Here is a 72,089-nt window from a genome sequence, read left to right on the forward strand (position 1 = left end):
GCATCCTTACACATTCAATACTGGAGACGCCGAAACCTGGTTTGGGATTGCTGGGTGTTTCTGTAAAAGTTATAACAAAACCTGTATCTGCGAGGCAAGCCGTAGCTACAGATTAGTTCCTCCACAACACAACCTGGTCACATTGATAATATATATTTATTATATACATAAAATGACTCTCTGACAATACGCCAAAGATTTTCACACTGCAACCTACACGCCACTGGTGCTCCATCAACTGCTTCGCTTCTGTGATACCAGGGCCCTCTTTTGCCAATGGGTCAGATTAAAAGATAGCTAGACAGAATGAAACTACTTTCTTCAATGGGCTTTTAAAGCAAAACTCTAGTAGGTATAAAAGATAATGCCATGTAATTAAATCAGCTATGCCTACTAAGTAACATAATTTGCCAAGTATACTGGAAATACTTTGAAAGCAATAAGTAAAATACGAAAAGATTTTTCTGATTACTTGTGTGAATTTTTCAATAATATGATATGCAAATAATCATAAAACAAAGTATTTTACTATTTCTGCTAATATCTGCGGACACCACTTAGCTGGCTGTCCTGTGACGGTATATTCTACAGCACAGAAATTTACTTCTTACAGTGTTCACAGAAAATGAACTACCAAATGACAGTCCTTGCTGTCTTCTAATTATAACCCGAGTATTAAATACAAATTAAAAAATCAGGGAAAATGGTGTGTTAGTTTAAAGTAATTAAGCCAATTAAATAAAATTAAGTTAAACTAACTGAAGTATTAAAATTCTGATATTTTCCCATTACTGTATGGGCTTGACACATACAAGTACTTGGAGAAGGAAGAGTTGAAAACTTATATCCAAGTCCTACAACAAAGAACCGCAATCTCTCAAAATCACAAAAAAAAAAGGCAATAGCAAACACAATAGCAAAACCAGTAGCATCAGACAAAACAGTATATATACTAACTGAATATATATCATTCCCACTCCTGTCTCCAGTGTCACATTTTCTCACCTATTTTCTATAAGAAAACAAGGATGTGGATTCCCAGAAATAGTACCCAAGCCTAACAGTGAACCACACACTTCCTAGCTGCCCGCTCAAGCCATGAAAACCTGTCTTTTCTTGAGCTGTTCCAAGAAAAACCGTTCATGCTCTCTCCCAGATGTCATGTATACTGCAGCACGGAGACGCGACATTAAACATTTTGACATCATGTGCAATTGTATCTGCTGGTTCTGACACCTCCAGCACTTTCTCCTGACATCTTTAGTACTTCAGAAGTGTTGGAAAATAACAAATGGCATTCAGACGCATCTGTAGTCTCCAAATGAGCCCAGAAAGCAGCCAAATAATTCAGTGATTTTTTTTTCAGCTGTTCAGATTTTTTCCTGACAAATTCCTATTACACAGCACAGCCGGCCACTGGCAACTTGACGCACAAATGTCTGAGCGTTGGGTAGTACCTGAAGCACCAGTTTGTTCTGCAGTTTTATTTACTCCTCAGACCCTCAGCAATCTGAGGCACATTTTTGTCACCCTTGTTTGCAGTACCTCATAGCAGACTTCTGCTCAGTATTTGCATATTCTGGCAAAATGTGCTTTTCCCCCCTACAATAACGAAGCAAAAAAGAATGTATTGGCTAAAAGTCATTTTTCTCCCCCAGTACTTAAAGTTCTCACATTTTTGGCAGATCGCTATCCCTAAAGCATTTGGTTTTATTTTGCACAGCATACACTTCTACTGTTTTAAAACTTTGGGTTTATGGCAGCTTCTTTCCCTGTTCCTGGGAGTATTAATATTATATACTAATTTACTTGTTGAAACATATGACCTCTGGCTTCTTTATCTTTGATTGCCAAAGTTCATTCTCTTCCACTTCATTTGTCCAGTGCTTGCTTTTGATGAAGCTGCTCAGAGTAGCAGTCCAGCATTTCAATCTCATTTTCTAACATCACTAGAACAGTTTCACAATTATAGTTGTACCAGCATTAAAAGCTTCTGCTAATGCAGCTCTGTTAAGAGACTATGTTCTAAACAACTGCACTGCCCAAATGGAACACAGGGTTCAATCACAGGCTGCGCTTGAGGAAGGTAGAAACAGCGTTAATTTTTATTTTAAAGGGCAGCTAGAAACAAAGCAAGGGGAAAGTGATAAAAAATTATAATCAATTTGCAGCACCACTCGTTGAGTTAACCAAACCAAAAAAATAACCGACACCAGCTCCAGTGGCCACACATAAAGGCATGGCTCTTATGACTGTGAGCTGTCAGTCTGTGGCTTGTGCTTCCCATCACTCCTTACCTCCAAAAAAAAGGTGGAATACCACTTTTTTTTTTTCTTTTTTTCATCAGTAGATCCTCCAAGAACCTACTTAAGGAGCACTTAAGGGCAGCAACCGAACAGCAGCAAGCTCTGGCCAAGGGACTTGGGCAGTTCCACTTTTCGGCTTGGACAGTGCATTAAGGCCACGCCAGGCTCACCGATCACTTATTGACTTCCACCGCTTTTGCAAACAGTTACGAGCAAGAAGGAGGGGCGGTCCTCCTTCCCCCACCCACCCCTCTGCCCCCACGCGTGTCCCGGCCCCGCGGGCCGGGCCGAGCCGGCAGGAACCGGGCAGCGAAGGGACCGAGGGAAGGCGCAGCCCTGAAGCCGAAGCGCTGGGGCCGCGCAGCCCTTCGGCCCCGCAGCGCCGGGACAGACACCGCCCGCCGCGGGGCAGCCCCGTCCCCGCTGCCCGTCCCGCGGCAGCGCACGGGAACTGCGGAGCTGGGACACCGGCGGCCGGGGCGCTGGTAAAACCCCACCAAATAAGGCGCTGGCGGTCGCCACAGAAGGCGGCGGGGGACAAGCAGCGGACGAGCTCCTCCTCGGGCAGGGAGAGCCCTTCCCACCTTCCCTTCTCGGCCCCACCGCGGCGGACAGCGCCTCCCCCGCCCGCGCTTGACGGCAGCGGGGAGGAATGTGTTTCCGGGGCGGGGAAGCGCGGCCGAGCGCGGACCTTCCCTTCTCCTCCCCTCCTCTCCCTTCCCCCGCCGCGCCGGGTTCCCCCACTTCAGCAGCTCGGAGGCGGCGGCGGCCGGACGGGGAGCGAGCAGCGAGGCCGGGCGTCCCGCCGTGCCGCGCCCAGTCCAGCCCAGCCCAGCCCAGCCCAGCCAAGGCAGCCTCAGTCAGTCAGTCAGTCAGTCGGGCGGGCGGGCCGGAGCGCGGCCCCTGCCAGGAGCCAGCCGCGCCGCGGCCATGGCCGAGGTAGCTGGGGAACGGGGCGGGGGTTGGAGCCGGCCGGGAGCGGGCTGAACCGTGCCCGTCCGGCCCGGGGCGCCTCGCCTGGGGCAGCGTCCGTCGGTATCCGGGTGGGCTCCGGGCGGAGTGGTGCGGGGCTGAGGGCGGCGAGCGCGGCTTCCCGCCTCCCGCGCGAAGAGCCGCCGCCGCCGCCCCGGGGCGCGGGTCCCTCAGCTCCCGTCCCGGGCGGGGGGCGCCTCGCCTCCCGTCGCGCCTACCCCGGCGGCGGCGCCGTGTGCTCGCTGCGGGCGGGCGGGAAGGTGTCGGGCCCAGACTGTGGCTTCCTGTGGCGGCGGGACGGCGGCCTCGAGCCTCCCGTGCCGGTGGGGGCCCGCGCCAGGCCTTTGTCCGCCCGGGGCCCGGCCCTGCCCTCTCAGCGAGGATGGGAGCCTGCACCGGTGCCCCGCTCAGAACTGCCCCGTGCCGCCCGCGGCCTCCCGCCCGGAGGTGCTGGAGGAAGGGGCCGAGTAAAGTTTCGAGCGGTTTCCCCCTGGAGAGCGTGGGAGGGCGGGCGTCCCCCCCCAGCGCCCGCTCCGGCGGGGCTGGGCCGGCGGGGAAGGCTTTTGCCTTCCGCGGGAACGGGCGCTGGGGAGGAGCGAGCGACAGGAACGGGATCGCAGGGAGCGAGGCGGAGTGGGAACTCGGGTATCTGGGTTTTTGACTGCACACCTCCGCTAAAAGTAACCATTGGGAGCGGGATGTGTGCGCTGTTTGAATGATGGCAGGATCGCAGTGCAGCGTTTTCACTGCCCGCTGCGTTCACATTCGTGCGTGTTTTGCTCCGATCCGGCTCTCAGCCCGTATAACTTGGTACAAGCTTGTGTCGGGGTGGAAGTGGGAACGTAAGGCCTCCGTATGTGATCTGTTTCACGTGGAGATTTCTGAAATAACTTACAGCCATAGGAGCGCAGTGTTTTGTCTCACATTATTGCCTTCCCATACCGATAGCTAGAAGGAAACATGAAGTGATAGGAAATTATTTCTGACTCACTGTTTAGCCCGTGTCAGATGTCTTTATCTTATGGAATAAGTGTCTGACAGCCTGTTAGACTCATCTGATAGTCTTTGTGACTATTTTTCTTTATGAAAAAAAAGTTGAACAGTGTTCTTGGTTCTTTCTGCATTTGTCTGCGGAGTAATACAACAGTCCATTCATGCCAACACATGTGCGCATACCTGTTGGGCAAAAATGTTGATTTTTCTGGTAGATTTGCCATTGGTGCTGAAGTCCTAGTCATGCCACGACACACAAACCTTTAGGAGTACAAATTGTCTCCGTTCGTATCAGTGGAACCACTCATGGCTAGCACTGCGTGTGTGCTTAAGTCTTAAAGTGGAGCAGGACTTTATGTATGTGAAAACAGATTTAGATAACCTGTACTCCTGGCACATTAATCGTTCGGTAGGTATTGGTGGTAGGGTGAGAAGACTCAATTTTCTGTTATGACGTTAGATGACTTGGTAGCAACTTTTTTTTTTTTTTAAGAAGTATTGTACTACTAGAAAGAGGTAAATTAGACTGAATTAAACAAGACTTTAAAAGTAGTGAAGACATTCATTGTCCGCCTCCATCCCAGTGATGAAACTGATGATTCATTCCCCTGTCCAAAAATATTACTTGCCTCTAGCAAATGATTAAGTAGCATTTTGCAAGCCTGCCTAAGGCTATATTTATAAGGGTTGCAAAAACAATGAGCCATTGGCAATACAAGGTAGGCAAGACAAGGCAAGTTTAGGATGTGAACACCTTCAACTTTTGTCCTTTTCAAAGATGTTTCAGCTGAAAGGTGCAAACCTGACAGGCATGCAGAGTGAAATCTTACCTTAATCAGAGTTAGAGCTGGTAAGTGCTGTATCTGTTTGCCAGCCACATGATAAATGAACCAGACTTACTTCAAAATGAAATGTCAGCAGTTAAAAATCTGTTGTTCTTTGTGTGTGCAGCCAGGGAGCTCATTCTGCTCTGTGCATTCGGTCATCTGATCTGGGTCATGTTCCTAGTTATGCCTACCCTTGTGAAGGACTGATTCAAAGGGATGCAAGTTTCTCTAGAATATGCATGAATTTCTGATGTGAGTGCAGAATTTTAGTGTTTTGTCTTGAGTTTTAAGTGACTTAAGTGGGTAATCTTCTACCACTTCCTTTGGGAAGTGATTCCCACAGCTGAAAACAAACTGTCCGGAAGCTTTTCCTGCTGTTCTTTCTTCCTGATTCATAATTTCATTCCTCTGCTCTTAACCATCCTCCCTATACCTCTCTTAGAGTAGCTCTGCAGTGGTGTAATTTTGAAAAGATCTCGTTTGCTATAGCAAGCAGCTCAGGAAGTAGATAACTGTGGTAGTTGAAAGGCAAGCTCAGGGAGAGTGATGCAAACACGAGTCGGACGTGTGCTGTGTTCTCTCTTACCCTGAATATAAGTCCCTCGCTGCCACTGGTATGAATGCTCTTCAGTTGTTTGTAAATAGTTGTCATGCCTACCTTTCCACCCAGTCTCGATTTAGTTGGGTGATGTGATGCACACTTAGCTCGTGGTTCTCCCAGCCCTCTGATCAGCCTGCTACAGGCTTCCTGACTGGCTGTGGCTCTTGGTAACATGGTCTTCAGAAACGGTTCTGAGCGCGATTGCAGCAGGACTGCTGGTAAACAGGCTGTTGAAGTACCTCCCCTTGGTTGGGACCCTTTCCATAAGACATCATCAAAGGCTGTAGTTCTAGAACAGGCTTTCCTTCTAGTGGACAGATACACGGAGTCACTGCCGTTCCTCTCCTGCCTGTGGGCCAAGGGCTTGGTCTTCTTCAGTGCAGACCTGCTTGTGATGCCTGGTGCAGCCTCCGCTCATGTCAGCGAGCACATGGGGAGCGGATGCATGAGCTCTGCTACCTTCTGTTCCCTGTTGCTTCGGGGGAAGCACTGCACCCACCACATGGCTTGGGGAGTGGGTTGTTGGGGGAAAGGAGTAGAGGCTGGATGGAACTTTGCTGGCAATTGGTATACCCGGCCTCCTCTTCCTCCCTGCTGCTTGACAAATACATTTTGTACCTCTCCCATGTGAGAGAGACTACTATAATCAGTGAGACATTGCAAAACTGCAGTTAAAACAGGTAGAGGTTTTCATAATCTGTATTAACTGTGGCAAGCTAGATAGCTTTAAGATTGCTCATGCCTCCTCACGTGGCACTTGGAAGAGATATTAGTTAGACAGATCCAGAAAAGAGGGAATCCAGGCTTGGCAGTAGCAGAGGCTATTTTGCCCTCATTTGCCTTTCTAGAACTTCAAGTGATTTTTTTTTTCCAACTTTTTTTTTTTAGGATGGCCAATCCCCTTGGCATCCTTCTAATTCTTAGGAGCTGCAGTCAGCCCTCTAAGAGGGAATCCTTGTTGGGAATGTCTTTTTTTTTTTTTTTTTTTTTTTTTTAATTTTATTTTATTTTCCCCCTCCTCTTAAGCTTCTCAGGATGTGTTGCTAGAGCTCATAAAGCAATCACACAAATGAAATTATTTTTTAAAATGTAATTAAGGCAATATGTAGCTTGCTTTATTTTAGAAGTGTTGTTAAAAAGTAGTTGCCAGTATGTGTACTGTTCCCCTATGAGTAGATTTTTAAGTCATTGGCTATATTATGTGCCCTGTAGAAAACTTCCTGTCTCTCAGCAGCAGAAAACTCTGAGGTAAGTCCATGTTTTCCTACCTCTCATCCGTCTTTACATTGCTGATTCTTCAAAGCCTTGCTTTGAAGGCACTTACTAATAGTAGCATTCTCATTAGCAGTGTTAACATTGCCGGTTAGATGACTTGAGACTTTTCAGAGATTTCTGCTTGGGCGTGTGTGTGTATGCGTGTTTTTAATACAAACACATGCATCTCAAGGCTTTACAGGAAGATGAGTTTTTGGTGTAGGGGAGAGTTAGCTGTTATTTCTGAAGAGGATGTTTGTTTTTCGAGAGGGAGTGTCACAGAATCGTGAACAGATGAGCAAATTCTGCAGCTCGATCTCCTGGCGATATCTCGGCCTGATTTAAGGCTCCTTTTGTGTCAGAAAATTGGATTTTCTTGGTTAGTTCTAATGATGAATAATGTTGTCATTTATGGTGGCTGATACCATCTCCTTTTTTCTGTGTAGTTGCTCCTCGCTCTGTTGCTCTGTTGTGTTGTATATTCTGTTGCCAACTTTCTGAAAAGGATGGTGTTACTTGCCATGCAGTAACTGCGGTGGACCACAATATTGACCAGTATCTGTCAGTTGTCGTGTTTATGGAGTTTCTTGGATGGCCTACAAAGTCATGTTTGTGTTTACCCATAAATGGGAAGACAAATTCTGCTTTGTTCTCCCCCTCCCCCCCGTTTGTCCTTAATAGGTGTGACCCAGTAACCTAAACCGTTAAAACTGTAAGTCAGGATAAATTTATGACGAAACTTTTCTCTAAATTTTCTTCTCTCCCACCATGTGGATTAGTAGTGTAAGTACCAGTAAAAAGTATATACAGCTTCGGTGTAAGAAATTGTCGTGTGCTTTAGCTGTATTCGTAACAGGCTGTATGAGTTTCTAGCCCAATTTAAGACATGTAGGCTTGCTCGAATAGCTTGTGTTGGGAATGTCACACAGAGAAAATGAAAATTCTGACTTCTCTGAATGAAAAATGAGACTTTGGGCACCTTGTTATGCATCACTAAATAGTACAGTTGTCTTTTTCAGTACTAAGGGTGCTCTCTGTAGCAGAATGTTGTTATTAAGCATCCAGTATTTCTGTAGTACCCACCTTCTCTTACTTTTCGATTCTTAGGCTAATCGGGGTGGTTCCTCCTATGCTATCGTATTCTCCCGTTAACAGATTGAAGATGTTCACAGAGATGGTAAAGTCACTAATTTATTACAAAATTTGCACATAACCAAGGATGTGGTAGGGAAAGTAGCCTGATGAGACTATAATATTAATGTTTTCTCCTACCTGACCTATAATCCTCTTTGGGGTGTCGCTGAGTAAAGACTTTAATATATTAGAGTGATGCTTTTGTCTATATCTTTCTCAATTTCTCTTTACAGTCAGCTGCGAATGAAATATGCTTTCTGTCTTAAAAACAATTCATGTGCTTTATTTCTTTTCCAGCAACAGCAGCAAAATATCATTAGTATTCTTGTGGTTTTTATTAGAGGGGGAAGTTTTGAGTAAAAAAATTGAGGTTGGAATCTTAACTTTGTTGTTACTCATAAGAACTAAGAAGATACTGGTGTTTTTTTCACCGTCCTTTTCATTCTTTTCTTTCTCCCACAGAAAAATGTCTTGCGTATCTTTGTTAAGTTAATGCAGTTCTGATGTTCTGCCAACAAATTATTAGTTTTCTGTTTATACTAATTTTCTCTAAACTTCTAATTTGTAAGACCATGTTTAAGTCCAGATTCTTCTTAAAATGCTTATAAACCATAACATACACGATATCTAGTGCCAGTATTTTCTCCCCCAAAAGGATCAACATAATATTTGCAGTTGATTTATTTCTGATTCGTGTTTTGTACAAGATCACCTATGCTTGACTTAGTCCTAGTTGTGACTTAGCTTAGTTTTAACTTCTGCTCGTGGTATGCTCTAGTGTGTAAGCAGGAAGGAGAGCCGTTGTTTATATGGATTCTTATTGTATGAAACTATAAATTTCTGTGTAGTGTATATACTACATAAAAGTACTCACATGTAGTTAATTTTCTGTTACGACTATTAACTAATACATTTTTCACCTTGAGAGTTGTGCAAGTAAAGGCATTTTTGATGTGGAAGCTGCAGGGAAAAAGTGAAAGCTTGCTGCTGGTTCTCTCATCCTTTGTGGTAGAATGAAAAACAATAATTGTGTATTGGGCTGAACTGAAACATTGAACTTACCCTCATGCAAAGATGACAGATTTGTGGTTATTTAAAACAGAAAATAAATAATTGTATTAGATTAATTTAGAAAGAGTCAGTATTTCACTTAGGAAATGGTGATATTGTGAGTCAAAGGTAGTATCTTGGATATTAACGCGTACTTCGTCCCTGGGGTCATAGTTTTGGAAAACAAACCTGAGACCGGGGTGTCTGGTTTGGCATAAACTTGAAGTAAGTATTGAGAAAAGGATTTAGGGGCTGTTCTCTTTTGCAGAGGAAAAAGGAGGATAAGCAAAAAGGGGACCGTAGGAGGTCATTTGAAGGACCTGCCGTTCTAGTAGCTTGGCCGGCATCCTCTGCAGATTCCGTTGCACAAGTATTAAATTGGGTAGTGCTCAGGCTCTGCCTAGACCCTCAACTGTTTGGTTTTTCAGATCTTAGGCAAGAGTGTGAAGATGAGTACAGCTGAAAGGAAAATATTTCTGAAGTGCAAATACATACAAAAGAACATGATCTTTTTGATGTGAAATAAAACGCACTCTCCCGGGGATCAAAAGGTGGCACGTTTTAGTAGTTGGTTATCATTAAACTGGGATTAAATTTTGCATTGGGATGACTTCTCATATTATTACTGCGTGTTTGATAGTGGAGTGGCTGAAGACTGTGCTTGTCCAGTCAGCAAGTGAAATGCTCCCTTTTCTGATAATAAGAAGGAGAAATGAAGAAATCTTTGCCAACATCATCCACAGGATTGACTAGGGTAAGCAAGGTTGATTATGTGCTGCCAGTGTGTTCTGGCTGAGGGGTTTTTTATTACACTGATGTTTTATTTTCTTGTGTATTAGTTTTGGTGGGCATAGGATAGTCAGGAATTACCTTCTTTGAGGTTCCTTTTGTGTTCTTGCAAGGTTGTATTTAGTGTATGTTAATGTGCTCACTTTCTGATGCTAGCTCAAGATTGTCCCAGTGCTGAAAGTCTTTTATTTTGTGCCCATCTGCATAAAATAGAAGACTTGACCATTTTTGAAATGTCAGTTTGCTGGTTTTGCGCCAGAATAGATTACTAAAAATCCGTCTTTCAGTTGTGTGTGAATGTAACCTATGTGCATTTCCAAAACATCTGTAATTGTAACATTTTAGGAGATAACGTTTTAGGATTTCTTTACTTTTTCTGTACAGTTCAAAAATGGGGAATACTTTTTTGTGCTGTTTTTGTCACCTCTATGCAAATACAAATCTGTGTGAGAAATTAGTGTTCAAGAATTTCACTGTAATTTTTCCTGGGTGTGGACTTGACTGTAAAAAAGGGAACAATAAATTCCCTTTTTTAGAAGAACATACTATACGTATCAGCTATAGGTTGTTTAAAATGCGTCATAAAATTGATAAACAGTGATAAACATTTTTTTTCTATATATGTGTTACCTCCCTCCGCTACAGATGTTGTTTACATAACTTTTCAAGGGCAAGACTAAAACGATACATAGCCACATTGCCAATATCACCAGTTTCAGTGAAAAACTCAGCTTTAGTGTTGAAGAGTAACTAGTGTGTAAGATTGCTGCCAGCATTTTTATCACTGCCCACTGACCAATCTGGGGAGTGTTCAGATAGTAATAAAAAAGCTTGCACAGATACTGGCTCTTTTTGGTGCATAATTCACAATGCAGTTTCACTTCCTAAATGAATAATGTCTGTATTTAATATGATTAACATTTTCTTGTAGCTGGAAGTAATTTTAGTGCTCTATCTGCAGAGTTTAAAAAAAAAAAGAGCTCATTCATTAGCGATAACTCGAAACTCCACGGTAGACAAGTGGTTTTCAAATTTACCTGAATTTTGTATTTCATAAAATGTTCCAGTGGCCCTTGAACGATGAATTCAACTAAAAATGTGTTTTATTTTTGTAGAAACCTGCCTCTGCAGCAATGGCAATGTAAGTCTTAACTATCCTTCCTGCCTGTAGCTGTGCAGTTTTGCACCAACAGTGGTAGTTGTAAGACTCTACAGTAAGTCATTGAAGTAGCTGACCTGCTTGAAAAATAGCTTGGTAAAAAAAAATAATTTTCAATAAGATCAGCTGTTTGAACTGAGTGACCACATGTGTTAGCAGTGACATGCTTTGGACCAAGGGGAGGAACAGGAAAATATTCAGCTCATAGCAAGAGGAGTGTGGGGCTGTGGTAGTCCAGAGATAAGTTGGCATGAACTGCTGAGGGACCTCACAATGTCTGCTTATGTATGTTTCAGTGGTTTTCTGAGTCGAGTAATCCATTTTAGCTTGCTAAATCAGGTGAGAAATAACTCAGCAAGGAGTTTTTGCTCAGCTTGTTCTGCTGTCTCAATTAAGAGGCAAAAGTATCGTCCACGGTTGGCACCAGATAGATAAAGGGTGCAAAGTGGGGAATTCTAGGGCCTAAACAAGTTGAGTTGTCTCCGTTCAGTAGTGGCAAACTGGTAGATATACTTGGCTACTTTGAGAAACTTGGTCTTTTATTATCTTTTGTAGCCCTCTTAGAAGCAGCCTATGTACTCTAGGCCTAAAATTCTGCTCTGGAAAACAGAAGTGTGTTAATAGGCAGATTGTTCAGACAAGGAATGCTTTTTATAAAGTACTTTGTGATGGGTCTGTTGGTTTTTGGTTGTTTTTTTTTTAAAAAAAAAAGAAGAAGAAAATACATCCTTTAAGGTTGAAGTATTTTTTTTTTTTTTTCCTGAGGTCAGTGAGCTTTTTGCAAGTCCTCAAACTTTACGATTAAAATCTGGATGAGTCCACTGTTTGTTTCACTGTGTGCTTATACCTAGCCAGTTATCACTGCCATTGAATTAATAAACATCTTTAGTTATATAAAATATATATAGCATACATATGTAAAATTAACTATATATAGAATTAAATATATATTAAAAATCTCATAGATATAGATTTATAAATTTGTATGTAGTTCTGTGGGATGACTCGTTTTCTATTTCTGCATGTTCATTTTCTTGACCACTTATTCGATGTTGAAAGTATGTTGAAAATGAGAGCTGTTTCAGTACAAGTTTCATTCTAAATGGTGTTAGAATAGTGAATCTTTAAAAAAAAAAACTTGAAATTAAATATTTGGATGCTATCTGTAAATATTCTGTGTATTTTCCATTCAAATCCTGAATTAAAATAAATGAAGAAAAAAAAACCCAAAGAAATGAAACAAATGAAAAAAAAAGCAAACCTTCCATGTTTTGTTCTTTGATTGTCTTTTTTTTTTGGCCAACTAATTTATTCTAATAACCTGTTGGAAATAAAAAAAAATAAAATCGGAATAGTTCCCCAAACTAGCTGGCTGTGTTACAGAGCATTCATAAGCAATTCACCCAAGGCCAGCAGAGAAGGCTGGTGGGCCCATGAGAGCCTGAATTTAGGCTGGTTTAGCAGCACTCAGAGTCCAGTGTAATTTTGGAGGTCAGTCTGTTTGATAGCCACCTGCCATTTTAGAGGAGTTGTTGCCTCAGCACGCCTCTGTCCGTGTGGAGGTCTGGTTCGGTTCACTGAGGCTTACGGGAAGCAGGTTTCGATGTGGAGGGGAAAGGAATGACTCAAGGTATCACTCTGCCAGCCCAGCCAGCGGAGCAGAGCTGGCTCAGGGTGATGGTGGGGGAGATCCATGAGGGGCACAGGTTGCATTTTTGGAGGGGGGGATGCTGTAGCACTGCTGTTCCTTTCAGTAGCAGTTAGCTTTAGTCTTGGTTTTGGTTGCTGAAACTGTACTCTGAGAGTTAATGATAACTGCTGGTGGGTGCACACTGCCATGTAAGGACAGAGTTTCCGCTGAGTTTGCCCTTTGCGCTGTGCCTGCTTCTGGCTTCCTGCAGTACCTGCAGCAGTAGCCAGCAAGATGTTTGCAACTGTTTTCTCTTAAACAAATAGATTAGCAAGACATTGTATTAACTGAAATTCTCTAGCTTTTTACTTAAGAGTGTCCGTGCCTCTGTTCTGCTTTTCCTTTAAAAGAGAAGCTTGGATTAAAGTAAGTTTAGCCGAATGTGACAGTCGTGGACATGGCTACGGCAGTAGAGCCTTGGAAGCATCAGTTACAGTCAGCTGTGTACGAGCTATATTTATATGTTTAACTAAACTTTTCATTTCCCCCTGTGTGGATGAATGTGGGGTTTAAGTTGCATAAAATTAAATAGTCTCTTTATAGGAGTAGTAAGTGGTGCAGAGTGTGTGGGAATTTAATACTACCACAAGGAACAGACACTCATGTTTTCTACTAGAATGGCGTAAATCGTTATGTGGCATTCCTAATTGTGATCTGTCTGAGATGGGAATGCTAAACTTAGCCAAGAAGTCTTGTAGACTAGCAAGACCTATGTAAACAAGCTAAATAGTTAATTCATGCTCTCTCTCACCAAAAAAAAAAGTGTTACGTTTAAGCAAGAGGAGAAATTAAATTATTATGGCAAAAATGACTGTGGGTCTAAAAGCATATGAAAAGTGATGAAACAACAGAGATTTTTTTTTTCCTTTCTCTGTTTTAATAGCAGTTGTGTAAAAAGGTGTTTGTAATAATGAAAACCCAAAAATATCTGTTATGGAAAAATGCCTGCTGATAACGGTGAGAGCGGGTACAGTGAAAATTCTTACAAATTTGTGGAGGCAAAGTGCTTTTCGTCATTAAGGCTGTGATGGATTTGTGGAAGCCTCTGTTGGCAAGAGTGTGGAATACGGTATTTCTGACAGTGACAGTTTTAAGGCAAGGGGAAAGAAATTAGTTGTTTTGGTTCTTAACACTTACATGTCCTAATTATATATTTATCCTTAAAGAGGAAGCTTTCAACGTGTGCATGTTTCGAAGCTGCTGTAGATAGAGAAAACAGTAGTTTCAACCACAGTATCGGTACCTGTGGGCTTGGTGTGTTAGCTGTTAGCCTTAGAGAAGTGTTATCTTTGTGGTATGCTTGCATGCTAGCATAAGCAGCATATAAATAGGTTTTATTATTTTATCCTTGCTTAAAATTCGAGGAGCTTATTGCTGGTGTTTTAATTTGATGTAACTGCAGGCCTCTGCCTGCTCCACTTGAGAATATGCAGAGTTGTATTTCTCTCCTAATTTAATGTTGAACATTAAGGACAATACACCTGTTTGTTCGTCTAGTTTTCCAAAATACAGTTGTCAGTTTACCCTAGTCTGTGGATAATTGCCTGGTAAAAATACCTAAGTAAACATATGTGGAAAAAATAATACCCTCATGAGAAAGAGCACCTCACTTGGCTCTTAAAGGGTTTCCTATTTGTGGTGATCACACAGAGGTTGTTTGTTTTCATGAGCTGTGTCTAAGTACTACTTACCTTTCAAGCATCAAGATGCTTTTCAAAGCAACTCCTAAACTGTGGAATTTTGGCTTCAAATTATGATTCAACAGGTCAATAAAACATTATACAGTAGTCTCTTTGTCAGTATTGGGGCCAAGGATGGTTAATACAGCAAAGTTTTCTTCTTAAATTAATAATTATTGGTGGTATGGTAGTACTAAGGAGGTCTATTCATGAATTACAAACTTCCTGTGCATGATGGTCTGTACATATACGGTTTGAAAAAAACATCCCTCCTTCAAAAGTGGTGCTGACTGACTAGTGCTAGTCCTGTCTGCACCACAGTGCTCTCCGAAAGGCATTAGAACAAAGGGAAAAGATTAAGGTTGAGCTTGGGTTTTGCTGACTTGGCAGGTGAAGGCTCTTTGTCAGTGGCAGCATCTTCACATTATCCCTAAGCATCTTTTCTTATTCTTTTACTTTCCGTCACCATCGTCAGCATGAAATCTGGACTTGTGTGACTTCTTAAATAGAAATACGTTATGAAAAGACAAATTGAGTAGACTTTAGCAGGACTAGTATCCTTTACAATTTACTGTGCAACTTGTTTTTGCTTGTCATGAGTAGTAGTTAGGTTTGCAGACAGTTGCAGGAGTTTGTTTGTCATTGAGTGAAATGATCAATGGATTTTGCTAATGAAAACATGTATAGAAATACAATGCCATGAAATAAAACATGGGATGTAATCTATCCTGCCTAAATAGATTTGCTGTGTTCCATAGAAGTCTGAGTTCAGCAGGTCTCTCCTTGTTTACCAGAAGCTCCCTGGCTGCCTTTAGTTACTTGTTGGAGGGTAATTGTTCACTTGAACTTCTTTAAGTCTGTATAGTTCAGATTGGTCAAGTCTGCAATTAGAGAGGGATTGCAGCTCAGTGTGCACTAGTCAAGAGTAGTCATGCATGATGCAGGTTTGCAGTTGAGGCTTTCTTCTGTGCTGAATGTGAACATACATGTTTCCCTTCACTCTTCTACAGATCTGGGCATTTGGTGAGAAAAAAATAAGGCTCATACTCCAAATCGTGGTCCTGAGACTCTCTTTGCTTTTATCCATCAGCACATGCTGTAAAATCTGTGTGTATTTATATATATATATTAAAGGGAACAGGATTTGGAACCCCACTTACATCTTTATTCTACCTCTTGCCATCTGAGTGCTTCAGTAGATAAACAAGAGCCAAAACTTTATCAGCTCATTTTTTGTCTCCATGCCTTTCATTCTTGGTTGCATAGCAGCTTTGGTTTAATAAGAGCAGTGGAGAGTGCCCTTACTAGTATATCCTGTAGGATGACAGAGCATTCCCAGGAGATGTGAACTCAAAACCGTTGGGGCTGAGGTAGTGGAGCCCAGTTATGTTACTTCCTGGGTGTGCCTCAATGCTGTAAAATATCTGGGAACCATTACCACCCTCTGTTACAAACTGAATCTACCATGTTTTATCTTTCTCAAGGCAGAGAGATGTCAAATATCATAAAACTTTATCGTAAAATAGTTTGGGTTGTAAGGAACCTTTAAAGGTCATCTAGTCCAACCCCCCTGCAAGGAGCAGGGACGCCTTCAACCAGATCAGGTTGCTCAGGGCCTCGTCCAACCTGGCCTTGAATGTTTCCAGAAGTGGGGCATCCACCACCTCTCTGGGCAACCTGTTCCAGTGTTCCACCACCCTTATTGTAAAAAAAAATTCTTCCTTATATCTAATCTAAATCTACCCTCTTTTAGTTTAAAATCATTAACCCTTGTCCTATGGCAGCAGGCCCTATTAAAAAGTCTGTCCCAGTCTTTCTTATAAGCCCCTTTTAGGTACTGGAAGGCTGCTATAAGGTCTCCCTGGAGCCTTCCCTTCTCCAGGCTGAACAGCCCCAACTCTCTCAGCCTGGCCTCATAGGAGAGGTGCTCCAGCCCTCTGATCATCTTTGTGACCCTTCTCTGGGCTTGCTCCATCTGGTCCACGTCCTTCTTATGTTGGGGGCTCCAGAACTAGACACAGTACTCCAGTACTGGAGTATTCACGAGAGCGGAGTAGAGGGGCAGAATTCCCTCCCTCGACCTGCTGGCCACACTTCTTTTGATGCAGCCCAGGAGGCAGTTGGCTTTCTGGGCTGCAAGCACACATTGCCAACTCATGTTGAGCTTCTCATCCACCAGCACACCCAAGTCCTTCTCCTCAGGGCTGCGGTCAATCCATTCCCCGCCCAGTCTGTGTTTGTGCCTGGGGTTGCCCTGACCCATATGCAGGACCTTGCACTTGGCCTGGTTGAACTGCGTGCGGTTCTCATGGGCCCACCTTTCCAGCTTCTCAGGGTCCCTCTGGATGGCATCCCTTCCCTCCAACATGTTGACAGCACCACACAGCTTGGTGTCGTCAGCGAACTTGCTGAGGGTGCACTGTATCCCACTGTCCATGCCACCAACAAAATTGTTAACCAGGGCCAGATCCAATACCAGCCCCTGAGGAACGCCACTCATCTGCAGTTGTTTTTAAATCAGCACCTCTTTCTTTTTTTCCAGATTATAGAGGAAACTTACATGCTTTATCAAGAAAAATCTCCTTCCCCGTCCCTGCTGCCAGGCACCTAATTTGGATGGAATTCATTCCAGTAATTCAAATCAAGACCAAAAAACACTTTTCAGAAAAATACCTAATTGCTTTTTGTTCTCCTGTTTAGAACTGGCAGTAAGTTGAGGGCTCCTGTCAAATCCAGGAACAAATATCAATAAATTCTATATATAAAGAATAATATGGTCAAACTGTGTAAGTGCTTGTGGAGTTAGCTGTTCTGTCTTGGAGCAGCTGTGAGCTATATAAACTGACAAACACCCCGTACTCTGGGGACACAAGCCGATACCAGGAACAACCTTCCAGATCTGTTCTCATGAGCTGTGATACTTGTACATGAACGTTTTCATGTATTCGGCTGAAGAGGCGATGCGACGCAGGTGCCCATGCTGGGTTTTCCGCAGTAGTTTCAGAATTACAAGTCTATTTTGGAATCTAATGCTTATTGATTTTTCTCATTGAATCCAGTTCTTTTTGATTAATTGATCTCTTCAGAGTTTTTTTAGAGCTGTGAGTGTGAATAGACTATGGGTAGTAGCGCAGTGTAACTGAGAGTCTTAGCAAACCAGTTGTGTTGCTGTGTGTGTTTGTCTGCCTTACCTAGAACAGGAGGGGGACACAGTAGTTTTCATGCAGAATCTGCAGAATTGTGGTATGTTTCCCCATGGTTCTGGCATGCAGAAATGTGTATTCTCATCTTTTCTTTCTTTTTTTTTTTTTTTCTTTTTTTCTTTTTAACTCCCAACCGTGCGAAGGGGTCTTCTGAACTAACCAGTGACATACACTAATTTTGGCAGATAGCCTCAGATAACCATATTGGAGGAACTGGTCTCTCTAACCTAAGCAGAAAATCAAGTTCCCTGTAAGTTTTAACTCTTTTTAGTTAAAGAAAAGTTTAGTTTAAGTCCTAACGGATTTATTACATATTATTTTAATATCTGATGCCTCACTAAAACGAAGTGGTTATGGAAGTGCTTGTCGTGAGTATTTTGTGACTATGCTTGTTTTATTCCATTAACTTAGAGATGATAACTGACAGACAGAGAAGTGAAGTCCAATGTGAAATATTGCTGATCCTTTTATCCTGTAGCATCACAGTAGGTGGTTGTGCCTTAGAGCTTTTTCAGGACACAGTTTGAGTAAGCAGTCTTAATGTGATGAATTTTTTTGTGTGAAAGCTGCTTCAGTGCTAAAGCATTTCTTAGTTTGCACGTTAATCTGAGTTAATGTCCCATTCTTTCCGTATTACTGCAAGCAGTTCAAAACCTGCTCTGTTAATATCTATGAAGTTGCCGGAAGGAGAAAGAACATTGTGGTCTTGATGAGCTGTGCTGTTGATAGACTGGTAGATACACAGGCTGTTGAAGGCAGGCTTACTTCTAGCATTTCCATTTGGATTGGGGTGCTGCAGAGTCCTGCTCTTGAGACTGCACTTTTGTTGTCCATCTGGACTATTCCCATCATGTTCACTTCGCTTACATGGGTGTACTCCACTAGCTCATCTCTGATGGTACAGGGCTGGGAGCTGGCCCTGTCTGTGAGGGGCAGTCGTCACAGGGCTGGCCCACATCAGGGAACAAATAGTTTTGCAGGGTGAGTTAAGGTTTTGATTCTTTCATTAAAATTTCTTAATCTTCAGCCATCAGCTGTCAACCAGTTGACATGTCACTGGGGTTGTTTGGTTTCTCCAGTTAAGAAAATCACTGAGTCCTTTTTCCCTTGCCGTCCTCCCATTTTTTTCAGAAATGTGTATGAGTCTTGGCTTGCCAGTCCTTAAAATTCACTCTGAAAAGCGTGGCCCTGAGCTAAAGCCAGTAAACCTTCTGGAGTGAGGGGAAGAAGGATCTTTTTTAGCAGGGTAGCCATCGAGTCCTGAAACAGGCGTCTCCAGAGGCTATTTAGTTCAGCTTATTTTAGAAACATGTCTCTTCCTGCTCTTTTTATAACCAGAGTCTTGATGACTGGGGGTGGGGGGCTGACTGTGTGACCACTGTAGTCTGTGGCTGAGAACCAGTATCCTTTGCTTCCCCCCACCCCCCCCCCCCCCCCCAAGTTATCTTTTTCTCCATACTGATCTCACCACCTCCGCCATGCCAGGACAAACATGTTTGTAGCCAGGTGGCTGAAACTAGCCACTTTATTTGATGAATTAGTGTTTCACCAAGTTCTTTTCCTCGCTGTAGCGCTCCTTGATGGCTGCAGTAATGCTAGCACTGGTCAGAAACGAAAGCAGTCAGAATAATCAACCAGGAGGTTGATTAACAAGGGTGAATAATCAACGAGGAGGATGGAGCAGCTCTCTTAAGTGACTTTCTATCCTTATGCTAGATGAAAGTGGCTGTAAACATAATCTCCGCTCTAGGAGAGATCAGTTGCATACAACATTTCTGAATCAAGCTTTAAACCTGTGAAAACACAACTGATGCAAAGAGGCGTCAGTCTGCGGGAAGCACAAACGCTAGTCCAAAAGTGTGAGTTGCTCATTCATTTCTAGGTTTATAAGCGTAATTGGAGTGGTGCTTGGGGATGGGAATAAGTAGACTGTCTGGCTGTTGCCTCAAAAAGGTGGCTTCTGCACAACTCTACTCTTACTGTATATTTAAATGTTTCCCCAGTGGCCTGAAGCATGGTTGTGTATTTCAATAGAAAACTTTGCAGCAGGGCACGCTTCAGTACACAGTAAGGGCAGATGCCTGGTAGTGTTTTCCTTTGCTTGGCACTAGCTTGGTGAATGCTGGAGTACTGGGTCAGATGAGGAGCTGCGTGGCTGAGTAAATCGAATACTGCAGTGGCCTAACGGCTTGTTGTTAACGTTGCCTTAATATCGATGTCAACTGGCTGCGTCAGGTGGGGTGAAATGCTGAGCTGAAGGGTGGTGAGAGAGGAGAGCAGCATAGCCATTGATATTTAATATTAAAAGAATTAGTGTTTCTATAACTCTTGCCTTTTTTTTTTTTCTCGATCCTGTTTGCCCCGTTAATTCTCCCCACAGATGCTATCACTGTTCTAATAATAAATTTTAAAAGCTGCAAAAGGCTTTAGTGCTGTGGAGTAGTGAAATTAATTTCTAAATATCTTGATGATTAGCAGAGTACTGTTTAAAAATTTGCAGAAATAATTTTAAAATCCGTTTTTCAACAGCACACCGTTTGCGGCCTTTTAAAAGGGACCCAACTGGCGGTAAAGTTGTTAAAGACATTTCAGTTCTTAGTGAGCTATTTTTTGTAAGCTTTCAGCTGCTTTTTCTTCGGGAGGGGGAAGGGAAACACTTTTTCAAGGATTCTGGGATATTTTTCAAGAATTTAATTAAAAAGAGGAGAACAAATATAATAGAAAATATGTAAATGTTGCGCAAAAAATTTCATTTATTTCTTGTAACAATGGGGTCTTTTCTGTTCCCATCATCTGTGGTTGAATACTGACACGAGGGTTAGCTCCAGCTCCACCAACGGTTTCTGAAGGCTTCCTTTGGCAGTCTACTGTAGTTAGACGTTATTTGTTTTGGTTTATTCCCTTAATAGAAAAATCTGCAACAGGGCAATCCACAGTACTAACCAGTGATTTGGAGGAGAATGTATTTGACGCTGTTGTGACCAGGCTGGGAGGAGGTTTGGTGGCCGAGGATGTGCATCGCTTTGCTTGCATGAAAGAACAATCGGCAGTGAATCCAAATTAGCAAATCTTTACTCGAGTTTTTCCAAGACTCAGCAGATGGAAAAGCTATTAAGCAGTGGAGGTAAAGGAAGCGAGCTAGCGTGTCGGAGGGCAGGCAGCTTGCTTTAGAGAGGCCATGGCCTAGCCATATATGGAAGAGGACATTTTCCTTGTTAACTTTACAGGGAATCTGTGCCCGGAACGACATTCATCATGCAGATGCATTTCCACAGGAACGTTTCTCTTCCAAATGGTCTTAGTCATAGTTTTAGCACTGTGTCACATCTTTGCTGACTTATTTATATAGTCTGCATGGGCTTGCTGTGCATCTGCTGCTAGTCTGCCCTAAAAAGGTGAACTGTTTATAATTTTCTCATTTCGGCTAACAGAAAAGACGGTACTAAACTGATGTCAGCAGCTTAGGTTTTTTCTTACTGAAAAGCCCACCCCGTTCTGGGCCGTACTTAAAGCAAAACTGCTTCTCAAGTAACAGAATACCCTTTCATTTGAGGGAAGTAAGGTTTGCTAAACACAGAACATACCTACCATAAAACCAGAAAAGAAGGAACCTAAAAGTTGAGCAACCTGGTAAGGCTTTCCCCTTCTGATTCCTAGTCTGATAGGAATCAGTCTGATAGCTCCTGCACCGTGTAACTGCTCTCTTTCTGTAACCTTCATTCAGGCCCTTCATGTATTTTCCACCTACTCACATTTGTTGGGTCAGAGTTTCCCTGCGATCAAGGTTTGTGGTTGCGCAGGTTTGATTTAGGGGGTTGCTTATAGAGGGAACTCAGTAAAAGAATGTTCATGAAGGAGTTTTTGCTAATGAAGGACAGATGGTCCTTCATTCAAAGTGATGGGCAGAGGGAAGAATTGGCATTGGATATGTGCAATAAGTAATGCTCAGAAGTGAAGTAAGGTATAATTCACAGTTCAATTTTTCTTTTCTTTCATTTTTAATCAGTGATTTCTTATGTGCATATGCATAACATCTGGCAAAGTCATTCCACAGCAAATCCTCTTAATTCGCCTTTGTGTAAGCTCCCCCCCGCCACCCTCTGGCTAAAGCATCCCCTGAAGAGTGGGCCAAAATGATTGTTCAGAAAAATATGAACCATCTAACACTGTTGTTGGATACAACTTGGTAGCAAAGGGTTGGCTTCTGTTTGAAACCTTCTCCACCAGATTTTAGAGCAGCTGTCTCTTCTCTGTTAGGTCTGGCTGGATGTGCAAAGTAACAATTATGAATGACCCTAAAACAGTGTGGGAAAACCGAAGCTCAACTGCTGTGCTAATTTAAGCTTTGTTCACTTTGCTGCTAATTTATATGAATAGTACATCTTCTAGAAGATGACAGGTTCATTTTAAAAGACTCTGCCAAATTCACTTTTTCTTGGCTATATTGCAAGATACTTTTTAGAACAAAAAGGTATTAAGAGTATTGATGTTTCCAGGATGACTGGAAAGACTTTAATTAGGAATAGCATTTTAGGGTGGCCAAGGAAATTGGCAGCCACGATCCAAGTTCTCATAATTTTTATAATGCGTGAAAGAGAAATGGAATTAAAAATAGTACCAAAATTTCAAAGATGTGACAGCTAACCCTGACTGACTACCTGCTGTTAGAGTAAAAGAAAATTTAGGAAAAAATGGTCTATTTGAAACCTGTTTTTAGAACATAATCCTAGCTCTTGCGTACTAAGCGAGGTCTCACCATTGATTAGGGAAAATTACAAGTCACTAACCCTGAACTGTGGTTTGTAAGCATTCAGGTCTTGTACCATAAAACACATAAATTAAATAGTTTGTATGTATGTATTTTTTCTGACAGGCTTTCATTAAGACTTATAGCACTGAACAAAGGGTAGACTGCTTTTTCTTTAATAAGGATCATACCTATTAATTCTCTGTTGACCAAAGAAGAAAAAAAGGGGCTGAGTTTATATCAAGGATGCTTTATGTTGTATATTGTGAGAGGAAATTTCTAGTTTGGAGTGTAAGGTGCAAAGTTAGGCTGTAAAATGCCCTTTGAAAATTCAGATGAACATACTTTGGAAAGGGCCTTGATGTTTATCTTAAAACAGAGTTGAATAGAGAAGCTCCGTTTCCATCTTGTATTTCTGTGATATCTTTATTTAGAAGATAACTTCAGCTTTCTCTGATAACATTCAGAGCATAAACATTTTTTATAAGACGTTAGTAGACTGGTTTGGGTTCTTCCCCCCACCCCCCGCCCCGACTAACAGTGTTTTCAAATTTCTCGTAGCTTGCTGGTTTACCTAGCATAAGAGTATTTCAAAATAAATTGAGAAGCCACCCTTTTTGATGTCTTCTAAATAGGGTTTAGCCCACAAACAGGTTTGTTTGCTTGTATTAGAGCAAAACTGTCCTGCTGGTACAAGTAAGATCATTTAATTTGCATCTGCTCCATGTTCCTTGTTTCCTCTGAAACAGTTACGTGTCTGCAGTTTCATGCAAGTGTTTGTTTGTTTTTTTTTTTTCGTTACCCGTTACAATAAATCATACAATTTAGTCTTCCCTTTTTGTATTTCAGATTAATTTAAAATTACTTACATGGGCTGGCATCCTCTGTTGCTTGATATGGAATGGATTTGCTCAGCAAGGTAAGTCACTTGATTTCACTGCAGTAGTTCAATGTTGCTTTAAAACTATATGTAGTTAGCAGTTATTTATGTAGGTGAATATATCATTGTTAAACAAGTGCTAATGGCAATGTGTCAATCATATCTCATGTTAATAACCTGTTTGTAGTTAGAACTTGGTTTACAAAGCCAGAATGAAACCAACTAAAACTCTGTTATTGTTAGTACCGTTTTATAAATGAAGTGGCTGATTTGTGTTCTTTGCTAGGTGGAAGTGACTGCATAAAAGCTAATGCAAAATCATGCGGTGAATGTATACAAGCAGGACCGAACTGTGGTTGGTGTAAAAAAACAGTAAGTGTTGCAAAATTCCTTTTATGGCTTGTTTTTTTTTCCTTGGTTTCAAATTCTAGTAAGTATTTTAAATGTGTAAAAATGTCTGTTTTCATTAATAATAGTTTCCTATAGCTCTGCAATTTGATACTTATTTGTACTTAAAAATTCAGATACAATGATTTTCCTGATGTATTGATTTGAGTATGATTGCTTTTCACAATGTGTTTACATCTCGTTTTCTAAATCTTAAGTGTATATGGACCCTACAGGCTGCCTCCTAGTTATTTAAAATCATTCCAGCATGGAGTCTGTCTGGGTGTGCTTAATTATATTCTTCCAGTGACGTTAGAGTAAGAGGTAATTTTAGACAGACATAGGTGGAGTAGGGGAAGAGATTGAAGGGTTTCGTTTATGAAAGAAAGATGTTAAAATTTTAGTTTTCTGTTGTTGGTAGACTTTGGGGGTAGGAGATTGGCTTGGAGATTGGCTTGTATGGGTGAGTGGTTTGTTTCAGTATGAAATATAAAATGAGTACTTTCTTGTGTAATTAGAAATTCAGGCAATAAAAATGTAAGATAGTCTTAAATTGTGTGACTTAATCAAGTATATGCTGAACTGTCTTCTTCGGGTTAGAAACAGAAGAGAAACTCTTCTTGGTTTGTTACTGAAAACTGGGAAATTTTCCTGTTTCTTGCTAGAATGTGATAATGTATATTTATTTCCTTTTAGTACCTACTTACTATCCCCCAAACCAGCTTATAAACTTTAAACATTTAGTTAAACTGACTAACTTTAAAATTTGGCTGTGAGCTGTCAGATTCATTGTAGGTCCTGGTCATCAAGAACTGATGAGCTTTAAGATCTGTTTATTTTATATGCATATTGGGGGGGGGGGGTGTCAGAATTGCCAGGTTTCCCAATTAGAAGCTTGCTTTGTTTATATTTGAGGTCAGAGCTTTTTTTAGGTTTGAGGTAACAGTAATTTGTTATTCAGAACAAAGTTACATATTGGTTTTGCTTATGGATCTTACTTTCGGATTGAATTTCTCCAAAATAAAAGAGCTGTTGTCTGTCTTTCCCTTGCTCTGTCAGCATGTTGCCATTATTTTGTTGTGGAGTACCATGGTACACTTACATAAGCTTTAATTAAAGCCTTCCCAAAAAAAAAAAAGAAATAATTAAAAGGGACGGTAGTTGCCAAGTAGGCTGTACAAATAAGTTCACATTATTGACAGCTGCATGAAGATGAGCACTTTTTCCACCTGCTGGCACTTTTAGAGCAGCTGATTTAAAAGGCTGCCCTGCTGCTGTCAGAGGAGACTTTGGACAATTTTTTCTTTCGTCTTACTTATATTTTATACACAGATAAATTTAAGTAGATGCAAACTCCTGAACTAAATAGTAGTCACTGATGTACTTAGTATAATTTAACATATTTCAGGACTGTGTGTTTTATGACTGAACTTAAAAAAAAAAAAAGTAATTGTAAACAGTGTTATTGTGTAGCTGTAAACTTGACACTCTTTTGCTTGTGTTTTCTAGGACTTTTTGCAAGAAGGAGAACCAACATCTGCCCGATGTGATGATTTGGCAGCACTAAAGAGTAAAGGCTGTCCTGTGGAAGATATAGAAAATCCCAGAGGTAGCAAACAGGTGCTTGAAGATAGAGAAGTAACGAATCGTAAGATAGGTGCTGCAGAGAAGCTGAAACCAGAGGCCATTACACAGATCCAGCCACAAAAATTAGTACTGAAACTAAGAGTCGGTAAGGACAGTTTCATTCCAGTCTTTGGATGATTTTTCTGTCACCACCACATCTGCATTTTTTGTTTTGAATGTGTAACCATTTTGTTACAGAAACTTATTATTATTCAGATAACCTGAATGATAGCAGAGCCATTGAGGTCAGCCCCAGGTGTTTAGATACTCCAAATACTGTTTGTTTTTTAGGAAAGGTTAGATGTTATCACTTGTTCCCGATAGAGCTTAGGAGAAAATAGGTACAGCATGGATTGCTACATATATCAGAAAGGTGAAATTGTTTTGGTTTCAGTATTTTGTAGTTGATTTTTCTACAATGTGGCTTCATAGAATGGAAGTAGAGGAGTGAGCAAAAACTTAGAGAAGTTATGAGAGCATTTCCTTTTCCTTGAAGTACTGCTGTTGCCTAAAGTCTGTGTGTCTAAACTAAATGGTTTTGTAGTTATGAGGCAGGATTTTTTGATTGCTATGTAAAATACTTTCCAGAGGCTAAAGATGTGGACACGGGAATACAATAATGAGAAAAAAAATAGTTGTGTACCATTTCCAGCTCCTAAAGAGAACTTAATTTCATTCAAATGAGGGGAAAGAAACCCCAGGGGTAGTAGCTCATACAGGACTTGAGCATAATGGAGGTGGTCCTTAAGGAGAGTTCCTAGGTACTGCAGATGCATTCAACAGCTGCCTTGTATCCACCTGGAATAAGAGCCTGCACTCCGAGTCAGCTGCTTGCTAGTGATTGCCTTAATAAATTTGAGATGATCTGAAGAAGTTTAGCATGATGAGGAGAGGAAAGGAATCAAGGTTATTTTTCAGTTTTGATATTACCCCTATTTATTTCCAGCTGCAAACAAAACTGTTGTCCCTCTGACACAGAAGTTTCTTCATCAGAACGTATGAAGGACCTGGGCAACCAGAACCCATTTACCCAAAAGATTATTACTCTGTTTATAAGCCCTTCTCTTGGTCCTAAGTTCTCTGATGAGGGACTGGGTGCTTGCAGAGGGGGATATTTGCTTTCTATGCAGGCTCTTCTAAACAGTACAAAGGACAATTGAAAGCTTTTAGCTTTTGGTGGTGGTTTTTTGGATGTGGGTTTTTTTTTTTTTTTTTGTGAAAACTGTGATGCATAGCTGCATGATCCATATGCCGATCACTTTGCTGATCTAATGGTTTCCCCAGTTTCCTGATTTTGCTCCTATTAAGCAAATTAAGCAGACTTAAGCAGCAGCAATATCACCATTTAAATTCGGTGACTGAGAGAGGTGGCGCAAAAACCTTCTAATTCTATCCCTTATTTCATATATAATAGGCAAATGAATACTTTTCCATTTTCTGGAGGGGGAGTAATTCTTGTGCAGTGTCTTTCAAAATCAGAGTGAGAGTACACGCTTCTGTTGGCACAACTCATGGTCTGGACTAAAAATTGCAACAAATAGTAACTTGCTATTATCTCACTGCCAGTTTTGTGCTCTGAGCCTGTATTTGATGCAAAGTAACTTGAAATATTCCATCCAGATTTTTTTTTTTTTCTTTTATTAGCCTATTTAAACAATGTGGATTTTTTTAAACTAAACCCTGAGAGTTTTTGGAGTCATCTTGGGTGCAAATAGGTATTGAAAATTTGTGCTATTAAATCTTACGGGAACCTTGTTAAAATTATTGCAAGTATGAAGTCTTGAAATTGCACCAACTAAGAGAGGCTTGATTTTTTTTGGCAGGCTAGTATTTTCTGTGGGGAGATAAAATAACTTAGAAATATGAAGTAGGACATTTGAAAGAAATACTTATTGTGGGGTTTTTTTTCATCATAATTTGATGTTAAGCATTTCAGTTAACAGGAGAAAAAGTCACTCACCTCTGTTTCAAAACCTCCATTATTATTTCAAAGCCTTTCCTTAAAAAGACATTTTTCTTGCCAGTGCAGTTGTGGAATTTTTAATGGTTTCTATTTGTTGTTTAATCTCTGGAACAGGAGAACCCCAGACTTTTTCCTTAAAATTTAAGAGAGCTGAAGACTACCCCATTGACCTTTATTATCTTATGGACCTCTCCTATTCTATGAAAGATGATTTAGAGAATGTGAAAAGTCTTGGAACGGCTCTGATGTTAGAAATGGAAAAAATAACTTCAGACTTTCGAATTGGTAAGAAAGATTTGCCTATTCTAAAAAAAAAAAAAAAAAAAATCAAGTTTCCTTCCTGATGTTTATCACATGATTATGTATGAAGAGTCTTTTTTTTTAATTAGCAGTATTATGGCAGATATCCTAATATATAGAACTTGTTGAGGAACATAAAAGTACTTGGTGGAGAAAGTGAAACGTAAACAAGTATGAAAGCTATTTCTGATGTCAGCTCAGCAATAGCGCATTTGCATTCTATTGTGTCATAATTTCAGTAAGAGACTTTCATTCTTTAACTTACAGGGGTTTTATTGTTCTGTCTTAGGCTTTGGCTCTTTTGTGGAGAAAACTGTGATGCCATATATAAGTACAACACCAGCCAAGCTCAGAAATCCTTGTACAGGTGACCAGAACTGTACAAGTCCATTTAGCTATAAAAATGTGCTCAGCCTTACCAGTGAAGGGAATAAATTCAATGAACTTGTAGGTAAACAGCACATTTCTGGGAATTTAGATTCTCCTGAAGGCGGATTTGATGCAATAATGCAGGTTGCAGTTTGTGGGGTAAGTGTGTATTAGTTTTCTTTACTGTTCTATGAGATGAAATTCTTTGAATACAGCTTTAGTGTTTTATGGTGGCTGATGTTTTAACATGTCATCTCATGCTAGCAAGATGAGGTAGACGAGGCAGACTCAGTGGATGCATCCATTTGTCTTCTGTAGAGACCTCTGGTGCGTGAATGAAACCAGGAAATGTGAAAGTGCTGATTAGAAGTCATGTTCACAGCAGACAGATGCATTCCAAAGACTAACTTTTTAAAGTCTGCTGTAAAAGAGGAGTTAAATTCTGCTCAAAAATGTATGAAATCGTAAGTTAGCAACTATTCTCAAATTATTTCAAAGCTTTACATGCTTCTTTTAGTTGTTATTTCAGAATAGTCTGGTGAATTGTAACTTCTACTAGCTTCTCAGACAGAAGTAGATGGAAACCTGATTTTTGTTTATTTTTGAAGATCTGGTCTAGATCACTGCGTTCGTCTTTGATGTCATGACTCCAGTGATGATTCTTTCTGTAGTCTGACAGACCATTCTGTACACCTGTACAACATGGACTCCCAAAAAAAGTTGTATCCAAGTTTATTGCTTTGTTACTATATTATTTTTGCTGTTGATTGAGTCAGGACTTTCTGAAACAATCTGAAGTCATATTTAAAAGTGCAGTGTTAATCATAAGCCTTCTAGGGTTTTGGGTTTTCTTAAATTTTTCATAGTAACTGGTATTTATGTGACGCTTCTATATGATCTTCTTAAATTAACTAGGGCTTCAACTCAATGGAATAATTTTTGAAAAATAAGAAAGGGCAGATTACAGAATCAGGCCCTGCAGGCTTGGGCCAGGATGCTCATGGGACAGTGAAAAAGGGCAGTCCTCTGGCAAGTGCTGTGCTGTGTACAAAACTGGACTAGATTTACAAAGCCTGATGATTCTTCAGAGCTTAACACCAGTCAAGGCGTAATCTTCCAATTCAAGATTGCAACAGTGCCCTACACACAAATGTCCTCTGTGCTCGGGCTGCGTGGTAGTGACATAGAAGTGGATTTGACATTAAGGAGCTGGACTGATGTGCCGGATTTATAAAACCCTGTTGCTCTTCGGATACTCGAGTGAGAACTGAACGGACCAAAGTACACCTCAAAAAGAATGTTTCTTGCCTGCGGTGAAAAACATGCAGCAGATGTTTTGGAGCAGGCGTTTAATTAAATGCAAGTGCTTTTAAGGTTTGAGTGCATTATATGATTTCCAGGGTGACACTTTTGCAGCATGACTTCTTCTAAATCTGTCTACTTTTTCATGCATTTTCATCGCAAGTATTGGTCTCCAATGCTATAAAATAAGTTGATGCAAAGTACCAAAAATCCATTTGTTTGTTTCCCAAGGAACAAATTGGCTGGAGAAATGTTACGAGACTATTAGTGTTTTCCACGGATGCTGGATTTCACTTTGCAGGAGATGGTAAACTTGGTGGAATTGTTTTACCAAATGATGGGAAATGTCATCTGGAAAATAATATGTACACAATGAGCCACTATTACGTAAGTCTTTACATCATCTTCTAGGGAAAGTAATATTTTGTGATGCTTAAGCTCAAGGTATAGTTTCAGACCGCTACATCTTATGAATTTTAGCCATGTACCTCTTTATCACATCAAGTTACTGTAGCTTAACTAAAGCAAATGTGCAAGAATTAATCCAGTTTTAAGTAGGAAACTTAAAAAAATGGCAACTTTCACACTATGATTTGCATTGTTGGATTTTAACCTTTCAAATAGTTAATAATCCTGCATGTCTGCTGGCAAACTGTGGCAGCTCTGTCCCGTTATTTTATAATTTCGGTCATCTTTGTGTTCAGAAGTAGTTTACTGCTGTAAAAAAAATACTGTACAATCGAGAGCTCCTTGGCCAGTTTTTTTAGGACTACTTGAAATCTTATGCAGAGTTCATGGTAAAAATATGCTTAACGACATTGCCTTCATGGCTTATTGATAGATAGATCAGACGAAAGGTGAAAAGAAAAACACTTATTTATTGTGTTTACCCCATCCGGTAAGCTTTATAAAGCTTGTATGTTCATATATTCCCAAAGTTAAGTGAATATTGTTAAATAAAAACATAAAATTAATTTAGTTTTATTTCATTTTTTTTTTATTGAAACAGTGCAAAAGGTGTAGTGGGTTTCCCTGAGATAAGTTTTATGGAAAACTGCCAAAGGTAATTTTCTGAGGACATTGAGATTAAGGATTTAACCTGGAGACTTTAAATCGCAGAGAATATGATAATGTTATGGTGAAAAAGTTAGAAGTCTTAGATATGTTTCTAAAGGTGATTTGTATTTATGATGTCAAAGTCTTTCTGATTGACTTCTATCAATGTGTCCCAAATTTGAATTGCTTTTATGCTGTATTTTTATAGGATTATCCCTCTATAGCTCATCTGGTACAGAAGCTTAGTGAGAACAATATTCAGACAATCTTTGCTGTTACTGAAGAGTTTCAGGCAGTTTATAAGGTAAAGATAAATACTACATATTTCTAGTCTCTGTACTTTTTTCCCCTCAGGCACTAAGACTGACTCAGATTTGCTCTGAAATCATTAAAATGGCTTGATTTGAAATGAAAATAATAATGGAATTAAGTTATCGTGGAAGTAATATTGTGCGATTTACATTCTTATTATTAAGCCTTTTTTACTTGTTCAAATCGATACTGAGTGCGTGTGTAATTTCAAAGGAGAAAATGCCCCTCCTCCTTGCCCCTCTTTATAGAGGGGAGGGAGTGGAGAACATATTTGCAGTGCTAATTTTTGTGAACGTTTTTACAGCAAAATAGCTGAGGACGATATGGACCAATGTTCATATCAAGAGACACACTTATGAAAGAAAATATTTTATGAAAGGAAAAAAAAATATATATGTAATGAAAGAAAATATTTTGTCCTTTGTGGTCTGTTTATGTTCCTGATGTTTAAAATTAACTGAACTGCTGGGTGTGCTTCTGAAATAGGAAATGCATGTATTTTATAGTTTTAACCTTGTCTAGTTAATTCCCTAAAGCATTATGTCATCAAACAGATATTTATAGTCCAAATTATACTTTGTTTGTTAGTAAGACTGTAATTTTCCTTCTATTTTTTGTAAATGTTGAAAGGAATTGAAAAATCTGATACCAAAATCAGCAGTGGGAACATTGTCTTCAAACTCCAGCAATGTGATTCAGCTGATCATTGATGCATACAATGTAAGTTCAGATTTTATTTGGATTGTATTAATTTTTCTTGCTTCTAAGTTACGAGTTTTTTTGAGGCAGATACTTCAAGGTGGATTTTATTTTTTTCCTATGAAATAGGAAGTTAGTATACTAAACTATAAATATACTGCCGTTGCAGTAAAACCGCATTAGACATTTGGTGGAACACTGGCACAGGTTGCCCAGAGAGGTGGTGGATGTCCCATCCCTGGAAACGTTCAAGGCCAGGTTGGATGGGGCTCTGAGCAACCTGATCTGGTTGAAAGTGTCCCTGCTCCTTGCAGGGGGCTTGGACTGGGTGGGCTTTAAAGGTCCCTTCCAACCCAAACCATTCTATGATTCAGACACTAGATGACTAGAAAGGTATACTCTTAAAGCCACTTAACTTTTTCTTTGTAATGCTGTTTTATCATCCATGTTTTCCGTTTTAAAAAATAAAATCCACTACCAAAACCCACAGTGTTTCAGCATCTTCAGTTCTTGCCTTCTCTCCGTGTCAAAGAGAAAAGGGCTATTTTGCAACCTCTTGACCCCAGAGAAAATGTCTGTATCAACCTCAGGGACTCCTGGGTTTGGGTTTGGCCACAAAATATTTTCTTTATAGCTGTGTTGTGCAAATGAGCCCCATTTCTCCTTTGGACTACATGGGGCAAACAAGTGCCTCCAGCATCTGTGGAGACCTGCCCTGACCCTGCGTAACAGGGTTCAGCCATGAGAAGGAGGTCACCACAGCGTGACTATGGGCTGCTGTTCTTGGCATAGTGGAATTTACATAATTCCAATGTGCCCGTGGGATTGGCACTTAGATTATGCATAGTTGTATAATGTGTTTTCTTCCACAAAATGCTGTTTGACTCAAGTCAAAGTTGGCTAATAACTATTGGTTTAGTCCCTTTCTTCAGAGGTTATCCTGGAAAACAGTAAGCTACCAAAAGGAGTGACAATCAGTTATAAGTCTTTCTGCAAGAATGGAGTGAATGACACACAAGAAGATGGAAGGAAATGTTCTAACATTTCAATTGGAGATGAGGTAACTTACATATGTGCTGCTACTCAAATATAAAATTCCTTTAAAGTATCCCACACTCAGGTGGGGTTTTTTTAATAGTACAGACAAAATTCCTTTTGGTAATGTGGCACTCTATTTATTTTTCTTTGCAGGTTAAATTTGAGATTAATGTAACAGCTAATGAATGTCCAAAGAAGGGACAAAATGAAACAATTAAAATTAAACCACTGGGATTCACTGAAGAAGTGGAAATTAATCTCCAGTTCATCTGTGAATGTCAATGTCAAAGTGAAGGTGAACCTAATAGTCCAGCCTGTCACGAAGGAAATGGAACATTTGAATGTGGTGCATGCAGGTAAATAAATAGAGATTTTGTTTATTTTTGCAAAAGAGAAATATGAGCAAGACTTTTTTGTTTCCTTAATTAGGGTTTACTTGGTCTTACTTTTTTTTTTTTTTTCAGTGAAAGAACAAGAATTACTGTTACAGACCTATTTCTTCTAGGATATTTTGACATACTGACTTATCTCTGCAATAATCCCTATGCTGGAATTCATAGTATTGATCATTAGATTGACAGTATTGTACGGGTCATAATTCAAATTTGCCCTTGAGTCAGTACTTTAAAGGATATAGGTCTTACTGCCTTTTCTATTTCTTAATGTAATTTTGAGGTCCATGTAATATGGCAAAATTACTGATTTATGGGACAAAGTGAATGAGATGACTTTGTGATGCTTTTGCAAGTATTCATACTGTTCTGAAATGAGGTCTGTTGATTTTGAGAAATTCGAACGCTTCCTAGTTTTTTGGTAGTAACTTCTACTTAGATTGGCACCAATTGTTTCATAGCAGAAAAGAGTAAGAAGTCATAAAAGAACTACCTTTTTATTTTGGATGACATCCCAGTCTCTTCTTCCTGCTTTATTTCTAACCTTTTGGAGGTCTTGTTACAATGTTTCTTCTAATTGCATGTATCTCTAAATCTTTTAGAATATATATATTTTTTTGTATATCTATGCTTTTCAAATATCCATTATTGCCCATCAGAGGGATTAGGTTACATGTGTGTTCCTTATTTTACACATTTGAAAATTAAGTAAAATGACACTGAATTTTCTGGAATTAGACACAATGAAAGCAGAGCAAAATCTTAGCGTTTCAGTGGAGACTGGTTGAAGATCAACCAAGTAAGTCAAGTTTTAAGCCTTTTTTTCCCCTCAAAAGACCTGCAGCAGAAATGAAAACTTGCAAGCCCTTGAGATGAGAATGGTAAGGCCAGGTTGGATGAGGCTCTGAGCAACCTGATCTAGTTGGGGATGTCCCTACTCCTTGCAGGGGGGTTGGACTAGATGGCCTTTGAAGGTCCCTTCCAACCCTAACCATTCTATGATTCTAAGATCTTCTCTAGGAAAACAAAAGATCCAGGACTTTGGAGAACAGTATTGATTCCTGCTCAGTGAACTGTAACTAAAATAAAATGTAGAATTCTCATTCCGCATGGTTTAATATGTGACTCATTAAAAATGAAGCAAAAGATACTGACTTCACTCTTAAAGGACTTGTGGTGTAGGGTGGGCTAACATTTAGTGGTGGTAGTTAACAGGATGTTTGAAAGACTGAGATCTTACTGAGGTCATACTTGAGGTATGGTCCCCTAACCGCATAACGTAGTATCCTGTAAGTTGAGGAATAAGCCACTTTGTGTCCAGTATTTATGGTCCAGAGCTCCAATTTGCAGTCAGTTTTTGATGTTCCCTTTTAAATAAGGAGAACAGGTTTTCCCATCTTTGTGTAGAAAAACTTCTTAAAATTGTTATCACTGTCACTGGTGTCCCCATGGTTTCACATGGGGGAGAACGGACCTCTGGGTAAGAACAGCCTTTTGCTTTTGCAACAGTAGCAGTTTCCTGACAGAACCATTGTCTCTGACTCCTCGCAACAGTTTGTCAATCACTGCCAGGAGCAAGAACAAACTCCATTTGTTCATCAGTATTTTAACCTTGATAATGAGAAGTACTAGCCCCTGAAGATCTCCGCTCAGCAGCTGTGAAGTTCATCTACTCTCCTGCCTAATTATTGTTAATGGGAAATCTTTTTATTGAAAGATGACAGCAACTACAGTGAACAGTCACTGTCACTTAAAAATAATCATTATTCTGTCACATGAGAGAGAGATTAATAGTGGTTATGTGGCAATTTAGTTAGAGGTGGTGACACATAGTTTCTCACCTGGAAGGAGTAATCAGCATAGGAACTGCTTAGTCCATTTTGTTCCAGTGGCTTCAAGAACGGCTAAGTAGATGTCAGCTGAAAAGATAATTTGAAGTTTAACTCGAGACAATAGTCACTTTTACTGCTGTTCTTTTTGCTATTTTGGCAGTCTTTTTATTGTATGACTTCTAATTAAGTTTACATTTTCAGTCATGTTTTTACCTTGCAGATGTAATGAAGGACGTATTGGAAGACTATGTGAATGTAGTACCGATGAAGTAAATAGTGAGGATATGGACGCTTACTGCAGGAGAGAGAACAGTACAGAAATATGTAGTAACAATGGAGAATGCATTTGTGGACAATGTGTATGCAAGAAAAGAGAAAACACCAATGAAGTGTATTCTGGCAAATATTGTGAATGTGATAACTTCAACTGTGATCGATCAAATGGTTTGATTTGTGGAGGTGAGAAACTACTTCAGTTTTCTGCAGGCAAAACTGGCCAGCAGTTTACAAATCTGTCAACTCTACTCCACAGAGTAGTGATACTTAGCTTAAAGCTCATAGCCACTTGATAACAGAGATGAGAATATCCACGGGTTTAGTGATCGAAAACACTTGTCTGTTAATAAAACAGCTCATGAACCTATAGTGTTAGTACACATTTCACCTTCCTTGAATCCCAGCTCTGAGGAGGATGTAAAGTGAACTTGACTTCTGCTGTTTATTACAGAATTACCCTCAGGTATTATAGTAAAGAATGCTGAGACAACTGCCTTGAGATGATAATGTTATACTGGCTCAGTGTAACCACTGTGTCAATAAAAAGCGATCATGACCTCACCTCAGCTTACTTGTAATAGTGAGTGCTTGACTTGGTGCTTGACAAGGTACCAGTGAGATGCTGTCTTGAGACTATTCTGAATGGTAAGTGAAGATTAGAACGTGCAAGATCCAGAAAAACACCTTAAGTGCTTTAAACAAGACTCAATGGCAGTTAATTCCCAAAATCAAAAGCCATTTAGAAAATCCATCAGCAGCTAGTGTCTGAATTATTTTGCTACATGTATTTTTGTCCTAGAACTTCCCTAGGCTGCTCTGCGTGTGGAAATATATGGCTGGAGTGTAACTACTACCGCAGTCTTGACTATGATACAAAAATAAAACGGAGAAGCCACTAAGCTTTAGCTGAGTTATGAGAATACACTTATTGCTCACCAGCTCCACAAAGGATAGGAGCAATGATGGTGGGGTTCCAAAATATATGGTGATAGATAAGTATTGACCTAAACACTTTATTCTCAGTGAAGGAGGGATGTAGCCGCAGACATTTTAATTTCATCAAAATCACCCTTCTTGGAGATACAGGTATCTTATTTCCTGCATAGGGAGTGTAAGAAGCATAAAGTCTGTTTGGGTGGGTGAGGTCAGAAGTACAGGAACTGAATGGGGGTGTTCCAGACAGGCAAAGGTGTTCAATTTTTCTGTGTTGTGAAGTCTAAGTTGCTGCATTGCTCATCTTTTTAGGTCTTGCTTTATAAATTTGCATAGTAATAGATACAAAGACAGGAGAGATCAATGCATGTATACACATACAAAATCGTGAACTGAAGCAGTGCTGTAATTCTCTCCACCGAGGAGATATGGCCATTACATTGTACTGTTCTGAATCAACTTTCCCTAGTCTAGTTATTTCGTTTAGGAAAGGAAATCCAAATGAAGGAGAAAGGGAAAAGGAGAGAAACGCCTGTAAGTAGTTTCTGAAGGAGATAATGTTTTGGTTTGTTGGGTTTTTTTTGGTTTTTTTTGTAGCTCTTAATTCATTAGCATCTTCGTTTATCTTTCCACCAGGGTTTTCTTTTACTTGTATCTATCCTGAGATTATATAGATTTATTTCTTACTATCACAAACGTTGTATTTAATATTAGACTTCATTTCACCAAAATATCTTTTCAATGCACAGGAAACGGTATCTGCAAATGCAGAGTGTGCGAGTGTTTCCCCAACTTCACTGGCAGCGCCTGCGATTGTTCTCTGGATACTTTTCCATGCATGGCATCTAATGGGCAGATTTGCAATGGAAGAGGAACCTGTGAATGTGGCACCTGTAATTGTACAGATCCCAAATTCCAAGGCCCCACATGTGAAATGTGTCAGACTTGCCTTGGTGTCTGTGCAGAGCACAAGTAAGTACTTAGAAAACCAAGTCCCAACTTTTATATATTTTAAGTTTGTGATATTTACGTGTGCAGAATTTTTTAAATAAGGCTTTTAATACTGTGTTTTGTTCTACCCTGAAGTGTAGGGACACCGTATCATATTGTCCCTTTAGACAGTAAAAGTTGTTGGGTTAAAATAAATAATTACAAACAAAACATTGTTAGTACAGTATTTTTATTGCTTCTAGGTAGGCTAATTATTTCTTCCCTGTCATTTCTTGTTAGGCATAGAAATGTGTACATTATGTTAAATGAATTTTAACCATTCAGATTGATTTGGGAAGGTTACAGCTTTCCTCTATTTCATGTATGATTATTGACAGCCAGCTTTCTGCAGAGCTGGAGGGAACTTAAGTCTACAATGTGACAGGAATTTATTAAAGGGGACTTTTGTTAATCACAAGGTACATAAATGTTCTAACTGGTAAAAAGCAGTGTCCTAATTTTTTTTTTTCCTGGCCTTTATGGCAAAATGGTTGGTTCTTGTTGGTCTTTTTTCCCTACTTTCTCCTTTACATTTCTTTAGATTAAATGCTAGAAATCTTTTGCAAACATATTAAAAAGCATTGCTTCTGATTTGTACTTCCACAGGGACTGCGTTCAATGCAGAGCTTTCGATAAGGGGGAAAAGAAGGAAACATGTTCTCAGGAATGTATGCATTTCAACATGACACGGGTAGAAAGTCGAGACAAGTTGCCACAGCCCGGACAGCCTGATCCGCTGTCTCATTGCAAAGAGAAGGATGTTGATGACTGCTGGTTCTACTTCACATATTCTGTCAACTCAAATGGTGAAGCCAATGTCCACGTGGTAGAAACCCCAGGTAACTACTACTCTCTCTCCCTTTGTCTTTGTTGTTAATTCATGCAGGTTTTGTGTACTACAAAGTAGCTCTGGTTGATTTGCATGAGTTAGGTGCATTTGGAAAAAGTACCTGTTCCCTGAGTGAGAGTTGTGGATGTCTGAAACTTGAGTGACTTTAGAAAAACATAAGTCTGACAGAAACAGGCTTTGTTTTATAAAACCAAAAAGTCAATCAGATGTGTATATTTCATTTGGAGGATTATTATTTCTATGTCAGTCACCTTAAATCATTTTGTATTCGTATTACTGTTTTCAGACACATAATTCACTTATTTTGAGAGTGCATGACATTTTTATCCAAAGGAGATGTGCATTTCAGCAGAGATCAATTCCTAAGATGAGGAACTATACTAAAAAAAAAAGTCTGTTTCAGAAACAAAGTTATTACTTATCTGTGTATATTAGCTTCTAACAGTAACAGCCATCTGAAGTAAAATGAGGAACACCTCTTTTCTGTAGCACCGGTGACAGAGTATGTGGGGACTGTTTTGCTAATCTGCATTTGTACTCTAGCTGGTTTATCCCTCCAGCATCGCTGTTGACTTGGAGCTCTTGCATGTTTAAAATACAATTGCTAGTTATTTTACTCCAGTACTCCAGATAAATAGCTTAAGGGGTTGTAGCAGTGTGTAGACTTTATTGTCAGAACATGAATTGTTCTATTGCTGAGACTGAACACAAATTAGGAGGATTAAAATAAGCTGGAATGTTACAGGATGTACACATTTCAAAACTTCCATTATTAGGAAGGAGAACAGTATTGGCATATCTCTGATACTCAAAATACAGTACAAAATAAAATTTTTAAAGCATCTGGATATACATTACTGTTTTGTAAATATCATACTTCCCTTGCTTTGTTCCCTAGAATGCCCCAGCGGCCCTGACATCATTCCCATTGTAGCTGGTGTGGTTGCTGGAATTGTTCTTATTGGACTTGCATTATTATTGATTTGGAAACTACTAATGATCATTCATGACAGAAGAGAATTTGCTAAATTTGAAAAGGAGAAGATGAATGCCAAGTGGGATACGGTAAGTCAAGAGGCTTTTATCTGTATAAAAGCTACAGTAGGTGAGGAAGAATAGAAGGTTTTTGTTCACATGCTTTAAATGTTTCAGACTGTATTCCTGCCTTTTGGCCTATGGAGAACAGAAATATTCTTATTTTAAGCTGACTTTAAAACATGTTATGTGTTACCACTAGCAAAAAAAAAAAAACCCAGCCCACCTTGAGAAGCACATCTTAGGTTAGGAAAGCAAGTGCTAACTTAAACTGAAATAAAATTTCAATGAGAAAATGTGATGGTGACTGAACAGTTCAGCTTTGCAATTCTACTACACTGTACCACATATTATTAAAATGTTTATTAGAAGATGAGAGTCACTATTCTATAAAACAATGAATAAAATTTTACACTTATGAAAGAGATCTTGTAAATACTCATGCAGGTTTAATTGGGAGACTGCAGTAACTGGTGACAAAATCATGGCTCGTACTGCTTTGTTGAAATCTTCCCAACTGCTTGTCAACAGAACAGAAAACAGAAGAGTATGCAAGAAAGATAAGCCTATGGTCTGTAGGCTTACGTAGGCTATGGGGTCGCTGCCTCTGGGAAATTTCAGGAATCTGCTAATCAAAAACCCTCTACTGCACTTCTGTAGGAGTCAACACCCACATATGCTTGATAAAGAGAATGCTTTAAAAAAATCTCCTAGGAATTCTTTTGTTTTTATTTAGGAAAATTAAGTAATTCTATGCTGGAAAAAAACTACTAACACTTTTCTTTATATATAGCATGATTTTTTTCAGTGATAGTTGAGAATGTTACTTTTCCTTTTTTCCTGTTGAATTATTCGACATTGACCATTTCTTTTACTTCAGCAAGAAAACCCAATATACAAGAGCCCTATTAACAATTTCAAGAATCCAAACTATGGACGTAAAGCTGGTCTCTAAGTCTCAGTTTGTATCTTCTTTCATTTTCTTCTTTTTTTTCCTTTGCATGTCACTTCAAACTCCCTGTGTGTCACAGTCAGTTAATCACAGTTTGAGTCTTGCTTAGTTTATCTACTGCTGCTTTGATTCTGGGGTTTTCAAGAATGCAACTTGAAATTTTTTAACTTGGTTTGACAGCAAGATTGCTTACTTACTAATACCACCAGTACTGGCTTAAACTATTCTACAAGTGACTTTTCTTCTTCTTTTTTTTGTGTGTATAAATGTGTGGATATATAATAGAGCAGCTGTTAGGACTGAGGAAGCCCTTTGGATTGTGGAGAGACATAGCGTTCAGGGAAGGGTTTGTCTTCTGCTTCCTCAAATCAGCAGTCAGTTTGCTTAAAGCTGATGTTTGTAAAGCTAGTTTAGATATTTCTCAGATATCTCAGCCTATAAATATCATTGTTTTTATTAGAATAACTCTGGGAACATTCAGAGTAGCCTTACAGATTTTTTTTTTTTTTTTAGCTGCTTTGGCTTATCAACTAGTATAGAACTATCCTGTATTTAAAGTGTGAAATGCATACACTCTGCTGATTTTATAATGAAATATGCATCTTATTTTATTCTTATTTCTATTGAAACTGGCAATATAACAGTCCTTGTAGCCCAGCCAGCATGGGGGTCTCCATAGAAAAACACATTAATATAAGAGCAGGAAATGTTCTTCTCCTTTCTAGATGCATTTTTCCCCCAGTTCCTTAGTTTCTTCTAAACTCTCCCTGAACATCTCATTTCCGTTAGGAAATGCGACTTCAGTTCTTTTCACACCTGACACACAAGGAGAAACAGCAGTATCCAGAAGAGCAAGTCAGTAAACCAGAAGTGATGGATAGACATCTTCTGTAGACTTTGAGGTTGCACTTTCTTGAATGCTTTAGGTGTTCTCCTCCTTCCTTGGGATACCCAGCTGCTGGGAAAGGAATGAGAAAGGGAGGATGAGATGGGGAACGGATGTCAGAACAGTGTTGAGAGATAAGAACCACAGAGATCAGATTAGAGGGAGGGGAATGAAGAAGTCAGGAAGGCAGCACATCCCTTTGAATATCGAAGGGATCTTTTTCAGGAGCCAGGGGAAGGGAAGGATCTGTATCCTCTAATTTTATTCTGCCTGTTGTCTCCCTTTTTCAGTGTTGCACTCAAAAGATTTTGTAAAGGAAAAATGAGGGGAGAAAGCAGGAATTAAGGGTATTTAAGCTCTTAATTATCCTCACTGTGACAATTTCAAAAACTTTGTCTAGCATTCTGAGCCCTTCCTTGATGAAATACACTTTCCTTTTCTCTTTGCAACTATTTCACTTTCAAGTGCGTCCAGAATTGATTGTAAAAGTGTTCATTTTGCTTGCCACACCAACCGCATTCGCCTCCTTTCCAGTTTTCTTCTAAGAGTTGATTATTCTGGGGAGGATATGGAGTTCTTGTTCCTTTCTAACATTTCCCATAACCTGTCTGGTTAAGTCTGCAACCTTCTCTTCTGCTATTCACTTAATTGTTGGCATGCAGGACAACCATCTAACAAACCATACGGTGTGTAACTTCTATTCTGTGCTCTAGTTCTCTTCCCCATGAGTCTTTCAGGATCTAGTGTCCTCAGTGCTGCCCTTTCTCCTCAAAATGTACCTGTTGCAGAAAACTTTCTTCTTGTGTAAATGGAGGGATTGACCTCTGTTTTTTTGTTTTACTCACTGTGAAGGTTAAAAGTATGAAAGAGTGTGGTTTTTCAAACGTGACTGTATCATTTTTTATATTCACAGAAATACCAGAACTTTAGGGAGAGAATGAGATGGGGTTAGCTTTATTGGCCACCGAAAAGAAGGAGATCAGTACTGGCAAAATAGGTGACCCACAGGAACTAAAAGATGATGATCCTCCTTTCCACTATAACTAAGATTTTCTGGGGTTTTTAGGTTGTTGACGTAACCTTTCATTTAGGTGAAGAAAGAGTTGTAAGGCAAGAAGGACATCTGAAATACCATTACAAGACCATTACACTGCAGTAGATTCCCTCCAGGCGTATATGTATACAAGAAAATAAACTGCACACAGTTTTTGTGACCGTTCCTGCTCTTCCTCAGTGGTTGCACACGCACGTGGCTTGGTTACTGCAGTGAATAAACTGCAGCACCACAAAGCTTGTCATGGACCAGGTGCCCAAATACCTCAGCAGGCCTGGTCCATGGTGTGATGAATGACTTGTTGCCACTGTATCCTTGCAGCTGATGCTCAGGCCAGTAGGCTGAACCGAGTTCAGTTTGTCCTTGGCCTGCAGCGTAGCTACTGCCTTCGTGTCCTTTCACGGCTGTCGGGCCTTGCTGTCTTCACTGCCTGTCTGGTTTAGATCTGTGCCACTACAAGAGTATTGACTTAAAAGCAGCCTGGCTGCTTTCCTCTGGGCTTCCAGGCGTGGTGGGTGACGCCCTCTGTCGTCTGCATTGCCCTTAACCTTGGCCTGTGATATTTTACAGTAATACCAAGCAATGAGTCGTTTGACATTACTGTAAAATAACAATAGATGTTAATGAGAGCTGAAAACAGTAAGAACCAGCTCTTGAACAATGTATGTGGATGAGTTTAAATATTCTACAGTGCAGTTTCTTGCAGTGACTTAGGACTTAAATCCACTATAAAGGTAGCTTAAGTGACTGTTGAAACAGTAGGTCTGTGGAGAAAAAAGGAATAAGAAGGTTAATCAAACATCCTAAATAACAGGTTCATCTTTATGCAACATTAGACTAAACTGTTACCATCTGAACAGCCCAATCTAGTTGAAAATGAATACTGTTGCAAAAACATAACTCTTTATTCTCTGCTGAAGGACTTTTTTAAATACCTCCATCTTTATTTTACTATATTTCACTTGATCTTATATATATTTATTGCTTGTTAATTTTTATTTTGGTTTACGTGTGCATGGTGTTTTCATTTATAGGGGCATGGGGTAAAAGTGTTTTCCCTAACTTTGCATGCTTAAACCAGAGTATTCTCTGCAGTGGCATAAAGGAAACAGGTTTATGTAAAAACAGTAGTATTTGTCTAAGACAACAGGCTTGGAATACTGTGTTTTAATGGCCAGTCAAAAATGTGGAATGCTGGAAGTTCATACCATGTGCCAGCTGTGAGGGGCCCTAAGTGGGGCGAGAGCCATGTTGGACTAGTGGACATTTATTTACTACTTCTCTGTTAGTTTTAGTGATAAGCTATCTGTAGAAGACCTTGCCAAGCCAGAGCTGAGACGTGGTGATCAAGTACGGCTGGAAAGGCCAGGGCTGTTGCTGCCTGTCTAACACAACATACCAGGGAAGGACTTGCAACTCCACTGGGCACTTATGTTGCGGTTGATCAGCCATTTAGCCGGTCAGACATAAGGTTGGGTTAAGCAAAATAGTTCTGAGTGTGTTGACTAAATCTCCATTATTTGTAATGGGAGCTGAGACACTCAGCTGACACGGGGAGACACCTAGTGAAGTGACTTAAGTCCCACCGTGTGCTTCTGAGAGTTCTTGGGAATATAAAATGCAAGTACAAGGGAGAACAGTACAGCGTTTCAATTTCTTTCTAAATAGGACTTATGTTAAACCCTGCAGATTTCCAAGTTTTAGTCCTAACCTTCCTACACTATCTGACAGAAGTTATCTCTCTTTTACAACCAAGAAAATGTAAACATATACCTCCTGGTATGTGCTGCGGGTAGTCTGTTTTGTAAAATGTTGAAGGTTAAAAGCACAGTATAACAGGGATTCTGTAATGCTTTGCCACTGAAAACCCGTGCAATATCTGCTGGTCTGCATATGATACAGCCTATTAAGCTTACATACTTTCTCTGCACTATAAACTTCACTGATTTATATTTATGTTTTCAAGAATTCTCTGTTAAAACTTGTCTAGGAAACAAACAACGTACATTGCCAAGAACTTTGAGGCATATTGGGACACAGATGAAATCCTTCATCCCTTTTTAATAAAAAGCAGGGATGGGGGGTAGGTAATAATTTTGCATTGATTGATTTTTCTGGCTGAGAACTAGCCATAACGCTATTTCCATGATTAAAAAAAAAAAATAAATCTTTCTCTTAGCTCCCCATCCCTTTCCAAACCAGTAGCTGATAGATTTTTAATCAAGACAGAGCTGGCCTGGGAACTGATAGGAGAAGGGTCTCTTGCCGTTACTATGTATTTGTGAAGTATAGCCAGCACTGGACACCTAGTTCCTCCTTCACCTCAAGCCAGATGACGTGGACTAATACCTTGAGAAGAGTGAACAGAGAACCTTGACTTCCAGGGAAATGACATTGTCTAGCATTCCAGGTTCAGGCTGGACTTGAGAGACTAGGCTGGAGTATCTCAGGCCTAGGTGGGACTGCACGGGCCTCATTGCTCTTTGCATGTGCAGAAGCCAGTTTAAGGATAAACACCCTTCTTGTGTGAAAGGAACCAAGACACAAAGGCAGTGCACCAGCTAAATGGTCTTAGCAGCAGCTACTGCTCGTGGGGTAGACCAGTTACTTGCCCCGTACAAGGTCTTGCAAATAGAAGGCAACAAACTTCCCAGGAACTGTGATGCGAAAATTTCATACTAAGTTGGTTTCTGTCTTCCTTTGTCACCTTTTGGCACATCCTGTGATATTCCCAGTTAATTTTCCAATTTATGACCCAGAAAATACTAACACACCTGGTGTTTGTGTGTCTGTAGGGGGATTTCCTTTTATTTACTGTAGGAAAAATTGTTTTAATCTGAAGTATTTTAAATGTTATGTAATTTAATAGAATAGATAGAATTGAATTAATATTCTCAGATTGAATTAATAATCTCATATCGAGGGGAGCTTCAAAGGGAAGAGAGATTCCCTTACTGCTGATTAAGGCCAGATACAGTCCTGGCCAGAACTGCACTCAGGCTGACATTTGCACTGTACTGAATTTCCTCAGGAATTATTTATATATGCACAAAGAGCTTTATACTGGTAAACAACATCTATTTAGGTTGAAGTTCAGGTTGTGAGAAGAGCACAGTACTGCAGGTCCAGGCTGTGTCTGTAGAGACCCAGCGGTAGCTCTTTCTTCTACTACGAGTTATCTATTAATATTGAGTTCAAGCTGTTCATCTTAGGTGTGCAGAGATGCCATAAATGGGGTAAGATTTACTGAGGTAAAAGGAAGCCTGGGAACAAAGGAAGCTTAAAATAAGCTTAATTTAGAAGTTTTCAAATCTCAGCAAGAGATGCAGGCGGTGGTTCTGTAGGCATTTCTCATATCAGTAGAAATAATGTTTTTATTACAGCATTTGCACCACTACAGAAGTTCCTTAGTTTTAACTGCATTTTGCACATATAGGGGTTCGGGGGACCTGCAGGAGTAAAACAAGGATGACAAGTACTGAATGTTCAATAGAAGTGTTGAATGTGTATTATCAAAATACTACAAGCCTTTCCACTTTGTTTCTATAATTAAATTATAATATAAGCTAAGCTGTTTAAATGTTGATTGTAGCAGGACGTGGTCTGTGATCAGTCGTGGTTTCAAACAATGTTGTTCACAATTCTATTTTTCTTGAAAAAAATATCATGGGCTGCAGACCTGAGAGTTGATGGCCCAGCCCAGAGGTGACCATACGAGGTTCAGCAGCTTTTGAAGGAAATCTGGTGTAAACTGAACAGGATCGAGCCCTAACCCGTTGCTTTATTAGCTGAGCATGCTTTTGTTGAAGTTGCTGGAGGGAAAACTAGTTTGACTTAAGCTGTTTGTGTGTACCAATAAAGCATTAATGGGTAATTTTCCTAAGCTAATTTTTACACTTCTTGCAAACACAGTGCTCTTTTAAATCTCTTTAAATATTAATATAAATATTTTTCTTTTTCTAGGGTGAAAATCCTATTTACAAGAGTGCAGTGACAACTGTGGTCAATCCTAAATATGAGGGAAAATGAACACTGCTTGTATAACTTCACAACACTGTATGCAGCATAGCAATTTTTGTAGTCACAGTAAGATAGATTTAGGGCAAACTGCAGTGATTTTACTAATTCATTACATATAGGTTTGTTTTCCTGTGCAGGTTTTGAAAATGTACCATATGTAATTTTTTTAAATCCTTTTTTTTTTGTTTTGTTTTTTTTTTTTTTTGCAAATAAAAGTAATCAGTGCCAGGGGTCTGACAAAAAAAAAAACTTGAGACTGTGTAGCCTAGTCAGCTAAGGTCACATGGTGCCTTTTTGACCTTTCCACTCCCGTGCTGTGAATCCAGGTCTTCTACAAGGTGTGATACTGCTGTGGCATGACTGGGAGGGAAATGGTTAAAGCAATCAGCATGAGGGCTCTGCCTAGCCATTTAGTATTAAACTTTTTAGCTTTACAGGGAAATCAGGGCTTGAGTTTGCAGATATAATTAAACTCATGTAGCATGGAGCTGATGGTTAATTGGTCCTCTACTTGCTAGACGTATGATTAAGTGTATGGTAAGTTGAGTAAGTGTGAAGCGAGCAGTGTAAAAGACTGAAAAGTGTGTGCATACTTACTTTTAATTTTTAAGTTGCTTATTGCCAGGTTATGGTTAAAATGAAAGAGTTTGGGAAGAATGTTAAGAAGGAGAAAATAGCTTTAAAACACGTGCCATTACTGAAAAAGTTGCTGACTGGTAACTTGCTTCGTTTTTCTTTGTAAATTCAAGCCCTGGGTGGCAGTGTCATGAAGTACCTTACCGAGACATCCTCAAAACACATAAGGGCCTTACGTCATACTGTGTCTTTATTCTGTAACGTTTCCTTGGTTTAAAGCCTGGTGCTTTGTCACCCTTCTAATCTTTTTAATGTATTTGGTTGCGATTCTTTTTGTAATATTTTTCTATCAACACAAGCTCTTTTTCTTTTTTTTCCCCCTTTTTTTAGGCAGTCTTAGCTGTAAATTTGCCTTTACCCTGTAGCTAAGATTGCATCGCTTGTCATGTGACATGAGTCACACATCATTTTTGATGTGCCATGTATATTTGCCTTTGACCATTCGAACTGCATCATAGTCATATTCTTGTTTTAAGTGCCTTTTTATTTTAACAGATGTTCACTTTTTACAGTGCTATTACTGAAGTTATTTATTAAATAAAAGTACCTTAAAATACTTACATCTCGTCTCTTTATCTTGTAGAAGTCAGTACTATTCAGAAAACCTGAGAACTGTGTCTGTTTGTGCAAGAGGTAATAGACATTGTAATAATGCCACATATGTCCTCTAGATAAAACCTGAGACAAGTTAAGCAGAAGTGATTTTGGGGAACAAACGTGAGCTGTGGTGTAGAGCGCACAAAGGCCAGGGTGCAGCTCAGTGCTTCATGTTGCACACACTGGCCGTTGATATAAAGCCCCAGGCTTTCATTTGCATGTGTGATAAAGAAGTTCTGTAGTTTAAGAACTGTTCCAGCAAACGGACTATTTGGTTAATATTGTTTCACAAAACACAACAAATTAGAAATATTACTGCATTTTGTAGGAAAATAAAGTCTTCCAAATTTTTTTTTAAAGATATAATGTTCTAGATAATCAAAGCCACTTTGTAATTAAATACATTCCTAAGTGCATTCATGGAATCTGTATGATTCTTTGGGGTTTTTAAACTGTTGGTACTTCAGGTTATCCTGAGAAGCTATGGGGATCTGTTCTAAGAGCCCTTTAACCTCCATCCGAGGGCAGAAGGAGCCTGGTATCCATGAAGTGGGAGCACGGCAACAATGGAGAGGTTGGGCTGTGTGTGGCTGTCTCCATCTCTCTCTGAGGGAAGCAACTGGAGACAAGAGGATCCAGGGGCCAGTTACAAGGCAGATTTGGCTATCTAAGGCCAGTTGCTGGAGGGATCTGTGGTGTGTTGGGATGTGCAAGGGAGGGAGGTTTGCAGCAGTGGCTGGAGTGGGGCAGGCACGAGTGGCAGCGGCTGGGGAGAGCGGAGATCCAAGGGGCAGCTGCTGGACAGCCGGAGGGTCTGCACCCAGCCACGGGAGGGGTGTCAGTATTTCCCACTAATGGGCCTGCATTCTGCGCCACTGGAAAGGCAGAGGGAGGGGGTCATTGGTCCTCTTCGTATTTCCATGAATGCTGTTTTCTGTCTGTGGTGCTCTGTGTGTGTTTATGTATGTATTCTATACATGTTTTGTGTGTGTGCCTGTGCTTACTGGGAACACATGCTTAGGCTCACTGCACGTTGGACGTGGAGCTGCCGCAGCCCTGGTTCTTAGGCTGCCAGGTTTGGCAACAGGTATGTTTTCTGCTGGTTGGTGCAAAGGAGAGCAAACTCGCAGATGGGAAGAAGCTGTGCAACAATTTAGCCTGCCATCCTTCACAACAATGTCCACAGTACTGCTCTGAATTTGTTCTTACACCATGAACGCTCTTTCTCATGTTGCCTCTCCAACGAAGGGAACCAAAGCAGCCTGAGAATCCCATCTAACCTGACTACAAGGTAAGAAACCAGTGGGAGCTGCACCTGTATCTGCAGCTCGTGTTGCCTGTTCCTTTTCATAGCAACTCTACAGAATTGCATCTTGACTCTGGGCATGATAGATGAGATTTTATTTTAGACATTTGAGTACTTTCCTCCCTTCCCACTGCTTTGGTGACTTCCCCAACAATGCTGAAGATTTTCAATAGCTCCATAAGAAAATATGTAGAAATTTCTTCTAAACACATTCTGTATTATTTGTCCATGAAAACTGTCTTCATTGGAGACAGGCAGCTTAAACAGGATCATTTCTGGCCTTTGTGGCTGATGGTTTTTCAGTGTTCTAGAAAGATTAATCCCAAATTTCTGTTTCAGACTGTATCAAAGTCCCCTTCAGATCTGTATTTTTACCTCTCAGTCTTTCCTAGACTGCACAGAACATGAATCCTGAACTGAGCAGAATTCATGTCACAGAGAGAATGGGATGCTGAGCTTTAGTAGCTCTGATCCCTAGACAGCATTAGCAGTCCTCCTAAATTAAGTAAATTTTTAATTATGTGTGCATGAACCTGGGTCTGTCTACTCATCTGTTACATGTTCTGCAGTTTCCTTAATGAGTCTGGTTTCAAAATGCTTTTTGTGAATCAGTAGATGACCTTTTCACAGAGATGCTGCTGAAGGCTTTGAATTCAAGTCAAGGAGAGTTTTTTAAAATCCTTGTTTAAACTGGCTTTCTAGTAGCCACTTCCAGACTGATGGAAGCCACTTCATATCGCCAAGTGAACAGCTGCTTAAATGAGAGCGAACAGCTGCCATCCCACAGTATCAGATTGAAGATACCATAAATGTCACAGAACGTATGATTTGCTTTAAAGCAGGATTGGATGCTCTAGCTAAGAGAGGTGGTGTAGTTCAAGTATGGTAAAATTGTAAGTGCTAGAAAATAGAAGCAGTTGTGAATCCCTCCTGGCTTATAAATGCTGACCTCAGCTACTTACCCTGAATTCTGCAAGTTGGTGAAGAAGTAAACCCTCACAAGCCAGACAGAAGATCCCAGCAGTATATGTCTTTTAACAAAATTACAGTTAATAGACCCATAGTCTAGCTATCATTAATCCATCAATTTCCCCAATTTCTGCCCAGTAACTAGAGCTAACCTGTAATTGCTTTATGGCAGTTGTTAATAAAACAAAGTTTCTTATCCTAGATTGAACCTGTAACAGCAAAAATACAAGTCAGCTAAAGGAAATAATTCTCTGTGATCACTTAGTTTATTAAGTAACATCCATGAACTAACGTCCCTACGTTGTGTTGAGCCTCTTGCCTTAAACTGCCTCTAGGCTGCCTGAAGACTAGAGCACAAATTAAAACAGTCTCTTAGCACAGTCTTGAGCACCTATAGATGATGAAATGTAAATTGATAAATATATAATTCCTTTGGGATGCTGATGTTTTTTCTTTCCTTTTCTGCACAATTGCACTGTTCTACAATATGCCCATTTTTTGTTTTCCGTAACAAATACAAATAAATTCTCAGAGGAGCATAGAATGTGAAAAGAAAGGAAAAAAAACAAAACAACCAACCAACTTTTTTTAAGTAAAACTCTTATTTACTAAAGCTTTGGGGTATTGATCAAGTAGAAGCGGTGAAGGAGTATGCTCTAGCTACAAAGTTCTACTATTTAGAGGCTGTTTTCCAAGCACTTCTGGTTTTCTTTCTGAAAAATCAGAATTGCTGTCAAAGCAGTTATCTAGCAGAAAGAAAATATTTATCAGCATCTGTGAATACACGTACTGGAACACAGAGTGCTGCAAAGTAATTCAACCTCATCCTACCCAGAACAAGAAGCAACAAATACTCTTTATTTCAAGACTCTCCACTGATGTGAGACTAGACCACTTTTCCATAAATCTCTCACACAGCAATAGGAAAATAGGGTATGTCAGGAGTTCTGGGAGCTGGGGCAAGAGGAGATGCCTGGCAGAAAGAGCTGAAAGAGACTCTTCACTTTAATACATCAGAAAAAAAAAATATGCTGGCACTTAGATAGAAGATACCACCAGTCAGCTCTTTTGTATTATGTTCTTTCACATGGTGCATGAATTCTGTTACCTGAACATTGGATGTAATTTATAGAGTCTGTGATTTTCAAAGCCACCTGTATCTTGGAAGCATCTAAATCCATCTACATTTCTACAAGAACTGTTGTTTTAGTGAAATGAACCAAGTGCCAACCCGTTTAATCTGGAAACTAAAATGTGATGATTCTGTGCTCTTGCTTGAAGCATTATCTGCAGGCAGCAAATAAGAAATATTAAAAATAAAAAAATGTATCAATTATTGCTTTTCACTGGCCCTTTAGTGGTGCCTTCATCCATTTGGTAGCCAGAGCACGGAGCCCTCCCCTGGGTATGGGCCAGTATGATGCAGTTCAGTGGCTGGAGTACACCATCAAATATCAGTCTTACTGGACTCCATTCCATGTTGAAACTGGATCACTGTGCAGTCAGAAACCCAGAAATCTTTTGGACAGTTGACAGCCGGCAAGGCACGTTACTGTATAACAGGTAACGTAACCCACTCAGCTTCTGCTGAACCACTCTCTTTGACTTAGGCACCTCAGTTCTTCACAAAACATCTTAAGTGCCAAAGGAAGGAAGATCTGACTTTTGCACTGAAATCAATCTCCTGTGTAACACCAGTCATCAGATTTTCCTCAATTAATTCCTTTTGAGATAAAAAAATTAAAGTAACAATCTATTTTTATTTTACATCGGTAAGGAACACATCACAAAGCTGATAACTATGCAGCTGGAACACATTTGACAAGACAGTTAATTCCATATTTATCTAATTTATCTAATAAAAATATATTTCTGCAAAACCTTAGTGACTTGTGTATCTCAGCTATGCCAACATGGTAAGTGCTATTGAGCAACACGGTAACTTCAACACAGCTCAAAAAAAAATTAAGTGGGTTTGCGTGTTATCTTCCATAAAACAATGCTGAGTGACATCAGTTATGTTTCATTCCCTTAGTTTTCTATTAATATAAACCTGCTAAATTATTCTATCCAAGATCAATGTCAAGCTGATATTGTCCCATATATCCTTTCAGAACACTTGCACAACAGTAGCTCCATTACAGCTTTCTGGAAGATTTCCAGTGTTTCAAGAATTACTATAAATTAATATTAACTGTCCAGACAGCTCCTTGATCAGCTCATTTATTCAGTACCTTTACGAGACAGTCTTCAGCTCTCCAATCTGTAATCAGCTAATGCATACGCAGGCTGCAACACTACCTGTGACCCTGTAGTACAAAATGTAACGAGTTTAATATTTATTTCCCTTGAACAGTACATTTTCTGAAATATCCCATCAGCTCCATTAGAGTTTAATAAAACCTGAAAATTGTAAAAACAAGACAGCTGCAGCAGAACAGAGAAGGTGAATCCAGCCTGTAAGAAGTACTGTGCAGCTTCAGTAGAACCATGGGGGCATAAGACAGCAATGGCTACAGCAAAAAGAACTCAAAGGAAAAAAGCTGACATGAATTAACTCTGCCTTCTGTGCTTTAGAACATAAGTCTTCAAGGAATTTGGCTGCAACATCACAAAATCATATTTTAAAACTTACTGAGAAGCTTAAGGTAAATTTTATGTTTAAATTACTTAAATATATATTTGGATCATTAGCTATATTTTTCAGTTCTATGAATTAAGTACAGAATAGGGAAGAAAAAGATGAAGGGATCTATCAAAAAAGAATTTACAGTCTTCTGATTTGTTTGCCTGTCTTGATAGGACAGAAGACTCTCAAGGCTAATTATCTTTTATAATGTATAGATCAGTTCAGAATATTTGTTCACATTTCTTCTATGACTAAGAAATATAAACATCTAACATATTCCAAATCAGACATAAATGCTAATAATACATATTTTCAGTATAAAATTAGATATTTAAGCATCCCTTCTAGGACTGTTTACCAAAGCCATATTTTTTTACTCATCATACACAGATGTATGTATGTACCTGTATGGTCTCCCCCTCAGACCCATATATGCCTCATTGATCTGCTACAGAAGTCTCCACTTCCTGCAGAGCTTTCAATTTTTCTTCCAGACTTGCAGGTAAAATCTTTTTTTGCTCATATCCTCTCCTCTCTACAGAAAATGACAGATATATCAGTCAATTTAAAGTTTTACAAGCTCTTGTAATAAAAGGTTTTAAGCTACTGTCTTTCTTGTTGAGAAGTTGCCTTTGCATTCTCATAGTAAATGCAGTATGCTAAATATTAGACACAGTCATTGCTCAAAGTTTTGTTTTTTAAAAACTTAAATTGAAGGATGAAACCATTCTATAAGCTGTTATGGAATATCACACAAGATATAATGCAGGTATGTTACACACTCTCTGGACAGTTTAAAGAATAAAAACAAGTAATTCCTGCCTGCTGAAACTTCTCTCTTTTATAGCATTTTCCAATTACAGTGACAATCTCATACTGCAGACATAGATCAGAAGTATATTTTTCTGCATATTCAACTATTATGGTCCTAAGTTATCAGTCATTTAAAATGTATTTTCTTTAAAAAATTGTAGCACTCAGTCAACCTAAAATACCATTCCCCAGTGTCAGGACTTAGTGAATGACCATTTCACCTCTGTGAAAACAGATATTCCCTTCAGCTTCTTACTGGTTTTACATGTCTTAAGCAAAATAATTCTAAATATTACAATCAGCTAAAATCATTTCCACGTTTATAAAAAGCCAGCGCTGTACTCTGACTCCTGGAAGACAGGAACATCTCGGTGATTCCCCTCTATGGCCACCCAAAACCGTTAGTGAATAAATAACTTCAGCCGTGTTCTTCACAGTCGTGCTGCCTGTCTGGCCGGCTGCCAGCGCCGGTGCTCCCTGCAGGTCCTTCAGATGGGATTCGGAAACTGCACTAAGCCCGCTCTGTTCGGTAGCTCCGTTAGGCTGTTACCTGCGGTAGGTGCAAAATATCAGTCATTACTTGGAAAACTACATGTATGTATTTCTTCTAAAAATGTAATCCTATCAGATGGCTCTTGAACTTAAAATGTTCTTTATATTGGAAATAACATCCATGATATAACAAATTATTAGCCTTTACTATGAGTAATGTTTAAAACAAGTTTTTAAGCCTTGAAAAGAAAGCATTGTCATTTGCTCATATTTAAGTAATGCCAAAACTAAAAAGTGCATAAGGAAAGGAAAACAATGGCACTTCTATTATCTTGTTAGCCCTGCCCTCCTGAATGTGTTATATTTTAGATTTAAGCCCCGCAAAACAAAGATTATCTTTTTGTTTGTGTCACAGTGTAGCTGTGACTCTCGTTCTAGCCTCGGGATCACAGTATCTTGTTTTGCCATCTTACATATTGCAACAGCAAGAAGGAATTATGGTCAGACATAGGATGGGGGATGAGGTCCTGACCCTAATTAAACCAATCACAAAATTCTCATGAACTGCAGCGGAGCCCATCGTAAGTCATTAACTGGTAGGAGTCACCTGGGCCCTGGGTGCAACCTGTTCCCCGTTCCCAGGGGCTCAGCTACCTGTGGGCAAGGACAAGGCTGATATGATGCAGCTTGGCAACCTGGGGAGGAAACCACTGTGAGAAGAGCTGTGTGAGAACAGGGTGCAAGAGGAGGGTCTCTGCTCCTTGACTTGGGAGCTTTCAGGCTCTTGCCTGAGCTCTGTTGTAGGCATGCCTTTGCCTGGCCATGAACCTCCCTGATCTTGATTTCCTGGCTTGACTTTGAACTTGCCTTGTCAATATAGATTTGCCTGACAATCACTGGACTGTTGGCTGTATCTAGTTGCTGTCCCCAGCCCTGATTCTGACCCTGACACATGGACTTGACTTCAGATTATGTCTCATCATTTTGGGCTTGTGATCTGGATTGTTAGGGGATCCTGACTGCCATAACCAGGCCAACTCTGCTTGCCTTGCCCAGCTACTGTGGGACTGTGCCCTTGTCAGTGAAGATACTATCTTGCTGTCATCGTCATCTCTCAGATGGCCTTCCCTTGTGGAGCAGCCTATTCTTGCTCTATCTCGCTGTCCTTCATCTCCCATCGTTTCTTTTTCTCTTTCTTTCTTCCTGTTTTTGATGCTGTTGATCATTCTTGCCTTCCTGGCATTTTACACACATTAGGCTTGAAGATATATATTTTTTTTTTCCTCAGTTCTTTTCAAGGCTGTTCTTTTAGTTCATCTTTTGATGACCCTTTTTACTCTTTCCCCACTCTCTCATTGTTCCCCAGAGCAGTGTCTATAGCCTTTTGCTCATCTTACATTATGTTCTCTTTCCAAGCAATTCCATCAGCTGACACATCTTCAGTTATCGTCTCCATGCTGATGACTAACAAATCAAGCTCAGCATCATTAATTGTTCTTCTAGTAATATTTTCCATCTGTCCTTCTCTCAAATTATGTTATTTCAAGGCTTTATCAGCTTTAACTAAACTTGTGAAAAAGAGGTAGTATCTTTCTTTCCAAAAAGTTGCCATATCTTTACTTTGCAAAACTTAACTTTCTGGACACTCAGGCGCATAATCTCAGGATACTTTTAAAGTTTTCCCTCACATTGCTCCTACTAAAAAACAAACAAAAACAAACCCACATATGCCATTTTGGCAGCCTGCTCTACTCAACATCTTTCTTGCCGTTTGTCCAAACAGAAGTGGCCTCCTTTCAGTCCTTATCAAATGTTACAAAAACCTTTATTAAAACCTCTTTCCGTTTGTTCATATGATACCCTTGCCTCAACATCTTCCCATCAGAATTCTTCCACCAGGTCCCAGAAAATTTACATTTTTCAGTAGCGCTTTTAACTGTCCATGTAACTTATAAATCTACATCTTTTAAAAAATAATGAATTAAACCCTGTATTAGGTAAGCCTAGTTACCAAGTCGAAGAAATATCTGAGCTGGTTTTAAATTAGCCAGGTATTGCCAGAAGCCCATTAGCACTAGTGAAATGCCGCCAGCAGCAGTGGTGCTGAGCAGGATGTGTTAGCTCCTGCAGAACTTCATGCTTTTGTGGATAAATATTCCTCCTGTTCCCCCATAACATATTCGCTCATTAAGCCTTATGCCTATTTACATTTTGTACATTCTGCCAGTATTCCCAGTCTTGTTCAATTTGTTTGACAGTCTGTCATCTCTGTATCAAATAATGTAAAGTCTTTTAGCCTATTTGCATTTAAGTTCCTCTGAAAGTAATTCTGCTTTTCACGGTGTCTTCAGTAACTTTCACTAACGTCTGTTGCTTCATCTCGAGACCGGGAGCTGTCGGAGCCATAACACTTCTTGAATAAGTGCATATGAGGTGTTGGAGTAAATTAAACAGGGACCTAAATAACAGCATGCAGATCTCTCAATTTATTCTGCATTTACCAGTATTTCTGTCTACTTCACTGCCTTCAGAAGCTGCTTTGTCTTTCAGATCTTCTGTACCTGCCGACAGCTTAGCAAGCAAAAGCTCAGCTGTTTTCTTCCCTACATAAGGATGAAAGCTACTCAGAAAGATGTTCAATAGACAAATCATCTAAACAGTGTCTAATGTTTTTCCTCTAGAAACTGGCACACAGTATTTTCTAAAAAGAGTGAAGTAAACTTTCTGTAACTCTGAGAATTAGACTTTGTTGCATTTCTTGCTGCAGGCATGCGGATTCCACGCCATTTCATTCAGCAATAAAGACGATGCAGGTACCAGTCTGGACAGAGGAGTTCCGGCCCATTTTGGAAAGCGCATGCCTAGCACAGATGTAGGTAGTTTCATCCCAACATGAAGACTTCAGATTTTGCTGTAGAATATCTTTACCTCATCCTCTATTAGATCATCTTTATTAGCTGTTTTAAAACAGATAGATGACGAACTGGCACAAACTTAAGATTTTTTGAAGTTTGTCAAGATTTAGTAACAGTTGGGGAAAAAAAAAGGGAAAAAAAAAAAAAAAAGCACTTCTCTGAGGGCAAACTGTCAAGATCTTTGGGAAATATTCTGTCTCATTGGGAGTGTGACAAAAGCAAAAAGTTACTTTAGGAAAACACAGATCTTAATCTAGGACATGGAAACAGAGTAACGTATTTTATATTAAAATTATGTTCTGTATTTAATACTATGAACTTTTTGGATTATAGTATCTTATATATAAATACATTATAACATATAATACATTACAGCATTGATTATCATATATATTAAAGCTACTGCATACTCTCCTGTTAATGTAACGAAGCTTTGAAACAGCAGAAACACTAGTAAAAACACATTCATTTTTCATCTAAAGATCAAAAAAGGATTAATATGTATCATATTTCAGTTGTTATATACTTACCTAAAACTAAGCCTTTAAGTTTTATTACTTTGTAACAAACCTATTTGCAAGATGAGAATATACCTATGTACCCAACCATGCAAAGGTATCTGAAGACATAAGAATCATTATCCCTTTCTGCAGAAGCAAACATCAAAGGCTCAGGGGACAGGGATGAACGTGTTTGCAAAAGTTGAAGAAGCAAATTAATTGCCAATATGGAAATATCAGTGCAGCATCTGAAAAATGTTCTTTTTCTGTCTAAAGGGACTGTAAACACACATGACAAACACCAGTTCTTTTGGCCAAATAGCAAACAAGATTATTTCATTAAACTGAAGAATTAAAAAAATGTGTTTATGTTGCCATACTTTTTATCACATAAACAATGAGCAAAGGCTGACAGTAGTTTCAGGAATTGTGTCAGAAACCTTAGCAGGGCCAGGTGTGTCTTATGGCTCCTGATCAGCCTGCAGGTTCCAGTATTTCTCAATGCAGGAGACATGATCTAGCCATTCAAGGAAGACTGCCATGGAAAATAACCCATAATAATTTGTGGAGTCACTCTGAAAGTAATCATTGTCACTATAGGGATCTGACATTATTGTTTGTCTGGATCTAATTAAATTATGGTTATTTTCTACTTGTGGCACAGGTTCCTCATTTGACAGCTATTATAAAAATATAAGCTTTTCTTATGTAAATATTCCATACGAAGCAAAAATATTTTAATAGCAGAAAACATTAATGCACATAAATTTTCATAAAATTTTCATCATATACTATGTTTTACAATTATTTAATATTCATACTTTCTGCATGTCAGCATGACTGAATGTGTTTTATACATAATCAGCTCAGCCAGAAATACATTAATTGGTATAACAAATTCCCAGAGTATCAGAGAGAAATTCTTCTCAGTGCCATTAAAATACTGGACTTGGGAAGCATGTTCCAAGGTCTCTGCAATCTTTGTCATGGTGGCACTAGTTACAATCAGTCATTCTTCTTTCAAAAGAACAGGTAAGATTTATCTTTAACATCTACTACTTCTTTTTAGAGTCCAGGGCGGACTGTCTTCTTCGGGTAAGATGCTTTCCAAAGTTACATTCTATAATGAAAAATAACGGCATTACATTACATTGTTTACTACTATTACAATAGTAGTCAACTGATAAATGTTCTTATTTTAACATATCCAAGTCCTGAATAAACTCACTCAAACTATAAATTAATGGCTTATCTTCAAGAATTCAGAAGTAACTAGTTAATTTATTACAACTGATTTCTAAACAGATAAATGGAATAGTATTTCCCCTTTTTTTCACATTTTTAATTTACTCATCAAATCCACAAAACTTTATACATAAATGGAGTTCTATCTTCACTTTTTTCCATCAACTTTTTCAAGACTGAAAACTCTGATATCAAACTGACTAAATGCTGGCAGTTATTATCTTAGAAAGTATATATATTTTGGACCACTGAACTATGGAAACAGTGCTGGACAAAGAGGAGATCTGTCACAGAGTAGTGCTGGAGGGACTGTGTCATACTCTAATGGACAAAGAAAAACAGAGATGCTAGAGGTTTGCTGTAGATGACCGCTGCTGCTATAAAACCCTTTAGAATCATGTTCATCATTTCCATATGGCTAGCAACCATTAAGATATTTCGCTCCAAAATATGTTATTGATTATATTTTAACACTTTTACAGGATAATATTATATATTCAAATTTCTGTGTTAGTTTTTTACCTTCTTACCTCATGAGATTCTTGTAGACCGCTCTCAGATCAAAATACTGTAATGTAAGCTATAACATGTAACACTCAAATACATTCCACTGCAGTCTCTGTGCTACTTCTGTCATGCAGAAGAAGCGTTGAAGTCCAAGGCAGAAAGACATTTCATGCACAAGTCCCCAAAAGGCAAACATGCTGTGTTCAGCTGCTGAACATTAATTTATGAAAGGGTTACCTGCTTCACTACAGCTTAAGGAAGAAAAACTCATAAATACATTCAAACATGGGAACTAAGAGTACCCAAGAGCCATTGGATTGTTTTGGAAATATAGGAAACACTTTGTTTCACCTTTTTATTTTGATTCAGTTCCTTTATGTTTTTATTTCTATCCCCCAAAACAATGCCAAATATTAAAATGAAACATTTTACAATGCTGGTAATTTCACAAAACTGAAAAAAAAAAAAGAATAAGACAGGTAAGAAAACTAAATAATCCCTTCTACTGCGATCAGTTTCTCCAAGCTTAAACAGCTGCAGTTCAGGTTACAAACAAGAGAGTTTTCTCACTGAATGAAGCTATGCTGAGTGTCAACTGCTAACATATAGAGAGCACTGACACAGCAATACTGTAGTAATAAAAATTATTACACTAACCTGTCCAGTGTATAAGAGAATTTAATAAACTCTGTCCTCACTTGCCTCTGTTTCTCTTTCTGAAATATTTCACTGTTATATTAAGTTCACAAAACAGACTTGAAGATTGGAACAGGCAAAATGCAATGTAAATTTGCAAGTACTATGCTGACCAACATCTTAGAAAATAAGTACTTTGTAGTTTTAAGTTATTTCTTCTGAAAATCATCTATTGTTATTTGGACTGAGGTTCACTGGTACATTTTATTTAGCATCAAAACTGATTTTAAAAGTTTCTACCATACCACACTCCCAGCCAGTATTCTCTCCAGCACGCTACAGTTCACTGCCTTCTCAGCTGTACTACTGCAATGATTTTTAACGCTGCAGTCTGAAATGTCCTATGTTTAAAAAAAATGTTTGCTGGTTCTGATTTTTACTTGCTGCATCGAAGTCTGACTAGTCTCCAAGGCACACTGAAAAACCCTAGCATCTAGGTCCTTTAGACTAAAAAACCCAGAAAAATGCATCCTTCTTCCAGCAGCTTGACTGAACTAAATAATTTGATCAGTTTTTCCTGTATCGAGTTTCTATCTACTTACTGTAAAACAAAGAGTTATCGGAGTTGATTCTTGATACCATATTAGCCAAAAAAAAAAGAGAGTCTGAGGAATCTATGACTCTTCTTTATGACAAGCACAAGTATCCAATCCCACCGTCCTTCAAAAGCACAATTTTTTTCCAAGAATATGAAGGAAACTTGCTTGAAAGCTGCACGGATTTAGAGTTTACATAACTGAACTACGAGGCTTTCTATTCAGACAGAGAGGAAAGAAATAAAACAGCTGCTGAATGCTGACAGAAAAATCATTAGAGATGCTGTAAATTACACTGACAAAATGTACTTTTGTGGCAGAACCTAAAGTACTACCTATGAGATCCTGGCAAAATCATTACCTCTTCATATCACAGATTTCATCTGCAGCAAGTGGATAATAACATTTATCCATCTTTATAAATAACTTTAATAACTTCAGATTAAAATTAGTGCATGAATCAATCTTGTAAAAGCCAAAGAACTGCAGTGCAGATGTAGCAGTTTTCTCTTGTCTTTCTGAGATTAGTTGGGGTGAATCTTTTGTATATTTGAAGACTTGGGTCATAATCGTTCTTGATGTTTTAAGGAGAAATGTGATACAATTGAGAAGAAAAAAAAAACAGGTCTACTTTCAGTATAACTGTTTTTAGCATTACTGAACAGTTTGGAAAGAAATAATATATCCATTCTGCTGTGCTGTGACTGTTCCTTGTTAAAATGGACATTAATTTTGCTGTCAGGGTCATCTTTTAAGCAACGTGGTGTGAAAGTCATATTACTTCATCATTTAATTCATTGCGGCTGGCACCAGACGAATAAAATTCTGTCATTTTTCCAAGGAGTAACTGGCTAAGACATCTGCATTTAAGGAAAGTTACCAACCTCCTGGGCCTGAGGTTTCTGGTCTTAAATATTTACAAATGCAAAAAAACCCTAAATATGCTTCATACCAACACCAGCCTCAACTATTAACAATTCATGTTTTTTCTAGGCTCTAGTCCAACTTAATTACCAATACAGTAGACAGTAATTTATTGTTTCTAATTTCCAGTTACAGCCCTATGATTTATTCAGGATCTGGATTACTTACACTCATGATTGTAATTTTATTAAAAAATATTTATATTGATAAAAATAGAATAGTCTTGTGATTTAAGTACAGTATCAGAGCTATCATTTAAAGTTATATTAAAGTTCTGGGTAATATGCATTTTAAAATCTCTGGTTTATCAAAAGATTACTGTACATACACTTGAGTCTTCATGTGCCTCTTCTTTCACTTCAACATTTTAAAAATAAGTCTTTTACATTGTGTTTATAATTTGTAAGAAAATTAATATTATTAGTAACTATATTAAGAGAAAAATCTTTGTATTTTGCATAAATTGCAAGGTTTTGGGAGGGGCAGAGGGGCACAGGGAGGCTGCAGGGTTGGTCTCTGTGGAAGGAGATCAGAGGATGCTCTGTGCTGGACACAGTTGGTTCCAGCCACCTCTACAACGGACCCACCGTGGGCCAAAGCTGAGCCAAATCTAAGGAGTTTGTGACACCTCTGAAAACAAGACAACACAAGCCTGATGCGACCCTACAAGGTAAAGAACAGAATCATTACAGAAAATAAATATAATTACTAAGATTGAACTGATTAATAGTAATTTCAAAGGCAAATAGTTAATTTACAGTAAAAAATAATTTGCAGATTACATGCAACATATCTGATTGTTGATCTAGCAAAAAGCATATAATTACATTCTACTATATCATTTGCTGTTCCAGTAAAAAGCTAGAAGAACAAGAACCTGAAGCTGTTACTGAAGAACTCTAAAAATGATACATTGAACAACATAGAATAATTTTTTCAGAGCAATTATGATAATTTGTTCTGACAAAATACTGGTCAAAACTGATTATCAATCAAAGGCTCCTGTAAGCTGGGTCATCGTATTTTGACTGGGTCAACAAACAGTCTCCTGAAATTCTGCTGAACTTCAGGAAATTTTCCCAAGTATAAAATGATTGTTGTTTAAATCAAATTCATTCATTGTATTTCCAATATAATTTAAAGACACACCTTTTCTTTAATTGGCATCATTATGGTATGTTCATCCAGTGCTCTGCTATTAAATAAAAAAGCCTTTCCTAGCTCCTTCCATTTGCACAATTACAATGAAAAGAGCCTTTTAGCTCAAACTAAAAATTATCAATGAGAAAGCAGTTTTTGTTTTCTTGCAATAAAAGGATAAGAAGTTTTTCAATGAAAGAAGGAAAACCACAGCAAAAATTTGACTGTGAATTGTAAAGGTGGCATTTTTCACTACTGGCAAGTGAAGTATTACCCTGAAAATAGCCAAAGGCAGCTGACAACGGATATTGATGCAAGACAATTACAACAGACCTATTTAAATTACAGGTGTAATTCGAGGTTCAAGACATGAAATAACTAGGCCTCTATATCCTGAAACAACTTTAGACAGTTCTCAGCTACCACCAAAGGCATTAAAAAACACAGGGTCAGGACTCATCAGACAGGTTGATCAACCTGCCTGGAGAAGGTTCTTTTTCGTCACTGAAAATGCAAGGGCTAGGGTAGTTATTTTAGAGCTGGTGTTGAAGGCAGAAAGCCAGACAGCCAGCAAAAGGCAAAGCTCATTAGGGTAAGTGAACAAAGAAATGTGTTTCTGCTTTGTTTAGGGAGACAAGAGTACACATTTCTGTAAACAAACAAGATTTCGATGAAATTATAACTTAGTAGTATTGATTTGTGAGAAGACAGAAAGATCTGAGGAAAGCTAAGGACACAATAAGGACAGTAATTTTCTTAATGTTTTCAATGTATAAGCAGTTCCCGGAGAGAACCAGAAGCCAAAAGTGTTTTGGTAAAGCAGACTCACACAGCCAGGACATTTTCATTCTGTGCTGTCAAGAATTGTCCAAAGCAGATGTTTAAAATAAACAAACAAACAAAACCTCACACGCACACAGCAGTTAATGAAAACTATGTAGAAAAGGAAGGAAAACCAGGGGAGGAAAGATGTGACTACAATCACATTTCCTGCAGTAACAGCAGCTGTTCCCCGCCATCTCCAAGGTGCACCACGCGTGTATAAGCCTAAGTGCTGTGACTGGCCGAAATGCTGAATGCACCATCACAGTTCCATAGGAAAATGCAACAAAACTATTTCTAATCGACGCTGTTAGGGTAAAGTGCAGGTTTTGTCAGTTTGGTCGTGGACAAAACTCTTCATTTTTCTTTTGCTTTCATTCAAACCTGTCCAAGGATGCAAATATTCTCAGACATGCCTGGGGGCTGGGGAAAACTAAGAAACTTTCATCATTTTTAACCCACACACAAATACAAACAAAACAGATAAACAAGAAAATGTAGTGTTTACTTTTAAGAGTATTTATTGTTGCTTTTGTAGTAACAATATATCTGCAATAATTGAATATAAAAGATAGAATGAAACATACAACATTTTTATACATCTTAAAAAAGCCCATAGTACAGAATATTATACACTTTTATGTAGGTTCAAAATAACTTTTAGCATGCTGAAAAGCAAAATCTTCCACAGCACTACATAAAAAAGTAATGCTATGACAACAATAAAAAGCATTTGGTACGTTTCAGGATATATACAAATCTTCTACATAGCCAAGTCAAATATCAGAAGCCAATACAGGATGATCACATTTCCTAAAGTGGTAAAACCGAGAGAGCTCTCAGGCTTTGCTAATTCAGTTGGACAACACTGGCTTCAGCTGCCTCTGAGCACCATAAAAAACACAGCATAAAAACTTGTGTTTAGCATGCAAATCAGAGAGCATTTAAGTTTTCTTTCCCTATTTATTATTTTTCTTCTTAAGTAGATCAGATTTTTTCCTACTTAAATTTTATTAATATTTTATTTTCTAATTTTATGTATCTATTGATTTTTGAACTAAAAATCACAATTTAGCTTAAAGAAACCAGGGGAATACGATAGAAAAGGAGGGGTTGGTCATAATCCTTTTAAATTTTATCAGCATGAATCAAGGTCTTTAGTGTGAATTATAATTGTCACTACTGCATTCACCACTTCCGTACTTGCAGAAAACTTCCCCATAGTTGCAAGCATCCATGAATTTTAAAATACGATTCCATTAATGGCAAGTTAGAGACACATTGACATTACAATACAACAAATACCTACTAAGAAAAAGCCCTAACAAATATTCTAAGGCTTTCCTGTTTCTCAACAGATGGAAAGGAAACTCTTTCCTACCTTAAAAAACAAAAAACAACCAAACAAAACATCCAAGTAATAAGTACATTTGAGTTTTAAGTAAAGAGAAATAACAGTCAACTTAAGTAAATCAGTATCTAACTACTTGCAGCCTGCCTAAACTTTCTTATCTAATTCAAATGAATTTTTGTGACAACCACACCACTCTAAAAATTATCCCATTTCACTTCTGTGCTGGTTTTGGCTGGGACAGAGTTAATTTTCTCCATAGTAGCTGGTATGAGGCTATGGTTTGGATTTGTGCTGAAAACAGTGCTGATAACACAGGGATGTTTTAGTTACTGCTGAGCAGTGCTTACACAGCGTCAGAGCCTTTTGTGCTTTTCACCCTGCCCCACCAGTGAGTAGGCTGGGGGTGCACAAGGAGTTGGGAGGGGACACAGCCGGAAGAGCTGACCCCACCTGACCAGAGGGATATCCCATCCCATCCAATGTTGTGCTCAGCAATAAAAGTGGGGGAAGAAAGAGGAAGTGGGGATGTTTGAAGTGATGACATTTGTCTTCCCAAGTAACAGTTAAGCGTGATAGATCCCTGCTTTCCTGGAGATGGCTGAACGCCTGCCTGCCGATGGAAGAAGTGAATAAATTCCTTATTTTGCTTTGCTTGCACGTGGGGCTTTTGCTCTACCTATTAACCTGTCTCTATCTCAATTCACAACTGTTCTCACTTTTACCCTTTGAATTCTCCCCCCATCCCACCGAGGGGGAGTCAGCAAACAGCCATGCAGGGCTTGATTACCAGCCAGGGTTAAACCACAACAACTTCTATTGTTTCAATAGGTGTTAGCAATGCAACCAGAAGTCAATAAAAACAGTATTGATACCCTCCTCACTTGAAAAGGCCTCTTTTGCTATTTTTAAGGGTGGGCAAGATAAAAAGCAGCTTTTTTCTGATCTTTAACAAAGCAAGTTCCAGACCTGATGCCTAACTCTTCAGGGAATCATATTCCCTGGGTAACCAACATGCCTCCTAGCTGCTCTGGCTCACCCCTTCCAAGGAACAAGTCAGGACTCAGAGAGGTTCCTGCTCCCTCTCACAGCAGCACCTGCATTGGGGAAGTTTCTGGAAGGCTTCCATGGCTTCTCAGGTGGTATCTGATGCAGGCCTGAAACACCAAGAAGCACTGAATAGTTTTGTTTGGGACACCTGGCAGGGAACAAGTTCTGGATGGGGATGGCACGATGGCCGCAGGAGCAGCCGCCCGCCTTTCAGCAATTTCCTTCCCAAGCCTGTCGGCCAGAGAATCCCACATCTATGTTTGTAATTTGCTGGCAGGGACCGTATTGTCCCAACGTCTGCACAGCACCAAGAGCCCCAAAGCCCTCCATCACGAGTACGAGGGAGTCTAATTAATACATTATCTGCGTGACAGTTAATGATTGTTGTTGAGGAAGCTCTTCCAGGCCTGGGGGTACCGCCAGGGAAGCCAGCAGGACAACCCCGCTGGTGCGGGGCCGCTAAAGCGAAGGGAGGAGAGGGAGGGAAGCGCGGAGGGGCGTGCTGCCAGCCGCCGCAGGCCGCGCCCCGAGAAGCCGTGCGGCGCGGCAGCATTGACCGCGGGTCGCTGTGCGGGGCTGCCGGGTGCTGAGCGGGATCCCGCGGGCCCGGCTGCGGGGCGGAGGCGGGAGAGGGGCGCGCGGCCGGCCCCGCCACCCGGCAGCCGCCCGCCCGCCGCTCGAACCGGCGCGCGCCGCCGTCTCCACCCAACGGCCGCCTCGGGGCGGGGCGGGGCCCGCGCCTCAGCCGGGCCGCGGGGGCTCTGTGTCGCGGTTAGAAGGCGGGGGGGGCGACACCGGAAAAATAGCAAGTGCCGTGCCGGCTAGGACGGCAAGGGACCCCGAAGAGGGGCTTCCTTTCCGGAGGACGTGCCTGTTCGTTTAGTACAGCCGCGCGGCTTTTAACAAAGCGGGGCTAGCGTGACGTTGCGCTGCGTGTTTCGTATGCACGGTGTCGCAAAACGCAGGAACCGCAGGCGCTGCCGTGTAGAGGCCGTTGGACCTTCAGCACAGCGTGTGTGCGTGCAGTTAAGAAATTAATAACGTAGAGTGTCGACAAGTCGCTGTGTAATTTATAGCTTCAGCTTAAAGTTACTGGAGCTTCAGCCTTTAATTAAAATCATCCACAATCAAAGCACAACTGTATGTTCCTTCTAACGTCAATGCTCTCAGTTTTGGAACAGAATAGAATTGAATCTAATCGAATCATTATGGTTGGAAAAGACCTCCAAGATCACCAAGTTCAACCGCCAGCCCAACACCACCATGTCCACTAACCCATGTCCTGAAGTGCCACGTCTACATGTTCTGTGAACCTCTCCAGGGATGGTGACTCCACCACTTCGCTGGGCACCTGTTCCACTGCCTGACCACTCTTTCAGTAACAGAGTTTTTCCTAATATCCAATCCTCTTTTCACACAGGCAACAACTGGTGTGCATACAAACAAGAACCAGAAGTGGTCCTCTCAGGCGGGAAAAGGGAAGGAATCTCCTCACCCTGTGAAAAAAAAAAAAAAGGGAGAAAAAATTCTGGTTTACAATGTGCAGGAAAGTGGGGGGTGCCACGTGCACAACAGAACTTTTATAACAGAAAATTCTCCCTTTACAACCAACCTACTTAGATCAAATACAAATTCAAGGTGAAGCTTAAGATGCAACAATATAGTGCAATGAATTTATTAATTAGTGTAAATAGCACTCCGTGACATGCACGTGTCATTTTCATTAATGACATTTCATTTTCAGCTCCAGTGAGAGAAATAATCCCTGCATAAACAAACAAAAACCTCATCCCTGTCATAAAGTCCGTAATAAAACAGAGTAACGTATACACAATAAATTGGGTAAAGCAAGAGCAAATAAGAGTAGCAAATTATTTTAAACCACAAAAATATGTAAACTCTGCAACTCCATGCTTATTTTATCCATTCTTTCTTCATTATACCATGTCTTTGCTAAGACACAAATCATGAAACCTGGCAAAGAGATGAAAGTGGTGACTCACTTTAAAAAACGTAGTTGCTGAACAGCTTGTAAAAATGAACTAGGTATTCATATTTCATAATTAATACAATAAGGAGCACAATCCTGACCAGATTATGAGACAGGACTATAACGTAAGTTTTGAACTTGCATATAAAGTGTATTTAGGTATTTATTATTGCATGATCAAGTACTTGCAGGTTAGGAAATGCCATAATTAAGTTTATACATATAACTTTAATTCCTGCTTCTCTATGCTTTACATATCTTAAGGTCTCATGGAAAAATTAATACATTATATCATGTACCTGAAATGTCTTCACTTTACAAGATGGGACTCCCTAAACCAGTAGCTATTGATAATTTCATTCAAATTGTTGATATACATTACACAACTTTCAAATCATGCTTTGGAAATTGGTTATTTCCTTATGGCTTTTTCCTCTTTCCTTACAGTGCAGGCCACCACCGTGAGTCCTTTACAAATACTAATTCATGCATTTTCAGAGACACTTTGTATGATGAGATGATGGTGCGATTTTATAAAGAGAGCAAAGTCAGTAGTGTCAACCTATTTTGAAAGTCCAAGGTGAGCTTTTGTTTTTCCAGTGTTAGCACTTCATGTGTCCTGATCAGGGCTCCCACTGACTTCACCTACACATACGAGTGGCAAGTGCCCATTGAGACATTTCCAAATCACATGTTCCACCAGTTTTCTAATGTTTATTGGAATAACTGGGTCAGGATCATATACGAAGACAGAAATTCAGCCCTACTGGAGCACTATGCAGCTGCCTTAATCCTTTCTTTTTTTCTGAGGCATTTTCCTACCTCATTCACTGCACATTCAGTTTGCATACTCTGAAAACAAATGATCTGGGAATATCAGAGACAGCTTCATTCCCTGATGATCGTGTTTCATGCTCTAAAGCAAGCAGGGATCTTGTAGAAAATGTACTAAGTGATCACCTATTTAAGGCCCGTACTCCATCACGCTTGCAAAAGTTCTCCAAATGAAGGTTGCACACACCCCACACTTTCTGGAATAAGAAACTTGCAACTTTAGCATGCCTTTAAAATTGGGCCTTGTGTGTAGTTTTTTCCTTTTGCTTTAATATGAATATGCCTTCTCAAATATTAAAAAAAAGAGGAGGGTGTATGAGGAACATACATGCGTACTCACTCTGCCCTGCCTCTCCAGAAATTTCATAATGTGGAAATACATTTAACCCCACACAGAGTCTGAACAATACTGGACCTTTTGGATTGGCAGCACAGACAACTGCCCGGTAGCTTGTTGCTGTCTTCTACAATGATACCTTTAAATTGTTTTCGGAGTTATTTGATGATGGCAGATGTACACATTGACTCTAAGAATTATGGATTAATTCCAGGCTCTCAGAGGAGTCCAGCAATTCTACTTCTCTTTTCTCCTGCTAATCAAGCTCTCTTTGTCTTTTTTAATACGCTGCCCAGCAGACTTGTATTCCAGTCAGGCTGCATCTGCAAGCTCTCCACACATTAGTGGTTGAAGAAGGAAAATCTCAGACATTACCTACAGTCTTAGTTTTAGCACAACAGTAACTTTCAGTACCGTAAGAGTAATGTTACACGTTCTGCTGAGCTCTGGAGTCCTCAGACTAAGCTACCTCTTTGTCAGCTAGCAGGGAGGCAGAGCTATAGCAACAGCTGCAAGGATCCGATGACCACACTGCCTACAAGATGCAGCCGAGTAAGAGTTTGATTAATATGTAGGAGCTATGTGGCGATGGAGAGCTCTACATATAGATACAATATTTCAAAAAATTATACACCATACAAGATTTGCTTTCAGAAGTAGAAACAATAAAATTGGATAGTTTGTTGGTAAAAGGAATCTATTAGTATTTACTGAACAGATGAAAATTGTTTTTCCAGGGCTTATTTGGCCTGAATTTGATGGCAGTCATAAAAACAGCAAATTCACATCACTAATATCAGAGAGGTTCTGCTGCCAAATTCCAAGTCCCTGCTCCAAAATGTGGCAATACTAGACCGGATAGTTCTAAAATCTCAGTACCAGGGGAAATAAATGTGAGAAACATGGTCCTGTCATAAGGGCTCCCAAGATGACCCTGGGAACATTAAACCACTACAACTGACCTCCATATTGGGAAAACTGTTAGAAACTGTCTTAGATATAATACTGAGGGACACGTGGATAACTACAATATACCTGGAGAGGAGTCACCATCACTTCTGTAAGTATAAAATAACGCATATTGGGAAAATAAAATACAATTGCATATATATAAAAAAGTATTTGTAGTTGCTATTAATTCCTTCTCCCTCTCCTGAGATAATGGAGGTTATTGTGGTTAGTTCTCCAAAGAGAACTTAGTACTAAGTAAATAACATCAAAAACTATTGGAATATGAAAATAGAAATAAGCAGAGGATACTAAGCAAAGAAAACTTAATTCAGAAGAAAACATTGTTGTCCTGCTGTATACATGGACGATATGCCCACATCTTGACTACTACATCTACCTCTGGCAGTCCTACTTCAGAAAGAATAAAAAAGTAGAAAAGGTGTAGAGAAAGGTGTCAAAGATAACAAGAGGCATTGAACTGCTTCACTTCAAGTCAAGAACTTGCTTGTAGTTGTAGTCAAGATACAACAGAACCCTTCTTATCCAATGGATGCAATAAAGGTATAGAATTAGGACTGATTGGAGAACGTGAGTTTGAAATTATTATTCACCATGTCTGTGAAAGAAGTAGGGGACTATATGAGAAAATCAGTCAGCCATTTACAAATTAAGTCAAACTGGAAATAATTTCTGTTACAAAAACTAGAAATGTTAATGGCTTTTAAAACTACTGCACAAGTTCACAGAGTGTGTATCCATTGGTAGCTACTGAGCATTGTGAACCAGCTGCAAACCAAGCTTCAGAAATCCCTAACTCACGAGCTGTCAGGGGCTAAGCACGTGTACCAGTGCCAGGATCACTCCATACTTGACCTGCTTCCTGAGCTCCTCCCTAGGTATCTGCTGTCGTTAGCAGCAGCAGCCTGACATTTCATTTCACTCTCTGGCTGTTCTCACTTTCTTACATTACTAAGTGATATTAGCACAACAAGCCTGTGCCAGATAAACAAGTGAAAGCATTCACCGATCTGCATGTGGCCTAGATTCCTGTGCTTTTTTTCACTTTCCACTAATTGTATATTTGCTGTGTTTTCACACTAAAGAAAATATTTCACTGATACCATGAAAACTCTCCTTTTGCCAGTTACCCAGAACAACTCATTTATGGAGGTGCCTTATTCTCCAACATGTCTTTAAGTTCTAATTTATTATTCTATGTTATTTTAAATTCTAATTATTTGAAATAGTAGTAGTATCTTTGTCACAAAATAAATTTTATTTCTTAAAGTAATGCAATGAGGCTTCTCACTGATTTCTCCAGATCCACAAATGGGGTGAAGTGCATATGAGAAACTATCCATTTTATGCAAACTCTTTGGTAGCTCAGGATGGAATCCTAACTAGGCAAATGAACTGTAATGTGGTGACAGAGCCAGAAAAAAAAGACATCCCTCACAACTGATGCCATTTTGTTAAAAAAACTTACAGTTCTGAAAGTAGTTGAATGACAGAAACCAAATCCCCATTGTAGAACTTCTTTGTGCATTTATTTTCTTCAGTATTAATATGATGTCTCTCTGTTTTAACGGAGTTAGTAAAAGTTGAATATATTTACATACATGCATATTACTCTAGGAGCTTAGAAAACTCTGATTGTGGTTAGACATTAGAATTACATACACAAAAGCAGACTGACATAAACACAATTTCTTCCTCTGTCAACTATGACTGAAATTGGCCAGCAGGTTCAATAATTATTAGAGATTAACTGCAATACATGACTGCAAAACTTAATTTCCCCAAGAAACATCCTACAAAACCCTGTGAGAACTTTAAGGGGAGAGCTGTAGAGAAGGTAAGGAATTCTGAACCCTACTAAAAAGGAGATGAACTGAAGTAAAGGGAATAATAATACAGTATTAGTTGAGTAAAGAGAAAGACCACTAAAGAAACTATTCACTCCAAGGAATATCTTGAAGTGGCCTTACTCTGAATGGGAAGGAAGTTTTGCTGAAGTAAAACATTTCTGAAATTCAGGAGAAGTATCAAATACTGTTGCTCATTGAGCAAGCAACATGTACAATGATGAATCAATGGTCTGAAGTATATGTCAGATGCTGTCCAAGTATCCGTCAGCTTCAAGACAGAAGGCCTCTGTAAGCACAGATATATAAGAAAGCTTAGAAAATAATAATCTTGCATTTACCTGTAGCCATTTAGTAATGATACTTCAACGAATTTATACACTGCATTAAAACTATTAAGTTTGACTTTGGTCTTCTTAACAAGTTTATCTGAAAATAATGAGGTCCTTCACGTCTGTGCTGGTCTGGATGACTGTAAAGGAGCTGATAAATGGCTCTTTGTTTCTGAATTTTATTAAATAGTTTTTCTTTTAAATTGTATCATTAGAGAAAAAAAAGCAATTTTACATCCGAGTGTATAAATAAAGTCAGTATATCAATGAGAAAATGGGCATAAATGTAGAAGTGTGCCAATTTGATCTGCAGGCTCTAGATTTTCCTAATTAATCACTGAATTTGTTGCTGAAACTTGAGCTGAAAAAAAGTGTTGACTTAAGTTTGGAAATTGTAAACAACTAGCATGCTCTATAAAATTCATTAAGTACTTTCAGTTTAAATATAATTATCTTTCATGAATTACATGCATTACTAGTATCTGATATTATACTTTCACAAAGTATAATATCTAAATACCTAAAATCTTCTAAGGCAGGTATGCAGAATAAAAATGTTAATGAACTATTTAGCATTATTAATCTGAAGCGTTGGGAAGAGGGAACAAATTCATTTATAGGCAAATTCAGAAGTCAAGAGAGCCCCAATAGTAAAACTTTTTTTAAGAATATTTAATCTTATCTAATACTTCCAAAGAAGAAAGAACAGTTTTAGTATGAGTTTTAAGGTCATAAAAAAGAATATTCTTAAGATTTCCAGAAAGCAAACCATTTACTGACAGACTTTTTAAAGCATCTCATTTTTCTTCCATTTTTTATTTAACCCCAGGAGAATTCTTGCTACAAAACTTACATACATCCGTTCTTCTCTTCCTTTCTTTTCAAGATGTTGAGCTATTAATACTGTAGTAATAAAGTCCATTTGATTTTATGTTGGCTCAGTAGTCTCACAAGTCATTTGGTGTGTTGTTTGATAAATGAGGGAATTCACTGAAGTGTTAGTAGTGATTGATCAAATGATATCCAGTAAGAAATGAGAAAAATGTGTTAACAGTGGGGAGAAGGACTTTTGGCTCAGAAAAGTAAATGAGACTAA

At 39.3% G+C, this 72,089-nt stretch overlaps 1 protein-coding gene across 1 annotated transcript; it reads left to right on the forward strand.

Moving 5' to 3' along the window:
• Nucleotides 1-3,180: 3,180 nt before the first annotated feature.
• ITGB1 (integrin subunit beta 1) lies at nucleotides 3,181-45,806 on the forward strand. The gene is made up of 16 exons (XM_086742006.1): nucleotides 3,181-3,245; nucleotides 23,254-23,323; nucleotides 23,571-23,656; nucleotides 25,181-25,403; nucleotides 27,375-27,545; nucleotides 27,850-28,088; nucleotides 29,463-29,618; nucleotides 30,496-30,591; nucleotides 31,230-31,319; nucleotides 32,218-32,358; nucleotides 32,490-32,692; nucleotides 34,781-35,019; nucleotides 36,519-36,741; nucleotides 37,366-37,598; nucleotides 38,508-38,674; nucleotides 45,500-45,806. Exons 1-16 carry the CDS (start codon nucleotides 3,237-3,239, stop codon nucleotides 45,563-45,565), a joined length of 2,412 nt encoding a protein of 803 aa, XP_086598132.1. The 5' UTR covers nucleotides 3,181-3,236; the 3' UTR covers nucleotides 45,566-45,806.
• Nucleotides 45,807-72,089: the final 26,283 nt, after the last annotated feature.

This window comes from Chlamydotis macqueenii, chromosome 2, assembly GCF_036417535.1.
Source record: "Chlamydotis macqueenii isolate bChlMac1 chromosome 2, bChlMac1.mat, whole genome shotgun sequence".
Lineage (NCBI taxonomy): Eukaryota > Metazoa > Chordata > Aves > Otidiformes > Otididae > Chlamydotis > Chlamydotis macqueenii.

Bases quoted from the DNA above. Each gene is read 5' to 3' on its own strand.
- ITGB1 (XM_086742006.1), top strand. The intron at 32,359-32,489 runs GTAACTTACATA...TTTTCTTTGCAG, and splicing joins ACATTTCAATTGGAGATGAG to GTTAAATTTGAGATTAATGT. The intron at 32,693-34,780 runs GTAAATAAATAG...TTTACCTTGCAG, and splicing joins TTTGAATGTGGTGCATGCAG to ATGTAATGAAGGACGTATTG.